This window comes from Lactuca serriola, chromosome 6 (genome assembly GCF_051521515.1).
Source record: "Lactuca serriola cultivar US96UC23 chromosome 6, Lser_US96UC23_V15, whole genome shotgun sequence".
Classification (NCBI taxonomy): domain Eukaryota; kingdom Viridiplantae; phylum Streptophyta; class Magnoliopsida; order Asterales; family Asteraceae; genus Lactuca; species Lactuca serriola.
In genome coordinates, this window is record NC_136413.1 from 28,434,580 (window position 1) to 28,505,990 (window position 71,411).

At 33.8% G+C, this 71,411-nt stretch overlaps 7 protein-coding genes across 9 annotated transcripts; 4 read left to right on the plus strand and 3 right to left on the minus strand.

Moving 5' to 3' along the window:
- The first annotated feature begins 20,789 nt into the window (after positions 1 to 20,789).
- LOC145058150 (uncharacterized) lies at positions 20,790 to 22,673 on the plus strand. 2 transcript variants are annotated; one of them, XR_013686239.1, is made up of 3 exons: positions 20,790 to 21,637; positions 22,060 to 22,195; positions 22,297 to 22,673. XR_013686239.1 is itself a non-coding variant. In XM_079006061.1 (2 exons), the coding sequence occupies exon 1, from the start codon at positions 20,949 to 20,951 to the stop codon at positions 21,600 to 21,602; it is 654 nt and encodes a 217-aa protein (XP_078862187.1). In that variant the 5' UTR covers positions 20,790 to 20,948; the 3' UTR covers positions 21,603 to 21,637; positions 22,060 to 22,273. The 2 variants fall into 2 exon arrangements, 1 of the variants encoding a protein (XP_078862187.1); XM_079006061.1 differs by lacking the exon at positions 22,297 to 22,673 and having other exon boundaries at positions 22,060 to 22,273.
- A 3,986-nt stretch (positions 22,674 to 26,659) lies between these two features.
- Positions 26,660 to 32,677, minus strand: LOC145059604 (uncharacterized). Its single transcript, XM_079007429.1, has 3 exons — positions 32,443 to 32,677; positions 32,062 to 32,282; positions 26,660 to 27,331 (listed from the first exon to the last, which is right to left on the minus strand). Exons 1-3 carry the CDS (start codon positions 32,675 to 32,677, stop codon positions 26,660 to 26,662), a joined length of 1,128 nt encoding a protein of 375 aa, XP_078863555.1.
- Positions 32,678 to 33,752: 1,075 nt separating this feature from the next.
- On the plus strand, positions 33,753 to 36,138 carry LOC145057869 (protein PHOX1-like). The gene is made up of 2 exons (XM_079005781.1): positions 33,753 to 35,671; positions 35,744 to 36,138. Exons 1-2 carry the CDS (start codon positions 34,198 to 34,200, stop codon positions 35,890 to 35,892), a joined length of 1,623 nt encoding a protein of 540 aa, XP_078861907.1. The 5' UTR covers positions 33,753 to 34,197; the 3' UTR covers positions 35,893 to 36,138.
- Positions 36,139 to 43,374: 7,236 nt separating this feature from the next.
- LOC145057139 (heparanase-like protein 3) lies at positions 43,375 to 48,467 on the plus strand. 2 transcript variants are annotated; one of them, XM_079004917.1, is made up of 7 exons: positions 43,375 to 43,825; positions 45,321 to 45,357; positions 45,931 to 46,114; positions 46,231 to 46,373; positions 46,568 to 46,801; positions 46,888 to 47,303; positions 47,970 to 48,467. In XM_079004917.1, exons 1-7 carry the CDS (start codon positions 43,538 to 43,540, stop codon positions 48,336 to 48,338), a joined length of 1,671 nt encoding a protein of 556 aa, XP_078861043.1. In that variant the 5' UTR covers positions 43,375 to 43,537; the 3' UTR covers positions 48,339 to 48,467. The 2 variants fall into 2 exon arrangements, with proteins under 2 accessions (XP_078861043.1, XP_078861042.1); XM_079004916.1 differs by having other exon boundaries at positions 43,376 to 43,825; positions 47,967 to 48,467.
- Positions 48,468 to 48,708: 241 nt separating this feature from the next.
- On the minus strand, positions 48,709 to 51,903 carry LOC145057141 (hydroxyproline O-galactosyltransferase HPGT3-like). Its single transcript, XM_079004918.1, has 12 exons — positions 51,487 to 51,903; positions 50,793 to 50,856; positions 50,628 to 50,677; positions 50,345 to 50,526; positions 50,150 to 50,210; positions 49,964 to 50,036; positions 49,767 to 49,890; positions 49,600 to 49,687; positions 49,461 to 49,511; positions 49,265 to 49,336; positions 49,044 to 49,156; positions 48,709 to 48,956 (listed from the first exon to the last, which is right to left on the minus strand). Exons 1-12 carry the CDS (start codon positions 51,648 to 51,650, stop codon positions 48,934 to 48,936), a joined length of 1,065 nt encoding a protein of 354 aa, XP_078861044.1. The 5' UTR covers positions 51,651 to 51,903; the 3' UTR covers positions 48,709 to 48,933.
- Positions 51,904 to 53,183: 1,280 nt separating this feature from the next.
- On the minus strand, positions 53,184 to 55,272 carry LOC145059001 (ER membrane protein complex subunit 7 homolog). Its single transcript, XM_079006870.1, has 7 exons — positions 55,115 to 55,272; positions 54,282 to 54,325; positions 54,093 to 54,201; positions 53,912 to 53,975; positions 53,716 to 53,832; positions 53,540 to 53,648; positions 53,184 to 53,452 (listed from the first exon to the last, which is right to left on the minus strand). The coding sequence occupies exons 1-7, from the start codon at positions 55,222 to 55,224 to the stop codon at positions 53,358 to 53,360; spliced, it is 648 nt and encodes a 215-aa protein (XP_078862996.1). The 5' UTR covers positions 55,225 to 55,272; the 3' UTR covers positions 53,184 to 53,357.
- A 7,730-nt stretch (positions 55,273 to 63,002) lies between these two features.
- Positions 63,003 to 68,154, plus strand: LOC145057563 (putative sucrose-phosphate synthase 1). The gene is made up of 11 exons (XM_079005429.1): positions 63,003 to 63,424; positions 64,187 to 64,276; positions 64,429 to 64,670; positions 64,755 to 64,818; positions 64,929 to 65,621; positions 65,721 to 65,807; positions 65,903 to 66,034; positions 66,114 to 66,290; positions 66,370 to 67,440; positions 67,533 to 67,660; positions 67,741 to 68,154. Exons 1-11 carry the CDS (start codon positions 63,242 to 63,244, stop codon positions 68,012 to 68,014), a joined length of 3,141 nt encoding a protein of 1,046 aa, XP_078861555.1. The 5' UTR covers positions 63,003 to 63,241; the 3' UTR covers positions 68,015 to 68,154.
- Positions 68,155 to 71,411: the final 3,257 nt, after the last annotated feature.

The following is a 71,411-nucleotide window of genomic DNA, read 5'->3' on the forward strand; positions in this document are numbered from 1 at the left end:
CATCCAGATGTTGAGGCGTTATGCAAACAGACTTTAACAATGAAGATTGGCGATGTGAATGAAGATGAAAGTGATGTACCAAGTGCTCCTAGTATTCAAACTCAACAATCCGGTTTAGGTTAAAGATTTGAAGTTGAATTCTCGTATTACTTGTATTTTTTATTTTAATGTTGTGGATGTTTGATGTTTTGGAAACTTGTTATTATTTTGGATTGTAAACTTCGCTTAATACTTTGAATGTTTAATGCTTTAACTTGTGAACTAAAAGTTTTGATCTACTGATTTGGTTGTTTACTTTCCTGATGTAAAATTTAGAAAATTTTATTCTTTAAACGGGTTAAACAGGTTAAACGGGTAAAACGGGTTAAACGGGTTACATGGGTTAAACAGGTTTCGCGGGTTAAACAGGTCGTGTCGGGTTAGAGGGTTTTATACGTGTCGAGTTCAGGTCAACAATTTTTGACCCGTTTAATAAACAGGTCGTGTCCGTGTCACATATTTCCAACCTGTTTAAGTTTCGACACGACACGAACCCGACACGACACGACCCGTTTGCCACCTCTACTCGCCCCCTTCACTCTCAGAGCATCTTTACCAAGCCCTAACCCTCCCCTTTGTGATTTGAGTGTTTGTGTGCTTTTCCTTGAAGTTTGAAGAAGAAAGGAAGGAAGGATCAAGGAGAAGGAGAAGAGCAAGGATCTAGAACTCAATCCAGAAGTTCATTGAGGTATATTTTGGATCTTTTCTGTTGCCATGATGATTTTCTATTAGAAACCCCATTTAAGCCATCTTTATCCACTTCCTGGCTTCATTGTAATATAGAGATCATATTGAGTGGATTGGCCTTTAAATCTAGCTAGGTTTGAGCTTCAAGACCTCAGATCTACTGCCTTTATGGAGCCATATTGCATGAAAACCCTAGATCTACTCTTTTAGTGTATTTTGAGCCTTAAAACCTCCAATGGTGTTTATTTACACGTAAAGTTGGAAACTTTACGTGTTAATCGATCCCTGAGAACCCAGATCTATGGATGGAATGCACTGGATTCAAGCAGAATCGAGTATTTAGTGATTGCATGCATGCGACTCGGCGAGTCGTTCTTCAGACCCGGCGAGTCGAGTCGCGAGTCCCCGATTTTCCCCTTTTAGGTTATGCCGAGTGGGATCAGTGAGCTATAGATGGACTCAGTGAGGCGGAAGCCATACTCAGTAATGGAGGGACTCGGCGAGTCCAAGGAAATCTTCTTGCCTCAAGAACAGACTCGACGAGTTGTTCATACAACTCGGCGAGTCACAGACCAGGGTGTTCATCGGATGAAGATGAACTCGACGAGTTGTTCATACAACTCGGCGAGTCGGATGAAGGACCATTGGATATTTGTATAGAAGGAGAACTCGTCGAGTCAATGCCTAACTCGACGAGTAGGGATGTGAGTGAGGACAATCGACTGGATAGGGACTCGACGAGTTGGCGAGCCAACTCGGCGAGTCGGGTCAACTGGAAGTTTGACTTTGACTTTGACTTTGACTTGTTCAGGGGTAAAATGGTCATTTTACCCTAAGATTAGTTAGCAGTGTTTGATTGAGTGTTTCGTGGGAATTACAGTTGGAGGATTTCCGGAGCAACAGCAGCAGACAGACAGTTCTCGCGCAGATCAACAGCTACTACAAGGTGAGTTACCTTCCAGTAGCGGTGGGTCTACGACCACAATACCGGCCCACCAGTAGGAGTCGTACGATTAGATGATTGTCTTTGTGATATCATCTAGGTTTGCTACTACCTGATATGTTATGTGCTAGCATGATATGTTATATGTGTGATGGTAGTAGATTTCGGTTGTTAGGACCGAAGGGTAGGTCAGACACCCCAGATATGTCTGATAATATGTGCTGATATGTTTATATGCTGGCATGATATGTTATATGAGATAGCGGTAGTAGGAGGGGATTAGTACCCAAGTTCGGTTGCTAGGACCGACGGGTAGGTCAACACCCCAGAATGGCTTGACATGGGTAGGACGGTACTGCAGAATGGCCGCATGGGTAGGACGACACCCCAGAATGGCCGCATGGGTTAGGTCGGCACCCCAGAATGGTCGTATCGGGTAGGTCGGGCACCCGAGAACTGCCCAGCAGTATGTATGCTATGTGATTGCGTGTTATGTGGTACGATAGGGGAACTCACTAAGCTTCGTGCTTACAGTTTACAGTTTTGGTTTCAGGTACCTCTTCAGCGAAGGGGAAGGAGCTGGCGCGGTAGCATCACATCATACACACACTCTTGTTTTCTACATCATGAGTTATTCTGGGATTTGTACTCTGACATTATTATGATTTTATGTTTTGGGTTTGCAGACACGAAATATGTTTAAGAAATGATATGATCGAATGTCATTTGTTTACAAATGTTTTACAAAGTGTTTAATTAAAAATGAAATTTTTGGACTCGAAAATTGGGTCGTTACAGCTGACTCACCGGGACTCCCAACTATCACATGATAATCACCAAGTTAGAGTCCAATCATGACTTTCTAGACCAAGGGCCCACAACACTCATCAAGTCCATCATCCTCTTATTGGGCCAAGACCCAAAACCAAATCCTCATGAAAAACCCATTATTGGCCCAATTTAGTAAATTGGGCCCACCTTTCCAAACGGGCCTAGATCCAAGGTCCATAATAATTATTGGGTCTAAATTACTCCATCCATAATGTTCAGTCACGACCTAAGCCCTACTAGCCCATAAACAGCCCAATCACTTAAGGCCCAAAATCAAAAACCCAACAGAGGGAGTACGCTGGGCGTACCCCTCTTGGTACGTTGGGCGTACACTGATGCTCGCGGACTGGAAACGGGACACAGACCCACTACGCTGGGCGTACATAAGCTTACGCGGGGCGTAATCTTGCTGAACTAAAATCCTTCATAAGTTCTTAATAGCTTAAGCTCTTAAGCCCAAACTTTAGATCCATCGACCAAAAATGCCTAGGATTCATAAAGTCTCAAACTTTATTACTTGGGATGTCCATAAATCTCTTAACTTAAGGTCTTAATCCATTAAGACCTACCTATCTCACACATGGGACAACCAAAGCCATTGGGACCTCATTTTTCTCACTCATGACCTCTCCAAAGGTCTGAAAGGACAGCTAATCTCAACCAACTCGCATCATGCATCACTTTGGGGTTTTTGGGACAAGAATGATGTCAAAACTTCATAACACTCAGATCTACACAATATGATTGCCAAGCAAGAGACTTTATACCTCAAAAGGGCTCCAGAAAATGATGTTATTCCAGATCTATAAGCTCCAACTTCCCAAGTCCTTTTTTGGCAATTTCCTCTTTTCCTCTTCCAAGCTTAAACCACCAAAATGAGCTTCCCAAGGTCAAGATCTCACAAAATGGAAGGATGAGGCGTTCTAGGGTTTCTCTGAGGTTGGGGAGGCTGATGATGAGGCTAGGGTCTGAGCCATTATGTTCTTTATATAGTGGCTCACCCTAAAATTAGGGTTTAAGGACTCTGAGCGTACGCTGGGCGTACGCGTCCTTGCACCCGCGACCAATTGCTCTACAACACTGGGCGTAACCCAGCCTATGTTGGGCGTATCCATGCGTGTCCCAATTACATGCATGGCCTACTTCGACAACTTTTTCCATTAAGGGCCATAAATGTTCCTTTCTTTAAAATGTCATTACTTCTTCATCTTAAGTCCGTTTCCGACGAACTTTATATCCACGAAAAGGTGGCGAGAAGCCTATGCTCTTAACGAAACACCCTGGTCGGAAACCTTCTCGAATGAAACTCATTGCCTACAAAAGACCGAAACGCCCTTACTCTTGATCTCGGAAATTCATAAATAAGTACTTTTAGAACGGGGCGTTACATAATAAGTCACACTAACAACAACTTGATACAATTGACTATTTATTAGAAATTTATTTTAATAAACATTTAATAAAGTCTTATAATTAATTGGAAATTATATATTTCAATGAAATATTAATTTTCATTAGCAAGTAACATAATATATATCGTATGGTATGATTTATTAAGTCATATACAACATTTTCGACTATAAAGACTCCTTTGTCTTTTACCAAAAAGTTAATGTTTATATTTTATAAAAGAGTTTTTAAAATTCATAAACTTTCTATTTCTTTTATTAGTTAAACCCATGACTTCCTATATGCTAGACAAGTTATGGGCTTTTCATTAAACAAATGGAAAGTAAGACATGTCTAAAAGCATGGAGGAACACTTAGGTGTTGTTTGTTTTTTAGAAAAACATCTTCAGACCTCTTATGTTTGCACGACGCAGCACACACACAACATTTTTCATCTCCCAACTGTTTGTTTTTAAGAAGTCTTCGAATTAAAAAAACCTGTGTGCATGTTCTTCTTGGCACAACACTTGTTTTGCCTCTTCCTACCTCTTCCAACCTCTTATTCTTCTTTTTTTTATTGCTAAAATATTGATTATATATTGCTGAAATCTTATTTCATTTTTTTTTTCATTTTTTTTTTGTTTATTCTTGTTGATTTTTTTCTTTTTTTTATATTGAATAATAATAATTTGTTGATGAAATATCATTATTTTTTGTTAAAATATCATTATTTTTTGCTGAAATATCATAATTTTTTGCTGAAATGTTATACATTATTAAATTTTCAGTATTAAAAAACTATTGTTGGATTATAAAATCAGTTTATTTTAATTTTTAAATATATGCAGCAACATGCAGATGCTAAAAAAACAAACACGTTTCTTATTACATCTTCAGTCGTTTGGTCCACCTCTTCTACTCCGGAGGGTTGCAGAGGTGGTCCGCAGACTTTATGGATTTTTGCTTCAAAAAAACAAACAATACTTTAGACGTTAGGGGACATGACATGATCAGGCCCGACCCAATACATGGGCGAGTTGGGCTAGGGCCCAGGGCATCAGAGAAAGAGGGGCATAAATCTGGTCCTTTAAGTAATAATATATATACTGACTTTGGGCCAAAGTTTAGTCCAATACGTGGTTTGATACCAACTTCTGCATGCATTTGGGACGCAATATATCACAGCTAAGAGCGTGGGCGTCAAATAATCCAAGAATCCTGAGAATAGCAATCGCCAAACCAATTAATGGTCTAGAAAAACACAATCTGTAGAGATCGACTAGCCTTGATCGACTGAATACGTTTTCAAAATTTTATTCTGATGGATGTCTATTTCATTCTCATTCTAGTTTCTCTACTTGCCTCTTAAACATACTACACATATTTTCTACATCCAACAATCCAAGTTCTGAGTAGTATTAATTAAGTGTTTGTGCCTTTGTGTTGGTTAACCTAAACTTGATTGTTGATAACCTTCTTGAATTCTTGTATTCTAAGTTCGATTTTTTTATGAAGCAAACACCAAAAATCCTAAGACATATGAGGTTTTCGATTTTTGTATTGGTTGAGATTAATTATGGGCTCTTATTTCTCTTTGATTCCCTTTTCTCATTCAAACTTCTAATTAGCGTTAATTGTATTTTGATTTCGATTTCTTTTCCTGAAGCAAACACCGAAATCCTAAAGATTTGTGAGGTTTTGGATTTGTGGATTGGGTGAGTTCTATTTATAAGTTCTTTTTTCTCTTATTCTGATTCCTTTTTCTCATATTCCAAGTTCCGATTTTTTTTCACTATATCCTGAGTTCTATATTTTTTTCTAAAGAAAACATCGAAAACTATTTTTGAGGTATTCGATTTCTGGATTGGGTTAGTTCGATTACTAAATTCTTTTTTCTCGTGTTCTGATTCCCTTTTTTCATTCCAATTTCTGATTATGTTCACTGTATTCTAAGTTCCATTTTCTTTTATGAAAGAAACACCAAAAGTGTGAAGATTTTTGAGGTTTTCGATTTCTGGATTGAGTGAGTTTGATTTTTGGATCCTTACTTTTTGTATTTCTAATATCATTTTTCTCATTCCAATTGTTGATTTATGTTCATTTTTTTGTTGTTTGTTTCAGGAGGCATACCATATAATTTGGGCGACTTTGATTTCTCTAGAACATAAAAAGGTATATAATTACTTCATTGTTGCTATTAGATAGTAGTTTTTAGAAATGAATTTCTTATTTCAGATTCTAGGATTGATTTATGATATAATTTTACATATTGAAAGAGAAAACATAAACATAGACTTTGGTTGGGTTGTATATTTTTTTTGCTTAGCTTTAATATCTATATTTCTTGAATATTAAATATGTTTCCCAGATCAGGTGCTCAAAATACAAAACAGAAAAAAGACAACAAGAATAGGCTAATCATTTATAAGGGTCTTGGAAGCTATAAAAGTTTTATCTTATAAGTATCATGACATAAAGAAACATTGAATGAATTAGTAATTTTAAGTATCAAAAGTGGTTTTTTTAATATAAAATATTGATGACTTTAAAATAAAAGATGTTTTATATCAACAACAAAAAAATACAAAGACAACGTTTTAGGTGAATTTTGTATGTTTTTATTTGTATTATTTGTTTGATATTTTTATAATTTTTTTTATATATATATATAAGGGCATAAAATTATTATCTCGCACCAGGTATCAAAAACCAATGGACCGACTCTGGACTTGCTTAAAGTGCTAAAGACCTAAGGATAAAGAATTAGATTTATGAAGTGAGAAAATTTTCATTTTGACAAAATAATTTCAAAATCCTCTTTGTCTCTCTCATTCTCTCTTGCTTTTGAAGATCAAGAGTTCAAGTTACTTGCATTTTTACTCTCTTGAAGTTCATACTTTGTTTATGAACTTCAAACTTAGGAGTTAAGAGTTTTAGACTAGCATCTACACCAAGTTGAGCCATTGTTGGTCTCTCTAAAGTCTATCATTCTTCGTCAACTTGTAAGCCTCCTAATAGGATCCAAAAAACTACAAAGGTTGTTATTTCTTCATATTATTCTTTGGTTGTGTTTGTTTTCTTTCCAAAATTTGCAAGAAGATCTTTGGTTGGTTATAAACTTGTTTTATGTTATTCAAATCATCAAGTCTTCCGTTGCTAAATATTATGTTTTTAAACTAGTTTTTAAATAAAAACCCAACAATTGGTATCAAGAGCCACCTTGCAAGTTTGGTTAGATTTTTTGATTTTTGGAAATCTTAGTTTTTGGAGAATATGGATAACTTGGTTTTGTATAAAAACAAGTTCATACATATTTTCTATGGCAACTTTATAATTGTTATTTTATGTGACAAGTAAATATCAATATTTTATAAATAACAAGTTCTATATGAAGAATACTTTTGACTTAAACTTGTTTTAAATCAAACTTATCTTTGACGTTGTTATCTTTATTATATAAATGACATTCACATATTCCAACTTCAAGAAAGTGATCCTTGAAGGAAAATAATGTAGTTTATTTGACATATATAAATCTTATTTATATATAAAACATTTCTAATGATATTTTCACAAGTAGCTATGATTAGATCAACAAGGATATTGTTTACTACAAATTCATATTCTCAATATGAGATATAACAAATATATATCAAGAAAGACCGATTTTCTTAATAAACATCTACTATAAGATATATATATATATATATATATATATATATATATATATATATATATCTTTATTACATATTATGCAAATTTGGTCAAAGGCTGAAAATTAAGAGGTACAAACCATTAGTGCATCATGTACAATGACTTTATGCATTAAAAGAATACTGAATCTTATCGGTCAACATTTATGAAAAAGTCAAATAAGATGATGATAAGATTTTGAATGGGTCAAAGTTTGACCAAGTGTTCCTCATATCCAATCGAATCGCTAAATATTGAATCTGTCAATATTAATGAAAAAGTCAAATAAGATGATGATAAGATTTTGAATGGGTCAAAGTTTGACCAAGTGTTCTTCATACCCATTTGAATCGGTCTAATAAGATGTACACGTTATAAAGCATTTCATATAAACTGGAAGAGGCCCATTGATCTAGCATTCTTCTATCATGAATGCCTTGTCATTGACTGCAAAACTGTGGTTCTCTCTCATGCTCGCTACCTCCTCCTTTGGTTTTTCTTGCTATTAAAATCGAATAAGCCAAAAATGTCTTACGTTTAATCCTAGCCCAGGTATAAGAAATCTTTATCTGTTCGTCATTTTGTTTAACAAATTTTTTATGTCATTTTGTTGATCCGCACACGTCGCTTTGTGCGGGTAAACGGCTAGTGTGTGTGTATATATATATATATATATAGAGAGAGAGAGAGAGAGAGAGAGATTAGTCTGGAGGTTTTCTTAATCCATGTTATCTTAACAAAATATGTAGAGCTTGAGATCCACTTGTGGATATAAAGCAAACATCTCAATATTGCAATCATCATTTTAATGTAAAACCATAAGGTATGCTTTTATATAAAAATGAATATAACATATGTGTTACTAAGAACTAGTGGGATCATAGTGACATTCCTAATCTTGTATGAATGAGACATACTGAATCATGAGAAATTACATTCTGACCATGCCAGACCTTTTCACCTTGACTCGAAATCTATTTCTAAAATGAAAGACTTAGGAAGGAAAATATACATTCTTGGAATGTAAAATCTATAAAGATAGATAAAGTAAATGTTAAAAGTTTTATCTCTTTATGCATATATTGACAATATATTGAAAGAGATCAAGATGGAAGATTCCTTTGGAGGAACCTTAACATTGTCACATGGTACTGAATTTGAGCCATCCTCAAAAGTAACTTAGCTCAAGGTTTGGACTAGCTGGAAATGATTTATATTCGAGTGAAACATCCCCAAATTCACGGTCATTTTAAAATTTTTATTTATGCTTATTTGAAAATCATATTATTCATTTTAAAGAATAATATTGTGGAATTTGTTACCAGAAAACATGATAAATATATTATCAAAGCATTTCCGAAGAAATGTATTTTGTTTATATTAAAATTTTGGGATGTCATTGTCAATACAAAAACATAAGCATAAACAAACCTTACATTCATTTACACTAGTGCTTTACATCTCCTTTAATCTCTCAGTGTAATGCAGCTTCGTATCGATACCTGTGATACAAGTAAACTGAGTGGGTCTAGTTAGAAAACCTTGTGAGTACATAAGGTTTTCAACCCACAATAATACAATAATTATGTTTAATCATCAAACAATCAATCTAATTACCCATCCCCATTATCTTATTTAGTCTTAAGGTTCTACCCTAAGAATCATCTAGACTTCATTCATTCATTCATAAGGATCTTCCTAAGGAATAGGCACAAAATTCATCGATGTCAGGGTTTATCTTATAGGCACTAAGTCCATAGCTAGCGATGTTATCTGTTAGTCATAATTGCTGGAACTATCTGTTAGGTACTAAGTCCATAGCTATCAGTGTCCATTCATACGACACTAAGTCCATAATTGTTAGAGTTTTTAAATTACAACTGGTGAACACATAGTTCAAAGGTTAGACACAACTCCCAATATTATCCTTTAGGCGCAGCTGCCAGGATATTTAGAGTATATCTGGTGAACACGTAGTTCAAAAACACCTACAGCTTGCAAGTCTGCTAGAGTTCCATTGGACTGTCTAGAATAGTACGTGATTGTCATCTATACTCTGCTAGATGATTGGGTCATCGCTTAGGTCATCGTTTGGGTCATCACTTGGGTCATCACTTCTCATCATCTTTCACCTCTCATCATCTATATAATCTTTTATCTCTCATCATTCATCTCATCTTTCAACTCTCATCTCATCTCATCTCTAATCTACCCATCTTTACCCATCATAATTATAGGTATAAAATACGTATACAATTTAAATCGAATAAAACATGTATAATTTGTTCATCCAACATAGATATCAAGAACATAGATAATATGCACATATAACACATAATTTATATTAAATAATTCATATCTATGTGTAAGATGAAAGTAACTATGCATTCACCTGTTAAAGTGATGATTCCAAACTCGGGCAGCGCTTCGCTTCTAACAATTCTATTTTCCTTCGACGAATCCTAGTATCATTACCGCTAGATTTTAGTCTAATATTTATAGCTACTATTTATGAGTGATATTGTTTTATAAGTGTTACACAATACTTTTCAACCACTATATACAGACAGGGGCCAGACATGAAACACCGGAGGGCAGAACCACTTTGTCATTATAGCACTTCTAAAATCCAACAACCCTATGCGACCCTTCAAACCAGATTCTCCGTACCGCGAGTAGTTAAAAGATATTATAATAACACTTTTTATATTATATTTTATAATATATTTATTGTTTATAAGTTCATAATAACGATATTGAACATAAACATAAGTTATACTTGAAGTACGATAAACATAACTCACTTACCGGGAGGTTTGGCTAGGAACCGGGCTCTGCGGGGCAGAACTTCCAAGCTAAAAGCTCTTCTTTTCAGAGCTTTCTGGCGCTCCAGAGCTTTCCTCTAGCAATTAGGAGTTACTAGGGCTTTGGGAGAGGTTTACAGAGAAGTTAGAGAGAGAGATGGGGGTTATGGTGTGAGAAAAAATGGTGACCTTCGCGTGGTATTTATAGGTTGAAAAATGGCCCAACTCGACTAGTTTGAACCTCCAAATCGTTGAGTTGAGTGTCATGTGTCACCATCTGGTGGCAAGGCGTGGGGAGGAAGTAATGGTCCAGATTAAGCCACGTCACCCCTTTTGCAACAGCACCCTTCCGACTTCTAAATTCCGTAACTTTCGCATACGAGTTCAATTTTCAACGTTCTTTATATCCACGTGTATCTATTGACAAGATCTATAACTCTCCTTTTGACTCCATCGGCTAATTCTTGACTGATTTTAAATTTAAAAGTATGAGAAAATTACATTGTTTAATAACCGTGTAAAATTCATAACTTCTACACACAGACCCCGTTCTCGACTGTCTTTTTATTTTTGAACTCCTATTAATGATATCTTCAATTATCATTTAGTTTGTGACGGCTAAAAATCGATCGATCTAAAATTCGAATTTCGGGTTGTGCATTGTTATGCTAAATTTAGAAAAATCACAACTTCTTCATACGAAGTCAGATTTGGACATTCTTTCTATGTACGTTATCAGTTTAAAATATACTACAACTTTCGTTTAGATTACTAAGGCTAAAAATTAATTTATAAAAAAAATCACGTTTTACGTTACGCGGTGTCGTGCCACTTTAGGCGTAAAACTTCGACGAGTCATAACTTATTCGTTATAACTCGGATTTCGGCGTTCTTTATATGTACAGAACCCTTGTGACATATACTGTAACTTAGTTAAAATTATTTATTTTAAACTGTAACGTCCGTGTTTCTGGGCTAAGCATTAAAGATGATTTAAAAGTCTAGGTCAACTTTTGTAACATGTTTTGAAGTAATAAGAATGAATTATGTGAATATTATGTGTTTTATACTTAATTATGACGATATAATAAACTAAGGATAAAAATAAGCGTCAAAAATAAAATATTAGATAAACCCGATTCTATGAAGAAAATTGTAGTGGCCGTAACAAGGATTCCAGAAATATAAAGAACGCCGAAATCCGAGTTATAACGAAGAAGTTATGGCCTGTCAAAGTTTCGCGACAGAACTGACACGACGCTGTGTGACATAAAAGTGAGTTTATGATAAAGTGCTTTTTAGCCATAGCGATCTAAATGAAAGTCGTAGTATACGTTAAACCAAGAGCGTGCATAAAAAGAATGTCCAAGACTGACTTCGTATGAGGAAGTTATGAATTTTCTAAGATTTAACATAGCAATGTACAGCCTGGAATTCGAATTATAGATCGAACGATTTTATGTCGATACAACCTAAACGAGAATCGAAGATCTCGTCGATAGTAGTTCAACAGTAAAAAGACAGACAAAACACAGACGTCGGATGAAGAAGTAATGATTTTTTAACGGACTTTTCTGTCCCAATCTGTTAAAAATATAACTTTAAAAATAAAGTTAAAATTAGCCGACAGAGTCTAAGCGAAAGTTGTAGATCATGGTCTTACCTACACATGAATATAAAGAACGTCGAAAACGAAGCTCGTATGCGAAAGTTATGAATTTTTGAAGTTCGATGCATACACTTCAAAGCTTATCCGAAGGAACGCCCAGCGTACGAAGGGGTACGCTAAGCGTACCGAGGTACGCCCAACGTATGAGGTTCGTACGTCCATCGGTCTCATATTTTGCTCGGTCTAGAAGTGGCCACGATATACCCTTCGCATGCTTGTCATGTCAATGACATGTCCGAAGTACCTCCACACAACATACAAAAGTACGCTCAGCGTACAGCAGTACGCCCCGCGTACCAAAGTTACACCCAACGTAACGAGAGGCTTCGGCCACCTATAAAAGGGGTGTGAGGCTGCCCCGAATTATTTTACAAAGTTTTCATTCCTTTCACCCTATACTTTCTCTTAAGCTACACTAAACCCCCTGAAACCTAGGGTACCTTCCTAGCATTAGAAGAAAGTCCCGGAGAGCCCGAAGTCTCCGAGAAAAAAAAGTTTTTCGAGTCGAAACTCTGCCCGTGCAAAGCTCGGTTTTTGACCAAACCTCTCGGTTTCATCGAAAAAAATTCCCCACGATGATCATTCATCTTAAAAATTGATCTCGGTTTTTGAATAAAAGCCCAACAGAAGCACCCATCATGAGAATTTCCCACAATGATCATTCATCTTAAAAATTGATCTCACCCAAACGTGTTTAACCACAAAGTTACACTAGATATGCAGTTTTGGAGCACCCGATATGAGAACTTCCCAAGAAGTCATTCATCTTGAAAATTGATCTCACCCGAACACGCTTAACCGTAACATGCTTAACTGCAAATTTCTCATTGGATATGCGACCCTCTTATATGTTATCGTGTTGGGTGCTCCAAAAAAAACAATATCTTGGTAAGTGTGGACAAAAAAGGTTTATAAATAGTAATGTACTTGATTCACCAAAATACACAACAATATCTTAATTCAATTAAAAGGACAAAAACGATGCAATTCTTCATGGACGTATCGAGAAGAGAAAAGTGATGGTATATGTCAAAAAGATAAAGAACAATATTTTATTATGGACTACACGTAAAGAAAAGTGACAACACTTTCCTATGATCGTTATTCGTTCATAAACATGGCCAAGTAAAGTTGAAGCAGGCAACAAAAGTTATATAATGTTTATTTATTTATTCTTATAAATATAACGGTGGTATTTTTTTTTTATAATATAATGGTGATATTAAAAAATAAATTACATATTTTAAGTAACATTTAGAGAAAATAAGATTAATATAAGTGACAAAAACTATATTTAGTTTCTACTCACGATTGGATGACTTTAAGTTGTCACTGAAATAAACATTTTAAATTATTATACTTTTATTACAAGAACAAACTCAACCGATATACAAAAGTTTTAAAGTAATATATGTTTAATTGTTATTATATAATTACATGGTTAATTACTTAATTTTATAAAAGACTCGTATTGTTGTTGGCTAATAAGTACCATATTGTTGTTGCTGCTGCATATGGTGTTTTTGATAGAAGAAGATGGAGGTTTAATTGTCTTTGTGCTTCTTACTTTAACACAGATAATAGATCGATTTGTATCATTAATAGTTGTTTTATTTAAAAAAAAAATACATAAAATGAAACTATTATGACTTGCGATAAAGAGCCACCGGGAAGGGGCACATGTTTTACATGTAGAAGACCTGGTTGTTCATGTTTTAGAGATCCAAATCTCATGGAGTGGACAACAAGACTTTAAGCATAACTATATCTAGTGGATTTGCAGCATTACGTTTATGATAAAGGGAAACAAATGTAAGACGGTTGTTTGAGATGATAACATGAAACATGTCCACCTAAAGTATATTATACTATTTTAGTATTGTTATTCAATTGTTTCTAGTTATGATCCAAAGAGTGAAAAGTTGATTATATCAAATTTTTATATAGAATTAGGGTAAATGTACATGCCAAGCAGTTCTAGGTATAAAAGATAGAGTATTGCAGATAGAAGTGGCAAAAATTGACACGACACGAAACCCGACACGAACCCGACACGAAATAAATGGGTTTGGGTAAGATATTTCAACCCGTTTAAATAAATAGGTTGACACGACACGACACGAAAATTAAATGGGTAAGGTTAGGGTTGAGAATTTCAACTCGAATATGACTCGAAACTGACCCGTTTATTTATATGCAAGTTTTTTGAATTATTTAAATAAACTAGAAAAGATACAAACCAAAAGCATAAGTAAAAGAAAACCTTTGTATTGGATTGTTTTGTAATGCTGAAATGACTTAGCCGTCTAGATCAAGATTTCATTTCAGTTTTTTCATTCTCTCCCAAACTACCCAGTCTCTTTCACCACTCTCACATCCTCATGACCTTGTCATCCGCCTCCCCAACTCCCACTTTTTTAATTTTGTCGTCTAAACTTGTTATGGATTCATCTATTCTGCCTCAAAACAATTAGTTTTTCATTTCCGCCTACCAAACTCCTACTCTTTCAAGATGCTCAATCTTTTAACCTCACATGACACGACATATTTCAAGATATAACCCTAACCCGAAACCCGACACGAACTCGACACGAAAATAAACGGGTTGACACGACACGACACGTTAATTAAATGGGTCGGGTTAGGGTCAAACACTTTCAACCCATTTAGTGTTTCGACACGACAGGAACCCGGCACGACACGACACGATTGCCACCTCTAATTGCAGAGCAAGGTTACAGAGAAAGGTTGTATGGGTTCTGTATTCAAAAAAGGGACGCATTAAAGAGCTAGTATAGACAAACTATATGTACATATTTTACAGCAGGAAATCAGGGAGTCAAATCCCATGATTTTAGGTGATGAATCGTCTAAGATATAGGTTGCTTATAACTCCATAAATCAAGGTGTAGATTGATAATTTCCATATCAGATAGATATGGGTTTAATACGCCCCCGCAAGATGGTAGAACCATCGGTGACGCCAATCTTGGGACGTGTTGCCAAAAATGGTTGTCGAGCGAGCGCTTTGGTAAGTGTATCCGCGAGTTGATCACGACTACTAACATGATGTACTTTCAGACAACCACTCTCAATCTTTTCACGGACAAAATGATAGTCTAAAGCTATATGTTTCATGCGACTGTGGAATATGGGATTTGCACACAAGTATGTGGCGCCAATGTTGTCACAGTATAATACAGGGGTTTGAGCCAATGTTACACCAAGTTCTGAGAGGAGATGGGTGATCCAGGTGACTTCTGATGATGCATTTGCTATAGCCTTGTATTCAGCCTCTGTGGAAGAACGGGATACCGATTTTTGACGCATTGATTTCCAAGAGATGATGTTCGGCCCAAGGTAGATGGCATATCCTGTTGTTGACCTTACATTTTCTGATGCTCCTCCCCAATCAGAGTCACTAAAGGCAGTAACTCTCAATGGTTGTCCACGCTTCAAGAATAGGCCATGGTGAATTGTGCCCTTTAGATAACGTAGGAGTCTTTTCAAAGCTTGCATTTGAGTGTCATTTGGGGCATGCATGGACTGAGAGAGGCGATTTGTGACAAAAGCTATATTTGGTCGGGTTATCGCAAGATATTGTAATGCATCGATGATCTGGCGATACTTTGTTGGATCTGATGGGGCTGAGTTTTCGACTAGAGAAGTGGCACTCTGCATGGGTGTTATGACTGGTTTTGCATCAGCCATCTTGTGATTAGTTAGGATATCACGAATGTGTTTGCTCTGAGAGAGAAATAACCCATCACTGGTGGAGATAACATCCACTCCAAGAAAGTGATGAAGTTCACCAAGGTCTTTGAGTGCAAATCTGCGATTTAGCTGCAACACAAAGTCATCAATAGCACTATTATTGTTCCCGGTCAGAATGATATCGTTAACATAGACAACAAAGTACATCACTATTCCGCCAGACTCAAATATGAAAAGGGAGGCATCAGATACAGATTTGCGAAAGCCATAGTTGATTAAGAATGCCTTAAGCTCAAGATACCAAGCTCGTGGTGCTTGTTTGAGCCCGTAGAGAGCTTTGCACAACTTACATACATGATTTGGGAATTGTGGGTTGACAAAGCCTGGAGGTTGGACCATATAGACTTCTTCTTGAAGAGTGCCATTTAAGAAGGCATTATTGATGTCTAGTTGGCGTAAGGACCACTTTCGTGATAGAGCAATGCATAATAGGATGCGTATTGTGACCGGTTTTGTAACAGAGATGAAAGTATCAGTGTAGTCAATGCCATGCCGTTGGTGAAATCCTTTAGCTACTAGACGTGCCTTGTATTTTTGAATAGATCCGTCAAAGGATCGCTTAATACGAAAGACTCACTTGCAACCGAGAGTGTTTTGGGAAGTTAGAGGTACTAAATCCCAGGTTTGGTTTTGGATGAGTGCATTAAACTCTGTAGACATAGCATCACGCCATTGAGGTATTTTAAGGGCTTGGGTGACACATGATGGTTCAAGAGTCTCTGGTAGGGGGTGAGTTGATGTTGTGTTGAGATAAATATCACTGAAGTACTTAGGATTGGGTTTTCTTTGACGAGGTTGAGGCGGGGAAGAAACCGGTGGGGATGGTGATAGAGCTTGCGGGGATGGTGGAGGAGGAGTATATGTGGATTGAGGAGTGCAGGATAAATTTTCGATAGAGTGGGTGGTAGAGGTGGGGATTGGTGATAGAGGTGGTAGAGGATGGTTGGAGTTATGAGGAAGAGTGGTTTCTGGTGAGAGGGTCTGCATAGGAGACAGAGACGGAGTAGGTGTACTTGGTGACACACTAGTGGTCGAGTTGTGAGAGTCTTCCATATGGGCATAAACATCCTGAGGGGTTAGAGATTGATCAGTACTAGCATGCCTCCATGGAAATGTGTCCTTAAGAAATCTAACATGTCGGGAGATATACAATTTACATGTGATAGGATCATAACATTTATAAGCGGACTGAGAAGTGGAGTACCCTAGGAAGATACAAGCTGTAGATTTAGGTTGGAGTTTAGAAGATGTATATGGTTTAAGCCATGGGTAACATAAACAACCAAAGATTTTGAGGCGTGTATAGTTTGGTTTTTGTTTGAACAGGAGTTCTAGAGGAGTTTTATGATTTAAAATGGGTGTTGGAAGTCGATTTATAAGATATGTGGCTGTTTGAACTGCATAAGACCAGAAAGTGGTTGGCAAATTTGCATGATGAAGGAGTGTAAGTGTTGTTTCCATGAGATGGCGGTGTCGTCGTTTTGAGATACCATTGTGTTTTGGAGTGTGAGGAGGTGTAGTAAGGTGTGAGATTCCGTGTGATGTGACAGTATTTTTTAGGAATGCATATTCCCCTCCATTATCTGAGTAAACAGTTAATAAGGGAAGTTGAAAACGGTGTTCAACTAACTTTTTAAATTGTGGAAAAATGATGGCAACATCAGATTTCTTTCTCAATGGGTAAATCCATGTATGTCGGGAGAAATGATCGACAAAGATTACGTAATAACGATATTTGTCAATAGAGATGTCGGTGGGTCCCCAAACATCAGTATAGACAAGCTCTAAAGGTTTAGTGCTTGTTAGAGAGCTATTTGAAAATGGTAGTTTATGACTTTTATGACAATGAAAAGAATGATAGATTAACGAAGAACATGAAATTTTATTATGACTAAAGTGAGAGGAGTTTAAAACAGATTGTAATATGCGAGGAGCAGGATGTCCTAGGCGTGAATGCCACTTATTTGCTAGATCTGTGGCGATAACATTGATTTGAGGTTTTCTTGAAGGCATGAAGCAGTAAAGATCATTCTTGTTTTCCCCTCGAAGTAGTTGCGCCCCCGTGCGAAGATCCTTCACCAAAAAATGCCACGGAAAAAATTCCATGGAAACATTGTTAGTCTTACAAAATTTTGCAACAGAAATTAAGTTCTTGTTTAAAGAAGGAACACATAGGATATAATTCACATGAAAAAGACGAGATGGTGAGTTTAAGGTTGTGTGACCAGTATGTGTTATTTTGAGACCTGAACCATCGCCCGGAATTATTTCTTCAGGACCACCATAATCAGAGGAGTGTAGGTGATCTTTTTGCCCAGTGACATGGTGAGAGGCTCCTGTATCGAAAATCCATGGATTGGATTTGTTTGAGTTCATTGTAGTGAAGTGTGCCTGAGGAGAAATGTTATTGTCTTTTAGAAATCGAGACAAACGTCGACATTCTTTAGTAAAATGTCCAGCACGGTCACAAAAATTGCAAAAGGCTTGAGGATTGTAAGAGGTTCTGGGGTTGGAAGGTTGAGAATTTGGTCTTCCTTGATGCTGATTCCCTCGTCTGCTGTCTTGATAGGAGTTTTGAGAGTACCTACCAGATGTCTTTCCGCCTTTATGGGTGAAATTGATGTTGGGAATGATAACAGACTCATCTTTCGTTCCTTTTGTCATGTGAATCTCGAAGTCAGTGAGTTTATTTTGAAGCTCCGAGAAAGAAATCGAGGAGTCACGAGCTTGGATGGCAGCCCCCATCTCCTTGAATTCATCTCCAATGTTGTGAAGGACATGAACAACAAGATCTTCATCATCAATAGGGTTCCCGGCTAGTGCAAGATTGTCAGCTATTTGCTTCATATCTTGAAGGTATGCTTGGATTGTTTTGTTTCCATGAGGGTTGTCAATTAGCTTCTTTTTTAGAGAGATGACATGAGATCTGGAGGGGTTGGCATACAAGGTTGTGAGTCGTTGCCATGCTTCAAGGGCAGTTTCGGCAGAGGAGATATTAGGTTGGATAGAATCGGAGCAGCTTCCTAACATGGCACTAATGATGATTTGATCTTGACGATACCAAAGCATGTGATCTGGGTTTGGTTTCTTTTTTTCAGGGTCCAAATTTTTTTCTGGAACAGCTACAGTACCATCGATGTACCCTAGGAGATCAAGACCTATAAGGGTTGAGGAGACTTGTCGACACCAAACAGAGTAATTTGTTTGGTTAAGCTTAATGGGAAAGTGTGTGGGTGCTGTGAGTTGAATGATGGTTTTTGTAGACATTGGATCGCTTGAGCTTGTTAAAGCAAGTAAGCTCTGATACCATATAAAAGATAGAGTATTGCAGAGCAATGTTACAGAGAAAGGTTGTATGGGTTCTGTATTCAAAAAAGGGACGCATTACAGAGCTAGTATAGACAACTATATGTACATATTTTACAGCATGAAATCAGGGAGTCAAATCCCATGATTTTAGGTGATGAATCGTCTAAGATATAGGTTGCTTATAACTCCATAAATCAAGGTGTAGATTGATAATTTCCATATCAGATAGATATGGGTTTAATACTAGGAACCATTTACCTATAAAAACCATGGTTCTAAAAAGCGCGCCTCAAGTCGTGCCATTGCGCGAGATGTGGTGTAGCCGTTACGAAAACGTCCAATGCGAGTTTGTTAAATGTGACGTCCAATAACGTGTCATGGCGTATCTTATCGCGTTATGGCGCAAGTTTTTTTCAATGCGCGGTTTTTTTTTTGTTTTTTGTTTTTTTTTTTGGTTTTTTAATCGGGCCTAAAATAATTATGTTTTTGTTAACTTTTATATATTAAATACTAATATAACATTTCTAAAAACTTGATATACTTGATAAAATTCAATGATTATATGATTTATCTCTTTTAACGTATATAAAATAGTCACGCCTTGAAAAACGTCATGACTCACCAAGGCTTGTCAAGACTTAACTTTGGTGTTGCTGCCAAGTCACGCATCACGTTATTTAGAACATTGATAAAAACCTTAAACCCAAAAGAGAGCATAAGCGAACTAAAATGCAAAACGATGACCCATGAAACTATACCTACAATTTTAAACCGAAAAGCTATAACTAGAAGTTGAAAGTTTTATAAAAAAAAACCTATTTAATTTGGAAGTTTGATGAGTGAATGACGAAAAAATATACCACTTATTTATGCAATGAAGCTATGTTTATTTACCAAATCAAACGTAAATTAGGTTACCTAACCATCAATTTTCTCACAATTTGATGTTTAATGTTATATAGTAAAAAAAATAATAATTGAAACTTCAATGTTGTATTGGAAAGAAAAAAACTGAAACTTCGTAATGGAAAGAAAAAACCGAAAGTAAATTGCTATTCTTTATGTTTAGAAAACAAAGTTGAAAATTTAATGATTGTAATAGATTTTTAGTTATATCTATCTAATAAATTTTCTGCTATACCCAATAATAAAACAGATTGGTATATTTCTTGTCATACAAAGTACTTAATCGGTTATCTTTTTCTCCATTTTTATTATTCACTTCAATTTCATTTTTCTATACTAAATACATCCTTAAAAACAATATAAAAAATATAAATACATAATTTATTTGGAGAATCCAAATATTCATTTAAAAAAAAAAAAGAAGCAAAACCCAAAATTTCACATGAAAATTTAAATCCGGGTCCCAAATTCAAATATTTTGAACCATTCCAGAGGAATTCAATTCCAAATTAATTTGAAAATGGTTACCGATCCAACATTGCGGTGTTGTGCCGCCCGCTATTTTAGAACCGTTCGATCATTTTCCAAGCGAAAAGATAGAAAACCCTAACCCAACCATGGTTAATCATGAAGGTTAACTTAACCAACCAAAACCAATACATTCTTCGCAAACTAACCTCTAAAGTTCCATTTAATTACAACTTATGCCACGGATAACCTATTCCTATATATTCAGCCTCGAACCAGAGCTAGGTTTGCCCAACTGAAGAGCCAAGGGCCCTTCAGTAAAACTACCCTCCCCTCTCTCCTCCCTCTTTCTATTCCTCCCAAACCTTTTCTCTTTTCTCATACACAAACACCAAGAAATCGTACTTCCCTTGAAGCTTTCCTCAAAGGGAAAAGAATGGCGACATCTTCTAGAAAATCAAATGCACCGGTTTTGCCGTTGACATCGAAGTTCCACCGTTCAGGTTCTCCGTCCGGAAGATTCGGAAGTCGCTCATCGGCGTTTGCAGCTGAGGTCTCATCGCCCTTTGCGTCATCAACGAGTTCCAGCTTCTATTCGTCTCCGTCTTCGAGTCATGTTTACAGTCGACCGACTTCGCCGACGCGCGTGAACCTCCACGGATTCGCTCCGGTGACTTCGTCGGCGGTGAGATTTTCGTTGGCAAGCAGATCCGGATCTCCCAACAGGTCGATGGCGATGAGTTCTCGAGATCAGGTTGTTCGAAAACAGAACGCTGGAAATCCACTGAAGAATTTACCGAAGAAGACGTGTATGTGTTCGCCTACGACGCATCCAGGATCGTTTCGGTGTAGTCTCCACAAAAATTATAATAGCACACAAGCGATGACGTACTCTCCAAATCGGTTGAATGCTCGTAGATCTGCGATGACGAATTCATTAGTGCGAATCGCTACAGTCGAAGGTGGAGATCTGGTGAAGAGAGCTTTAGCTGCCTTGATCCGACCGTCGTCGCACCAACAGCGGCGGAGATCGGCGTTTGAGCCTCGACCAAGCCGTCTCTCCATCATGTCCAAGGCCGACGACTTATGATTTTCCACAAAAATCCTCTGGTTGTACGGTTACAGGTTTGATGATTTTACCTCTTACCTTTTCCATTACAGATCTCTCCCGCGATGATGCTTGGATTCTGATGAAGATTGCTGTTTTTGTAATTCGCCGACATGAAAATCATTCCTTACATTTTGACACAAGGATGAAGCTTTATCCATTTATGGAATCTAAACGAAAAGAAACCGATCCTCCTTTGTACATAGATGATAGTATATGCTTGCAGCCATTGTGATTGCAAAATTGAAGGACATTTTGAATTGAACTTTCCACTTCCATTCAACAAATCAAAAACACTTCTAAACAACTTCAAATCTAAATTAATTCAGTATTAACCTAACACAAGAACATCAGATCATAATTTCGTTATGCTTTTCGTGTGTTCTGTTGATTTGTGTTGAATCATCTGATTGATTGATTGATCCATTCGTTTTCGCAGCATCAGATTCCGTGTTACGTCCTGTGCCGTGTTATGTTCCGTTACGTGCCGTGCCGTTCCGTCATCGATCACCGTTTGCCGTCTTGTTCGCCGTTATTTCTGAGGTGCATTTGGGGGTATATGCGTTTCGTGTAAGGTAATATGTGTACTTTTTCTTTTTTATTTATTCATTTATTTAATTTAAATTTTTTTATAAAAGGATTTTTTTTAATGATCGATTAATGAGTCACGCAACAGGAATGATCGTATAAATTGGGTTTAGAAGTTTTTGACCTTGACGCTGGAAATGTGGAAAAATTGAAAATTGAAGAAGTGGCTTCCTAATTTCCCATATCTTTTTGGAGAAGTTAAAACAGTTGGGACTTTGAATTATTCCACACGCTAAAGACACCGAATACCTAACTGGAAAGATGTCTATGGGTTGGGTAGATAGACAAATAATGGACCTTCATAAATAAAGAGGATTATGTCGACTAAATTTTAAAACATAAAATATTACGAAGACATATAATAATAGTATAAAACACAAATGATTTTCATTGGAATTATATGAAAAAATGTTGGTTTTAATAAATCTATGTTTTACAAAGAAATGGCTTGCCCACTTTTTTAATCTACTACTAGTTGTGAAATCCGTATATTATACGGGTTGATTAAAACAAAATGTTAAATAGAAATAATTAAATGAAAAGTTTATTTGAATTCGAAATTTGAAATAAATAAAAATTATGAGAAAAAAAACATGTAAAAAATAAATAAATTAAAATTATTGTTTAGTTATCAGATCCATATATTAAACAGATTTATTATAATAAAATATTAAACACAAAGGTTTAAACTGTAAATTTATTTGAAATTCAAATTCAAATTTAAAATTTAAAATTTGAAATTAATATCATTATGGTAGGTTTAATTTATGAAAACTAATTAATAATATATTAGAAATGAAAAATGATATAAATGACAAGTGGAAAATAAATATATCTCTAAATTATAACAAAATGATATGTGGCAAATTGAATGAAAAAAGGACATGTGGCAAAATCATTCTTATTTATTAGGGTAGATTGTTTATATTTTTAAAAAGATGTAGTAGTTAAAGATTTCTCAATTCTTGATTACATAAGAAAAATAAAACATGAATGCAAAGATCATGAAAACATAAAATATTTCATTCAAGTCAAATTGGTTAGATTTTGGTTAATATCTTTATTGAAAATGCCTTGTTCATGTAAAACCATAGTGGTGATGGACAGTGTTGTGGCGGGTTAAAAATTATTTGGACTAAAATTGTAATTAACGTATAAAAACTATAGGGACTAAAAATATAATTGCAATCATTTTTGGGGGGGCGAAACTTTAATTAATTCAAGTTAAACACTATAAGGACCAAAATTATAATTAATTTATAGGTATTAAAAAATACAATTTAATCATTTTCTCAATTAAAATCATGAAAGAAAATTATAATTAATGCAAATTAAAAGCTATATGGACTGAAATTGTAAATAATGCATAAAGACTACAAGTACCAAATGTATACTATAGTCGTTTCTTAAATTTTAAACTATAATGATTAAATATGTAAATTCAAACAAATTAAAAAGTATAAGGACCAAAATTGTAATTGTTGTATTTGCTAGAGGGGTATATAATATATATACGGGGATCTAAGAATTTTTGTTAGAAGAGTTTATCATTTAGTAAATTGATGATTGATGAGTCATGTCAACCAAAGTGCTTCTAGTCTAGCGGTATAGCGGTATCTGGTGTTGTCTTCTCTCGTTGATGGTTCAAGTGCCGTCGTGAACATAAGTGGATTTAAGATGTAGTTTATGAGTACATTAAGTTTGCCATTTCAAAAAAAAGATGAGTCATGTCAAAACGATTTAAAACTGGATTGACTTAGATCAAAATGATCTAAACCCACATGATAATAATTCTTTTAAACAGTTGACAAATAACAATGAAGACATATACTAGACTAATTGAACAAGTAGTTAGTTCAAATAACACTTAAACTAGCTAGACTAATCCAACAATAAGTAATTAAGAGAAACAACTTACCAAAACCAAAATATTTAGGTCAATTTAAGAGACGGAGTGGTAGAGAGGTAAGTGTAGATTCGCAAAGAGATCAACATATAAAGAAGCATTGGCAATTAAGACAGAGAAGCAAAAGGTGACAATAAGACATCTTAGTATCCTAGTTATGTATTTGTCAATGATGAGTTTGTATTGGTGCATATGAGAGAAGCAAATGCGGACAAGATGCAAGTGTTTTTATATATATTTCTTTTCGCCATCAACATGCTTAATGGTGATCATCTGGTATGAAACACTAAAATTGAGTTGACTTAGGTTTAAGTCTTAACATGTTTCAACTTTGAGGTGAATTGTCGGTTAAAAAAATAATGATCTCTCTCCGACTCTACACTTACCTCTATGTAATTGTGTCTCCTAACTTGGCTTATATTTTGTATGAAGTGAGTCGCTTGACCTAATTGCTTATTTTTGGATTAGTGAAGCAAGTTTAAGTGCTACTTGACGCAACTACAAGTTTGACTAGTGTAGTATATGTATGTATATGTTAGTTACTTGTTGGATTGTCAAATATTTCATTTATTGTTGAAATGATGGGTTTGTAATCTATTGAGGGTCTTTATACAATCTAGTCTAAAACCTTAATGGAAAAATGGGTTCTTCAAAACACATAAGGGTCTTCCACAATCCCTAACGTGTTGAGACTTTTGCTGTCTCTTGAATTTCATTTAGTATTTTTATATCTAATTTAGAGCAATATACATATATCAATAAGGTTGTTATAACCAAGGGAATGATTAGATGTCGACACTTTCAATTGAATGACTAAAACCCTTATGGTATGTGTTCAATGTTAGAGTAGTGGACAAAACAAAGATAAAAAGAAGTAAACTTCAGACCACCTGAAATTATATAAAACACATGCAAATCATAAGGTTCCACGAAATTACATAAGTCTTAAAATATGCAAAATGAATAATATTTATTACCTAAGGTTGTGTTTGGTGCGCCACAACTAGTTGATAAACTAGCTTATTTTTCAAGTTTTTTTATGTTGTCGTGTTTGGCAAGCTAAAAAGTAGCTTATAAGCTAGTTTTTTAAAAACTACTTAGACAAGTTTTTTTTTAAATATTTTCAAATATACCCTTTGATTAATTATAAAAACACATACTCTAAAATGTCTTTTATGTAATTTTATATATTTCAATTAACTTTTTAGTTAATTTTACCAAACGTCATATTTTATCAGCAAACTTTCAGTTATCGGCTAGGTTTTTATTTAATAGCTAATTTTTTAATTAATAAATAGCTTTTCAACTAGTACACCAAACATAACCTAAATATGATCTAAATCTATTGAATAAATTTCCTAGAAGATGCATTAAAATGCATCTAACGATACAATAAAATGATTACTCTGAGTTCATCAACCAACCTTTTATATTCACTCGTTAATTAGTCAAATAACTGATGAATGACACACACATGTCAAAGATATACGCATCAAATAAAAAATGGACACAAGTTCTACATGTTCATAATAATAAGTCATTATCAACGAATGAATCGTAAGTATAAAGCATGTGCACGCAAATAAAATTATCAAGCCATGTTTAAAATTGTTTTATCTTTCAAGATTGTCTTAGTAGTTTCTTCTTCGAATCATGAAAGTGTTATACATGTCATGAATACAAAAGAAGTTTTAACAATTTAAATCCTACCCAATCATAAAACATAAAAATGAATACCTTGCATTCAAGATTGTCTTGGTAGTTCTTTTCTGTGTTTTTTGTGCTGTGATACCTTCTTATTTGAGAAAGTGATTAAAAATCATAACATACTTAATGCTTTCTAATATGAATATTTACACTGAACGTTTCAAAAATTGATCCGGAAATGTATAAGCATTGTTTTTTTAATTTGTTTGTTTGTTTGTTGCAGAAGATTGATATGACTTTTTCATCATAGATTCATCATCCTTTTATGGTTTTGGCCCAACATCACTTATTAGAATATGCAACCATACATGCTTTAGGGTTAAACACTATTAGAGGTAACTTATAAGGAGCGGCGGACGCAATAATTCATGTTGTAGTTGCACCATTGTAGAAAAAAAAATCACGCTATGACGGAAAATTGAGTGGTGGCCCGGGACTCCCGGGAGACACCTAAATCTTACAGTGCTTACAAGAACAAATACATCTTATTCATTGGGGATAATAATTACTAGCATGGGGTATTTAATTTTCCTAGAAAACTAATAAATATGGGGCAATTGATAATTTAAATATTTGACTTAAATAGTCTACATTTCGTTAGACTGATAGGTATCATACAACACTTACCACACTTTTACAATGCCACATTATTTTTTGACTCATCCCACAAAATTGTGGTTGTCATACCACACCTTATCACATTTTTTTCTTTTTTATTTAGATGACTAATATGTAATTAAATAAAAATAATAAAAGGAAAATACTTCATTAATTAAACAAAATGCATGCTAAATTTTTAAAAAAGCATAATTGAAAAATAGTTGAATAATATGTGATTCTAATCATCATCGCTCAACACGTCATCAAAATCCTCGTTGGAATCTCCTTCAAACAATTCTGATTCGGTGTCTGTATCGTCAAACAAGTCGTCTTCAAAAAAATTGTCGAGAACATGATTCGTTCTAGCATTAAAGATGTGTTCTACCAAATCAACACGAAGGTTTTGGTGCCCAAGCCGGTCGTATACTTCCGCTTTGTTCGTCGTGTATGTCTCCGAACCAATACCAACTCTTTCGACATTTGGTAAATTCTTATTCTCATTGTAGCGGGAAATCGCCCTCCCCTCATCTTCTAAAATCATATTCTGCAATATCATACATGCATACATCTGACTACTTATTCGTCTACGCTCCATAGATCGTGTCGGTACTGTGGGTATCTGCCAACGTCTCTTTAGGGCACCAAATGTATGCTCGATATCTTTCCTAGCAGATTCTTGTGTTGACTTATACTTTAATTGCTTGTTATCGTTTGGAAATGTGAATGATTTCATAAATACTACAAACTCAGGATATATACCATCAGTAAGGTAATACCCATTCTTGTATGACGTCCCATTTGCTACAAACGTCACATCATACGGTTTCCCAATGTAGATATCATTGAATATCGACGATTTGTCTAAAACATTGATGTGGTTGTTAGCACCCGATAGACCAAATGTAACATCCTCAAAAATACGACCCAAATTTTTTTGTTTTAATAATAATAAAAATCATATACTGATCGTCATATCATAAAACCATACGTCAAATATCTCAACTCATACTAAAACGTCATGAAACAATTGTGTCAAAACAAACTATGAATCAAAACAAACTCCCAGGATAAAGACTGAAGCTGTGGTGTGTGCGATGCCATCATCCCGAGCTCTTCCCTTTATTTGCGGAAGAACCTGAAACCAAAACTGGAACCGTAAGCACGAAGCTTAGTGAGCTCCCCCAAACTACCACATACCATACAATAACATATAAGAAACTACTGGGTCTTGCCCACTGCATCGGACCGAAGCCCGGAAACTGCATCGGACAGAGGTCTGGAAACTGCATCGGACCGAAGACCGGAAACTGCATCGGACCGAAATCCAGAATTAACCAGGGCCTTGCCCTCTGCATCGGACCGAAGTCCGGAAATTGCATCGGACCAGAGTCCGGAACTAACCAGGGCCTTGCCCTCTGCATCTGACCGAAGTCCGGAACTGACTGAACATAATATAACATAATCACAACTACTGGCATAAACACATATACTGCATACTGCTTCAGACCGAGGTCCGGAACACATAATCACAAATCCGTGCTTGAATCACAAAGACATCAAGCACACCGAACTACTACATCAGACCGAAGTCTGGAACTACTGCTAACTAAACGGGTCGGCGTTGTAGCCGTAGACTCGTTCCTACTGGAAGGAAACTCACCTTGTAGCCTAGCTGCTGAAAGAACTGCTCCGGAATCTGTCTGTTGGGGCTCCGGTTTCACCCCGGCTACAATTTCCATAAGTACCCTCAATCAAATACTGATAAATATACTGAGGGTAAAATGACTATTTTACCCCAGGTCAAAGTCAACCTATTGGTCAAAGTCAACATTCAGTTGACCTGACTCGTCGAGTTGGGTCACCAACTCGTCGAGTTAGGTCACCAACTCGTCGAGTCCTTACTATCACTTTCTTGCTTTTGCTCGCTACCACTCGTCGAGTTTGGCATAGACTCGACGAGTTCCTCTTCGATACTAACACTCAGTCAATCTGCATCCGTCTCGCCGAGTTGTATGAACAACTCGTCGAGTCCTCCTTCAACACATGAATACTCTGACTGTGACTCGCCGAGTTGTGTGAACAACTCGTCGAGTCTGTTCTTGAGGCATGAAGATTGCCTTAGACTCGCTGAGTTAGGGTATTGACTCGCCGAGTCCTTCCATGAATGAGTCAAACCTCCAGCTCATTGAGTCCATCTCTCACTCACTGGTTCCACTCGGCATAACTCGAAAAGGGGAAAACAGGGGAATCGCGACTCGACTTGCCGAGTCGTATACATGCAATCACTATATACTCGATTCTGCTTGAAACCAGTTTATTCCATTCATAGATATGGGTTCTTAGGGCTTGTTTAACACGTAAAGTTTCCAACTTTACGTGTAAATAAACACCAAATGAAGGTTTTAAGGCTCAAAGCACACTATAAGAGTAGATCTAGGGTTTTCATGCAATATGGCTCCATAAAGGTATTAGATCTAGGCTTCTGGAACTCGAACATAACTAGATCCGAAGGCTATTCATCTCAATGTGTCCTCTATGCTACTACCAAGCCAAAAAATGGTTCAAGAATAGCTTTAATGGTGTTCCAATGGGGATTTAAGCATAGAAACAGAAAATGGGTCGAGTTATACCTTACTATACTCCGAAATGCCACAAAGATCTTGGATCTCCTTCTTCTCCTCTTGATCTACCTTCCTTCTTCTCTCAAGATCTTCAAAGAATCACACCAAAACACACAAAATGCTAAGAGAGTGCTAGGGTTTCGAGAAGGATGCTCTGGGGGTGATGGGGGCTGACTTGAGGTCCCAAAAAGTTGATTAAATAGGGTGCAAACCCTTGAAATTAGGGTTTCATCCAGACTGGCGGACTCGCCGAGTCCAGAATATGGACTAGTCGAGTCGCCAACTTAAATGTGCTCAATATCCCGACTCTACTCGACGAGTCTGGCTACTGACTCGTCGAGTTCCTCTTGAAAACTTGAAAAATAATTATTTAAATAACATACCAGAATTTGGGGTGTTACACCAAAAAATGCATGCAAAATCCAAAGGTCATACGACACCACCGCTTCTAAAATTAGTCTGTCGTTTTTGATCACCTTGCATAAACTGACCGCGCCACGCATTTGGGCACATTGCCCACCCTAATGCATATAATCAATACTACTAAGCATTTCAGGTAACTCATGCTTGTTTTCATGTGTTGTGTATAGTTGATGAATGTCGCTAATTGTAGGCTTGCATAAAATAGCGACTGTGATATAAGATAATCACAACTTTAGCAAACTTGTATAGACAATCCCGCGTCTTGCGCTATGACATCCTCAAATACTCATCCCATGAGTCCGGTCCCATGCCAAATGCTAGTTGATGAATTGTCGTTGTACATTTTTGAATTGTGGAGAAACATTTTTACCTTTTCCATTACCCGCTGCCGAAAATATGGAAAACGATTTTGAATATCATCAACAATGTGTAAAAATAACGCCTTACGCATCCGGAACTGGCGTCTGGATTTTTCTGTGAACACTGCATCATCAGAAATGTGGCCGTTCACCAGTTGGTTGTGCCAAATTCACGATCTCTCCGTAGAGGAGGATTTCTTGTTTTTCGGACGAGAACTTTCGCCTTTGTTTTCTTGCAAATAAGCAAAGTGTTGTGCACATGACGTCCCCGATATACCTCGCTTCCCGCAACTCCAATGTATCGGACGGAGTCGACGAAGAAGAAGACAATTTGAAATAATTTTTTTTTTTGAAAAATCTATAGAAAGTTTTGTGTTTTTTGGTGATTTTAAAATGAGAAGTAAAGTTTAATTTATAGAGAAAAAAAGCCAACAACTAGTTTTCAAACGGGCAAAAGAAAAGCATGCGGCACAACCAAAACTCACTTACCTTATACAACACTTTTTTTTTTGGTTCGGTGCGGTGTTTACCGCATAGCACATCTTACAGAGGTATGCGGTGAGATGCAAACCGTATGGTCTTACGAATGAATATATCTAGATATACTTAAAATATATTATACGAATCGGTTTTAGATATCTCATCAACTCATTGGAAATGACATATGCAGTTGAAAAAATTTAAAATGTATTATAAGAATCAGTTTAGAGATCTCATCTACTCTTGAAAATGACAAATACAATTAGGAGATAAAGTGTGTTATATGTACCAATTTTAGATTTATAACTAACTCTCGTTGTGTTGATTATAAGTACTGAACAATCCATATAATACAATGCAATTAAAGTGTCTACAAAACGTACTTGAATATTTTTTCAAGATCTTAATAACTAAATCAATGGTTATTTAATCTGGACGGAAAATCCCATATTCAAAGTGACACCACAGCCTACGAAACAGAACGAACTTGATCATTCAGAAGATCTTAGTGTGTTTTATGCAGAAGGTTGTAATTAGTTAACTTGTGTAAAAAGAACATAATTTTGTACATATCTTTTTTCATTGTACATACCGGCACAAGTTAATATGTACCATGTCTTTCAACACGTTATGTGCCCCAATCTTTATGTTTTCCCTATAAATAGAGGCATAGTGATATGGTGTACAAGTGTCCAAGTTGTATCTTTTCAGAAGTTATCTCAATACAAAATCTTTCTTTGTTTCTTTGATTGTGTTACACATATTTCTTGATTATTGTTTCTTTACATAATGTCTTTTAGTTCAACACTTGACATGTTTATTATTTGATCTAAGAGGATCCACAATTCAAAAATTAGTATTGTGAACTACTCGTTTAGACTGAGAGGATGTGCTAAAGTATAGTTTTTATTTATTTATTTTATTTATAAATATATATAATTTAGGTTTCCTTACGTAATATGTTGTATTAATTGTATTATAAGATATGCAATACAAACCATAGATAAATTTTCATATATCACAATTACATCTCAAAATTTAAGGATGTTACGACAAAATTCCTTAGAAGCGTGACACATTAGTGAGATTAGTTAGACCATCTGTTATACCCACCATATACCACATATGTGGTGGATGCCACATCAGTACCACATTCAACTACCACTAATATGGGATACCTACCACTAACACACCACTCCACATCATTATTTTTAATTTTTTTAATTCAAAAATACAATAAAATTACTTTTTTTTTAATTCAAAAATTACAATAAAATTACATTTTTTATAATTAAAAAACATTCATTTTTTTTAAAACTATTTTTTCATTAATTATAAAAATAAAATAACAACTTTAAACCACATTACTTAGTTAATCTAGAAAAAAAAACATTACATTAATAAGAAAACGAACAAACATACATATAAAAATCCTAATCGTCGTTCATGCTATGTTGGTACAAATGTTCCGCAACATCTTCTCGAAGATTGAAACACGTTTCACTGTTGTGAATTTCAACAACTCGCTCTAAAAAAGCATTCGTTCCGGGTACGAACTCCTCAATTGGAACGACAACGTCGTTCGGATCATACGTGCAAATCGCTCGACCTTCATCTTCAATAATCATATTATGCATTATAATACATGCTAGGGCCATTCGTTTAATTCTTTCTTTATCCCAGAGTCGTGTAGCATATTTCAGTACATGTTATGTTTGCTTAAGGACTCCAAATGCCCTTTCGATATCCTTTCTTGCCGATTCCTGTTTTCTTGTAAAAAGTTTTGCTTTTTCACTTCGAGGAACCGAATATGCCTTCATCAATGTAGAATAATCCAGGTATATCCCATCACCAAGGTAGTAACCGTATTTGTACGCGTGCCCGTTTACCGTGAACGTTATATCAGGTGCTTTGCCGATCCAAATATTGTTGAAAAGTGGAGACTGGCCAAGAACATTAAGGTCGTTGTTAGACCCCGCTACTCCAAAAAAAGACATGCCATATCCACAAATTTTGAGATGCAACAGCTTCTAGGATGATAGTTGGTTCACCTATATCTCCTCGAGTGAACTGACCACGCCATGTAGTTGGACATTTTTCCCAAGCCACATGCGTACAATCTAGACTGCCAAGCATACCAGGAAATCCATGCCTCTCTTCATGAGCCGAATATAATCTCTCAATATCACGTTGAGTAGGTTTACGCAAATATTCTTCGTGAAAAACCTCATAAACACATGCAGAAAACCAATCTACACATTCAACTGCGGTCCTCTCGGATACTTTCAAGTATTCGTCAGATGCATCAAATGTTATACCGTATCCCAAATACCTAAGAGCAGTCGCACATTTTTGTATACTACCAAAACCCATTCTTCCTCTAGCGTCGGGTTTTTGTTTGAAAAAATCATAACGAGATTCTAAAGCATTACTAATACATAAAAATATAGCCTTATTCAGACGGAAACGACGTTCGAACGAGTTGTCATTATAAAGACAATTATCGACAAAGTAATCACGTACCAATAAGTCGTGTGCGGCTTGGCGATCACGATTGACGACCGCCCTTGTACACGCTGCATTCGAACTTTCTTCGGCGTGAACGTGTTGCACAACATTGAAGAATGTCTCGACGAATTCTACGTCGTCATCCGAGTCAAATTTTTTTAAAAATTCCATATGTATTGTGGGATCCATGTGTATGTGTTTTGTGGTTTTAGAGAATAGAATGGGGTGTAAATTTTGGTATAATAGAAGTTTTATTTATAATTAGTAAATTGAGTTTGAAAAAAAAAAAGAAACGATCAAAATAGCCGTTCAACGGCCAAAAAATCAAACACCCAATCAACTTTTTCGTTTGAATCCGTCGCCGGGAACACGAAGAAGCACGACCACGCCCGACCACGGAATGTCGGGATAGTGTGCACAATCCATGTTCGTTGCCACATAGACCACGATTGCCTTCGTGGTATGTATACCACAAGGCCTTAGGGCATCAATTTTTTTCCAAAAAGATTTCCTATTTTTGTAGAACAACAAGTTAATATACTCAGAATATATGTTTGAGAGTAAACTCATTAACTCCTACCAAAACTAATAAACTTTAAGTGTTTAATTCTTGATACAATCTAAACACAAACATTTTCTAATATATCACTTTACATAAAAGAACTAATAACTTTAAGTCATTTAAGTCTTTAATTGTTGCACACTTTTACTTAAAAATTGACACTAAACATTTAAATAGACAAAAGATAAATGATTTTTCTATTTACTTAAAACAACAAATACAATCATTAAATAAATAAAAGTTAAAGTAATTAGTTGATAATATATTTTGAGCATAATATCTCTATTTTTTATTTTAAAAACTCGTTCAAAATTGAGTTTATGAAATGCAAAATTGTATATGTTTTAGGATCGGTCGGTAAGAGTGGGGTCCTTCAGGCGCGCATTGTCGTTTCCATCAAGCATCGCATCTTTGCCAGTTTCCTCCATTGATTAATCACATAATCATTTCTTTATGCCAAAAATTCCCCTGTTTCTTCGTCTCCTCAATCCAAAACATTCTTCCAAAAACCCGCCTCTTTAAAATCGATTCGGGTTTCAGATGTATAAGGATTGAGAGGGAAACACATTCGTGTAGATTTATTTCCCCCCGTTTTTCTTCTTCTTCTTCGTCTTCATCCTGTATTTTTTTTTCCTTATTATTATCGGTGTTTTCTGAATTTTATGCTCGAAAGGCTTTGCATCGAGTTGATTAATAGTTCAATTGTACGTGTGTGAGGCAGGGTTGTTGCAATTATCAAGCTTAGGGTTTCGGTGTTTTGCGGTGGAACGAGGGAATTCAGATTTTGGGGTTTCGACTTTCGAGCTAATTATTTGGAGTAGAAATGGGGAAACCTTCCGGTAAGAAGAAGTTACAGGCTGCGGCTGAAAAAGTAACGAAACAGAAGAAAGCATCAGGATCTGATCGAACTCCGACACAAAATAATGATGCCAATGGTTTTGAGAATAAGAAGGTTGAAGAAGTCAACAGGGGGAAAAACATGGAGAAACCTAAGGACAACAAGGTAAACCGAGGTAAAAAGAAGAGAATCGATAAGAAGGTGGCGATGGAGGATGATAAGAAGATCGTTAAAGAAGAAAAAGTGATGAAGAAGGCAGTGAAACTGGTGTTTGGAGATGATATAAGGTGGGCACAGCTACCTGTTGATTGTAGCATTGGATTCGTGAGGCAGATAATTCGCGACAGATTTCCTTCCTTACATGGTGTTCTTATCAAGTACAAAGATCGAGAAGGAGATCTAATCACCATTATAACAACACCTGAGCTGAGATCTGCAGAAACTTCAAGTGATCCTCAAGGTACTTTCAAACTCTACCTAGTAGAAGTTACTCCAGATAAAGAACCAACATACGAGCTCTTCCAAAACGAACAACTCCCCATTGTTTCTGAGGGAAAATCAGAAGAAGGAATCACGAATTCCAAAGAGGAATGGATTGTCCAGTTCTCAAGACTCTTCAAGAGCCATGTGGGATTCGACACAGATCCATATTTAGATCTTCATGAACTCGGAATGGAGATTTACTCAGAAGCAATGGAAGATACAATCACAACAGAAAGCTCCCAGAACCTTTTCGACATAGCTGGATCAAAATTCCAAGAAATGTCCGCTTTAGCTTTGTTCAACCTAGGCAACGTCCACATGAACAAAGCAAGAAAATCGATTGTCATTACAGAAGACGATAACACAACCAAAGAATCAATATCAAAACAAGTCCAAATCGGATTCGAATTCTCCCAAAAAGAATACGAAAAAGCAGGGGAAAGATACGAACAGTCAACACAAGTCAAACCTGACTTCTACGAAGGACACCTGGCACTCGGACAACAACAATTCGAAGAAGCAAAGCTCTCATGGTGTTACGCACTCGGATCCAAAACCGATTCACTAAACTCAACATCTTCTTCAAGAATCCTGGAGCTATACAACAAAGCTGAAGAAAACATGGAAAGGGGAATGCAGATGTGGGAAGAATCGGAAGAAAGGAGGCTGAATGGATTGAGTCTATGCGAAGAACATAAGACCGAATTAGAGAAATTAGGTCTGGAAGGGATTGTCGATGTTAAAGATGGATCAAACGATGAAGATTTGGAACAAGCTGTGAATATAAGATCTCAGATCTATATCTTATGGGGGACGTTGCTTTATGAGAGATCTGTTGTTGAATGGAAGATGTGTTTGGGATCATGGGAGGAATGTTTGGAGGTTTCGATCGAGAAATTTGAACTTGCTGGTGCTTCTCCTACTGATATTACTGTCATTATAAAGAATCACTGCTCAAATGGAACAGCTTTGCAAGGTAAATAAATTGTTTTTTTAAATAAAAATTGTAAATGTTTTTTTGATTGGATTTGTAATTTGAAATTTGTAGGATTGAGTTTCAAGATTGATGAAATAGTTCAAGCATGGAATGAGATGTTTGATACGAAAAGATGGCAGACTGGAATTCCTTCGTTTCGGTTGGAGCCTTTGTTTAGGAGGCGGGTCCCCAAACTACATTCGCTTCTTGAGAATTTTTAATTCTAAATTTAAAAGAAAGGTAATATAATATTTTATATTATTATTATTATTATTATTTTTTTTTTTCGTTTTTGTATAAACGTTCATTGTAATAGTTTGTCTTGCTCATGGTGAGAAAATGAGGTTGAAAAAGTTGTTATGTTGTTTTTTATATTTCCGTGTGTTTAATCTTTGTAAAGCTAAACTAGAAAGTTAGACTTGCCAATTGATAATTGATATATCATGAAGCATCATGTTTTGGGTTTAGATATATTTAATCAAATTGCATCTTAAAAAGTCACTTGTATTCACCAGAACTAAAGCATGATTTATGTTGTTCGTTTTAGCTTATTTGTATAACAAATAAAATATATGTAACGCAAGAGAGATGCGACATTCCATGATATACAACTACATACACCAACCAATTAAATAAAGCCTTGAGAGAGAAACAAACATTATTATTTATGTAGTAGAACCATAACCTTTCACTAATACTAGTATAATATAATACTAAACACAAGTGATCTTAAAAAATAATCAAATAAAAATCAAATAACACAAAAGATAATAATAAATATATTAAATCCCCCAATCAAGCAACGCATTACACTCTAAGCTTCGGATTTTTTTTTTTTCTCATCTAGTTCATAGACCTCATCCTAGTCGACAATTAATTTATCTTCAATATTCGCAGTTGCTTATTTATCTTAATTTGAACTTCCTCCTCCTCCTCATGTGTTATTTTAAAATTTAGTTGAATGACATTCATGCCACTAGGATACAATATCCTTTTCTTTTGAATCCACCAAATTTCCTTTTCGTTTATTTAAGAGCCTCACAATAAGGAATTCCGTTCACTAAATTTTCTGTAACAAATGAAAAAGCTCACTTCTTTTCACAACAGGGAAGCTCTTTTTATAAAATTTATTTATGAGTCTCGTTGTTGTTGTTATTATTATTATTATTATTATTATTATTATAATTAAATTGAGTTTAATATTAGTTGAACAGGGAGAGAAAAACACGGCGGAGTTATGGGGTGGAACAGGGAGGAGGCGGAGACAGAGGTTTTTGTGCAAAATGTTGATAGGGTGGTGGAAGATGAGTTTTCGAAAGTGTTTATGTATCAAAGGTATTTGAGCGAGGAAGAAGGGAGGTTGATGCGTTTCTTAATACTGAATCACAGGACTCCGTCTGGTTGACGGTTTTGCCCTCTTTAGATCTCTTAGTTATCTTATAAAAAATCAACCCTAACTGAAATGAGTCAAATTGATTTTAACCCTAAGTAAACAACGAGATCGAGGGTAGGAGTAGAGCTGACAATGAGTCGACCTGGGTTGAGTTCGGGTTCAACCCATTTATTAATTGGGTTGAAATCTGATTTCAATTCAAGCCAACATTTTTATTTAAATGGGTAGATATTTCCAACACAACCAAACTTTTTAGATAAATAGGTTGTCATCGAGTTGATTTGTTTATGTAATTCTCAACCCAACCTATTAAATAAATGAGTTAAACATAGGTTAACCCATTTAAAATAAAAAAATAAATAAATTAACTAAATATTACACCATTTAAATTAGTTTAAAACTTAAATAAACTTTCAAAGTACAATAAAAACACAATCCTAATTCATAAATATAAAAAAGATTATTCAAATAATATTAAAAATATGTAATTGTGAAATGATTTTGAAGAATGACTAGTGTTGTTGGCACAAAGAAAAAAAGATAACAATTAGGATTGCATTTTTTAAAATATAAATAATAATACGACATTGTAACTTATAAATTAATACTTAGATTAATAAATGGTAATATTTAAATAATTATTAATTCAATATATATTAAAGTTAAATGAGTTGATGAGTTGAAAACGGGTTGATAACATTTACGCAACCCATCCTATTTAATTAAATGGGTTGAAAAGCTCAACCCAACCTACTAATTTTGGGTCGGGTTCTGGTTGGGTTGATTTTTGCCAACTCTAGGTAGGAGGAGATTGAGATTCATGTCGATTTTGTATGGAGAGAGAGAGAGAGAGAGAGAGAGAGAGAGAGAGAGAGAGAGAGAGAGAGAGAGAGAGAGAGAGAGAGTATGTGGGCCCTATTTTTATATTTATCAATAATAACTTTAAAAAATGAAAAATAAATATATGAAACCGATATTAGTCTTTTCAGTTTTTCAAGGGACCAAATACTAAATAAAATATAGTCAAAATAGTATTTATCCTATTTTTTCAAGGTTAGAAATGTATTTTCTAAAACAATACAAATCGTATGGATCATTTTTATAATTTTATTTGAAATATATGTAACACAAGAGAGAGGACACATTCCATGATATCCAACTATACCAACCAATAAATTAAGCCTTGAGAAACAGTCATTATATGTCTTAGAACCGTAACCATTGACTAATACTATATAACAAAACACAAGTGATCTTAAAAAATAATAATAACAAAAAAAAAACTAATAATAAATCCCCAATCAAGCGACGCATTAGAGACTAAGCTTTGGATGAATTCCACTTCTCATCTAGTTCATACTTCATAGACCTCATTCAAGTCAACGAATAATTTATATTCAATATACTCGGTTGCTTACTTATCTTAATGATTATTTTCCTATTGAACCTCTTCATGTGTTAAATTAAAATTTAGTTAAGTAAATTGTATAAAAAGATAATACCACTCTTTTCTTTCCAATACAATGAATCCAAGGTTTTAAATAGAATATTTAGTATTGTGATTTTGTTTTCAATCATATATGAAACACAAATGATGTGAGATACCATCATGCATTGTAATGTGCTACACAAAGCTCGAGATTCATCCAAAGACCTTAACCAAGTGCTACATGCAATTTTTTTCACCACCAAGTTAATCAACCTAATATGTTATACACTTAGACTTGAAATGAAAACTTAAAGCTCGATTATTTTGAGCATACGAATGCGGAAAATGCTCCCACCCACCGGTAACAGTATCTCACCCCCATTTTCAAGACAAAACAAAACATGTAGGTGTTGGACATCATGAGAAATTTGCAAGACAAAATTACACAGTGGCAAACGCAAAAATACATAATTATGTGTTACCGAGGTTGAAGGTATTGCCGGTGCAGGAAAAATAGATAAAAAGAAAAAAGAAATCGGAAAATTTTCTAATACCTACAGGAAAAGTAGGTATTGTTGGTGTCATACCGGAACACCAAACAAAACCGCCCTTGAAATTACATTAAAATTATAAATCACAATTTAATACTCCATCCGTGTCAAATTTATTATCCAAAGACAAAAAACACACAGATTAAGAAAACATTAATTACTACTAACTTTATTAAATAAAAAAACAATTGAAAGCTTTTGTTGTATTTAATTTCATGGTAGTTGCATTTAATTTAATGATAGTTTAACTAATAAAGAAGGGTATATTGGTAAAAATGATATTTATTTTTAGAAGTAAACTATAATTTTAGGACAAAAAAAATATATGAACATTTAATCTGGGATGGAGGGAGTCTGTCATGTCGTCTAATAGAGCTGCATAACTGACTCTAATAATAGTGTCAAACATGTTGCTAGGCAACTAGTATAGATGATCGGACACTTTATGGTAAACCATGCACACAAATAATTTTCAGATAAATAAAGTCATGTGAGATCCATATACATATAATAATATCCATTTTTCAACACCTAATTAAACACATTGCCATAGTCCTCTCGTGATCACGGTGGACTTATATAGGGGTAATAAACATATACATGTCTGGTTAATGATTCATCATTGGAATCACTGGGTTATTGGTTGGAATTATTCGATTCCACTGAAACAGTGGAACCTCCAAATGGTCTTATTAACTACACATCACTTTATAATATCTTAGACTGATGGGAGTGGACGCGGTATAGACCACACCTCTAGTGCCACCTAGGCCGAAACACCCCCCCCCCCCCTCCACCCCACCGCAGTTTGGAAAAGAAAAGGATACTTATAGCATTAGTCAAAACAGAAAAAGAAAAAACATGACTATAATGAAAGGGGTATTTTTTGCCATTTGACTAAAAGTAAAAGGACAAATAGTGGTGAATAAACAAAAAAAAATTATAAATGAAATTCCAAAGTCTATACACGTGGACATTTATAGAGAATCTGTGATAAAGTTTTATTTGCTAACCTCATTGAAAATAGTTAAACCTAGAGTGGATAGTGGTATGTGAGATAAAAATAGAATGGTGAGTAAAAAAAATCTATCTTTAAAAGAGGGAATAGGTATAGGAAAGTAAAACATTTACTGATACGTTCGTTAGTAGATTTCTTAATTGTTTGAAATGTATGCATCATTTAATAAACCGTAAACATATAGATCGACATGAATCATACATACTTATAAAATTAGATTTTTCTTGAATCTCATGCATTTGAAACCCCTATAAAAATTTGTCAACACCTCATGCATTTGAAACCCCCACACCCTTTCACCTTCAAAATAATTAATCACATAATCTCATTCCAAGAAAATCACACACTCTATAAGTTCAACACATCATCATATCATATCTTCATATCATCATATCATATCATATCATAATCATAATCATAATCATATCGTAATCATATCATATCATATCATAATATATTATAAATGAAACATTTTTCCTTTCACCACATTCATTTGAAACTCCCATGCATTTTTTCTTTCACCACATTCATTTTAAACTCCCATGATTTTTCAATTTCTTTCTAATAATAATTATAAGTTGGTTAATAAGGTTACATAAATATCAAACCTAAAGTGTAATTATATATAAACCAAATTTCAATATTAAAATAATATCTTTACTTCTACTTATAAAGTTATGTTTTTTTAACTAACATATTATACTTAATATATTAGTTTTCATATAGTATTGGATATAAACCATTATCATTTTAAAGATACAATTTTGGAACAATTTGTATAAAATACATAAATTATTAATTTAAATATAACATTACATGGTCAAATTAACTATAAATTTTAGTTTAACTTAAACAACCCAAAAAATATTTTGTAAATAGTTAAAAGTGATAAATTATAATGTCTTTCTAATAATGATTATAAGCTTGTTAATAAATATCAAACCTAATGTGTAATCATAAATAAACTAAATTTCAATTTTAAAATAATATCTTTACTTCTACTTATAAAGTTATGTCTTTAACTTTTAATATATTATACATAATTTATTAGATTTAAAATATTGTTGTATGTAAACCATTATCAGTTTAAAGCTACAGCTTTTGAACAGTTTGGACAAAATACTTAAATTGTTAATTTAAATATAACATTACAATATCAATTTAAATATAAATTTCAGTTCCACTTAAAAAACCAAAGAATATTTTGTAAATAGCTAAAAGTGATTAATTATAGTGATAAATGCAAAAATTAAATTGAAATCTCAATTTAACTAAAATATTTCCTAAAGATATTTTTATAATTGTTAAAAATTTTCAAATAAGTAGCTTAAAATAACTTACAATAACAACAGTTAAAAATAACTCTATATAAATGATTATATTTTTACCTTTAAAATAAAAAAACAATGTTTGATTTTTAAAAAATTATAATGATAGAAATAAAAACATTAAGCAAATAAATTTTAAGAAATTAATTAACAATAACAACAACTATAAATAACATTAAACCATATATTATATTTAATTATATTCATGTGTAACTCTCGGGTAGAGGTCATTCAAACGATTGACTAAACTACAATATTAAAATTTCATATTATATTTCTATTTATAAAATTATGACTTTAAATTTTTAACATATTGTACTTAACTTATTAGTTTAAATATGATGTCGTATGTGAGCAATTATCATTTTAAAGTCAAAACATTTGTATAATTTATGAGTTGATGCAAAATAGTTAAATTATTAATTTCAATATAATATTAAACAATTAACTTAAATCAAAATTTCAGTTAAACTTGAAAAAAAATCGAGAGACTATTTTATAAATAGTTAAAGATTATAAATTATAGTGTCAAACCAAAATTGTAATCCTAAATTAACAAAATAAATAAATAATAAAAAACATTAAATTGTTTTTATAGTCATTAGCAATTTTCAAATAAATAGCTTAAAAATAACTTACAATAAGAATAGTTAAAAGTAATATTATATAAAAAAACTATAATATTTTCTTTAAAAATAAAAACAATGTTTTTTGTTTTAAATAACTATAATCATAGAAACTAATAATATTCACCAAATAAATTTTAAAAACATTTAATTTCTAAAACCAAATTAAAATAATTAAGAGTTTCGAAATACGTTATTTTAAATAACTTACAACAACAATAGTTAAAAGTAAAATTATATACAAAAATTATATTGTTGTCTTTAAAAGCTAAAACAATGTTTGATGTTTTAAATAATTACAATGATAAAAATTAAAATCTTAAGCAAATAAACTTTTTAAAATTAATTAATCATAACAACTATAAATATCATTAAATCATATATTATATTTAATTTTATTCATAAGTAAACTGCAGTTAGATGTCATTAAGACACTTAGGATTATACAATTTTAAAATATATCTACATTATCATATAATTCAAAACAAACAATGTTTATACCAATTTATTATAAGGCTTATTATATAAAAGCTAATAACAATGTCATTGATATATTTAAAAAACATACATTTGCAAAAATTTCAAATATATTGTTGTATTCTGCGCAACGCGCGGGTATTCGCCTAATATTATTATAAGTAGTGTGGTCCATATGGTAGAAATCCAACACCTTAATTAAGTATATAAATATACATTGCCATACATGTAATTTATTTAGAGCATTGACAATAAAAAGTCAAAAAAAAAAATTGAAAAGGCTATCGGAGAAGCTTTTTCAAACTAGAGGTTTTTAAGAAGCTTGCTAATTAGCAAGCTCTTCTTTTGATTTTTTTCAATGACGTCGTGAGACTTATATATTTTCTAATAAATAATAATTATACAACTTTACAAGATAAAACATAGATAATCAAATTAAACACCTTTCATAAGATCACAAAGAACTTTTTCATTTAAGTTTTTTTCATTAAAAAGTTTTTTTTATTATGGATGCTCTTAGTATTGTATGCTAAACCGGTTACATGTGGATGACCAATGATTCAATATGTAGTCCTAAGCAAATATTTGCATGTGAGTTCATTTTATGTAAGAAAAAAAATTAACTCGCGAATGCACCGATTCAACCTCGCATGTACTTTCAAAAAAAGTTAACTAGGACGTATGGTTCACGATTTTAATTTAATGGTCATTTGTTATATGCCAAATAAATGTCACACTCTTACCATTTATGATCATTTTAGACTTTAGATTTTAGTGAATAGCTCTATCTAAAATCTTGGATAATCTATTCGATTCATTCAAAGCTATATGATTTTCTATATAAACCTTGTATACAATATGACGAGTGGCCCAAGAAACAATAGCTTTACAAAGTCTCTTGTCCTCTCTCTCTCTCTCTCTCTCTCTCTCTCTCTCTCTCTCTCTCTCTCTCTCTCTCCATTACCCTCTCTTCTGTCTCTCTCTCATTCTCTCTCTCTCTCTCTCTCTCTCCCTCTGCCAACTTTTAGAGCATTAGATATTTAGATGATCATCAAGTTGCGAAACGATGAGCTCAAACCAAAGTGGTTTGCAACTGAGATGGGTCTACTTATCGGCATATTTGGGTTGTGTGTGGTGATGATGATATTAATGATCAAAACGAGTTTATTCTCAGAAAAGATAGGAGTCGCTGTGGGGAACGTGTATGTAAATGGAACAACATCCGTTGCTTACATCGATGAAGACTTCGTCTGTGCAACTTTGGATTGGTGGCCACCTCAAAAATGCGATTATGGAACTTGTAGTTGGGGAGACTCTTCTCTTCTCAATTTGGTTAGTAATTTTTTTGTTTCCTTTTTCACTTTTCATTGCTCTTTAGTTTATGGGTATTGTTTTATACTATTATATTATCAAATAAAATACTTTCATCATTGATTTTTTAAACATGTAATCCCTTTACAGTTTACATGATGAAAGAAGATTATATATATGACGTAAATTATTTGTCATCTTTCGTTAACTATTCATTGGATAGTACCAAGTGGGGAGATATATTGAGATATTCCATTGAGTATTTATTGGGCAGTAATAAACAAAAAATTCGATCTCAGAATTTAAATAACATTTTGACTATGTTCTTACCAATTAAATAACTATATATAGCAAGTAGTAACAAGTTAATTGTGAGAATTATACCTTTTTTATTATTAAGTACAAATTTAGGAATGATTTTTTTCCATCTTTTTCTTTTCTAGAAAAGTATCTATTGGAGTTATCATGGACTATATTAACTAATAGACCAATTATCCACAATTCTATGTCTGCCACCAATAGAAAAAACTCAATGTAACCTTTTGTTTGACATTAGAGTTGACTTAGAAAATTCAAGTCGTTGTTTCTTTGATTTTTTCCTAGACACAGACACACAGTAACCTTCAAAAACAAAAATCCAACATCCTAATTAATATCACATAGTGAGGGTAAATAATATTTTTTTTATAATCATTATATTATATTAAAAATATTAATATTTATTTGATACTGAGTCTAGTCAATTGAACCTTAACTCGATTAAATCTGACTTAATCAGTAACTATCAAATAATTTTTATTTATCTATATGATCTTCTAATTTGAACATTCATATTGTTTGCTTAAATATGAACGAAAACAAATAACTTATACTAATATTAAATATAAATAATAAATATGTGATTGATGAATTAATTGTTTTCTTTTAGATATGTAAGAAGATGTTAAAAATATGATAATATTTTGGTTGCCATTAAAATGGCAGTATCTAACAGTCAAGGATGACAAATACCAAAAATCTAAAGGTGTTAACTAGTGGCGCACTTACATGGTCCACTCATTCCTAAAGGTGTCGACTGTTATTTAAGTATTTAAGTATTCCTTTTATTAAATAAAAAAAAAAAAAGAAAGAAAGAAAACAGAATTTAAATTCAGAAACATGAACATTGACTTTAACTTCTATTCTATTTTAATTACCCAAATGTCATTTAATTATTATTTGTTACAAATAAATTATTATACTAATCTAAGGTTACAATCCTTTAATTTAATAGAGGAATAAAATCTAAAGTAAGAAAATATTTATTTTAGCATATCACTTATAAACTTTTGTTAGGATAGTAATTTAAAATCTCGCATCCACCAATGGTTCAACAACATGAGAACATAATCATCTATTTTTTTTTATTCGTGTTATTTGCAAAGGACTTTAATATTTCGTTCATAATAATACAATCTTTAGATACAGTTTTTGTATATTGATTACAATCTTATTTGGTTTTTAAACTTCTTGGCAGGATCTTAACAACAAAATCCTGCTTAATGCAATCAAAGGTGAGTACAAGAAAATGAACAGATTGAATCTATTTATAATGCAAAATACATGTCCATGTACGTGAAATGCTTTTTAAAGGTTAACGAAAAGGCCAAAGTTAACTAACGCTTTAATTAAATTTTATGGATTTGTTTGTACATAAACTAACTTAAATTTTGAGCTTATTGCAATAAAGTTCTTTATTTGCTTTAATTTATAAGATAGTTTTTTTTAATAAACTATTTGAAATATCTTATTGATACAATAACATATCTCAAATCGGTTTTTTAGAAAACTACTCAATAAAATATTTCAAATCGTTTTTTAAAAAGTTGTTTGAGATATCTTATAGATAAACTCATAAAGTTTTTTTTTTCCACAAATTTTTTCAAATATATCATTCCATAAGTTTTCCAAACATATTATTTTATGTCAGTATATTTCTTATCTAGTTTATCAGCTAGTTTTTACTAAACACTATTAATTTAATATTAGCTTATCAACTACTAATTAACTTTTCAGATGGTCCGTCGAACACAATCTATATCAGATAAATAACTTTATCTGACACAGGATAATTTGGTCTTTTGTAGCATTTTCTCCTTTGAAACTTCGATTGGGAGGCACTCTTCAAAACAAGGTTATGTATCAAACTCAAGGCGACCAAAAACCATGTTCCCAATTCACCATAAACACTAGTGAATTTCTTGGCTACACCCAAGGTTGCTTACCCATGTCAAGATGGGATGAACTCAACCATTTCTTTCAAAAATCAGGGTAACAACATTTTTTTTAATTAAACCATCGTAACTTCATATTTCTGTATTTTCCATTACCATATTGACATTTTTTGTAACAGGGTTTTGATTTTTTGTTTCTCTTAATTTTCAAAGAGCGAAGGTTATATTCGGGCTGAATGCATTAAGTCATAGAAATACAAACATGGATGTCATAGGACCATGGAACTCGACAAATGCAGAAGCCCTCATGAAATACACCATCGATAAAGGTTTCACCATTCATGGTTGGGAACTTGGTAAGAACAATCATATAGATAAAAGTTGTATCATTTATATATATTTCTTTTGTCCTCTAATGGAAACCTAGTGATTGAGATGTTGTAAAATATATGAATCTTTAGGGTTCAAAACCTGACATATCCAAAAAGTCATCGTGGACTATCCAAAGTGTATAATTTACTCTTACTTTTTAATAATTATGTACGAATAGGAAATGAATTAAGCGGGTTTAATGCAATTGGAGCAAGTATCAAAGCGGATCAATACGCATCGGATACGATATCTCTCCAAAATTTAGTGCAAAAAATGTACAAGAATCTTGCAGTTAAACCGATAGTTCTTGGACCAGGAGGATTCTTTGATGAAAATTGGTTCACCGAATATGTAGCGAAATCAAACAATTCACTTCAAGTTCTCACCCAACACATCTATAATCTTGGACCAGGTATTATTATACATGATCATAAATTACAATCTATATACTTTAAGTTATATATTGATGAATATAATTAATACAATTATGTCTATCAGGAGTTGATACTCACTTGATTAAGAAAATACTAAACCCGTGGTATCTGGATGGAGGATCACAATCATTTAAAGATGTTCAAAATATTTTGAAGGAATCGGGAAGTGAAACGGTTGCTTGGGTAGGTGAGGCAGGAGGTGCTTATAATAGTGGTCGTAATCGAGTGTCGAATGCTTTCGTGTTTAGCTTTTGGTATTTGGATCAAATGGGAATGGCATCTTTATATGATACAAAAACTTATTGTAGACAGACATTAATAGGAGGAAATTATGGACTTCTTAATACTGCGACATTTGTGCCAAATCCTGATTACTATAGTGCACTGCTTTGGCATCGACTTATGGGGAGACGTGTTCTTTCGGCAAGTTTTAATGGCATAAAGAAGATACGCTCTTATGCTCATTGCGCTAAACATTCGGTAAGCATGTACTTCCTTTTCGGATAAATCCATAAAAAATAAAGCTAAAACGTCTCTTTTGTAGTTTACCCTAAATTATATTGATATTTAAAGTTGGTCAAATTCTATAAAAACTACAATAGTTTGATTATTCTTTTTATTTAACCATCGAACTTTTTTATAGTTTAACAATTGAAAGTTTGTTTGTTTGTTGTTTCTTTTTTCAAAAAAAACAATCCACATTTTTTTTTTCCTTTAGCGAGTTGCAAACAACAAACAGGAAATTATTTTGTTTGGTTAATGATGCTTTTGTTAAAAAAGTTCAAACTATCAAATGGTTAAGTTGAAAATAAAAATTTCTTGAAGCGGTTAAGTCAAACTATATTCAAACTCTCATGGTTTTTATAGAATTCAAAGTTTTAAGAAGTGTTTTTTATTTCTTTTGAAAATAAAAGAAATTTTTTAATGGTTAAAATAGAAAAAATCGTTTCGGTGATTAAACCGAAAAAAACCAAACTAATGTGGTTTTTATGAAAATTTCCCTTTAAAGTAAATCAAAGCAACATGGTAATTAAGAGTAGTCTTTAAGTGGATTCTTCTTTTTCACTTTATTATATTGTTACCTTTTTACTTTCACATTGTATTACTAGTATTTGATTATTTATGTATCCATATAATATTTAGCAGGATGGGTTGACTTTGTTATTGATCAATCTTGACGGATCTATAAAAGCTAAAGTTGGCGTTTCAATTGAAAACGTGACAATTATAATGGCGTCAACACCAGATTTAAAACCAACACAAGAGACAAAATCCTCACGGAATCCCAAAGGAGAGTTGTTTAGAAGAGAGGAGTATCATCTAACAGCAAAAAATGGGAAATTAAACAGTAACACAATACTTCTAAATGGAAAAGAATTATCTGTAAATTCAACAACGGGGATTATTCCATCTCTAGATCCGATACAAGTAAAGCTTGTAAGTCCGATCATGGTTGCTCCTTTCTCCATTGTATTTGTACATATACCTAACATACACGTTCCAGCTTGCAGATAAGTTGGAACGTGTATGATTAATTATATATTCATCTAATCTAGTTTCATACATGTGTATTTATATGCGCATCAAAGCAAAGCTTTGTGGCTATTTCTTTTTTATTCAATGATCCTAATCAGTTATATATTATATATGATTGTTTCTTTTTTACTTAATCCGAATAGAATTACTTAATAGATTAAGCCAAAAAAAAAAACTAAATTAATGTATTAAGACACTAACTGTTTACGTATTTGTCCTTGCTTTTTCCTCCCAACTCCTCTCATATCAGGCGTTTATTCGGTTTAGAAAAGATACAGACTTTATGTATAACTTTATCCAAAGAGACATCATAATAAGAAAGTGAATGAATTTTTAGAGAGATGATGAATATTGAATAAGCTCATGAATCATGATTTCAATGCACTAAAACCATCAAGTTATAAAAAGTTTTACCATATTAAAAAAGGAACAACTTTTTTTCTAAAAATATGTAGTCAAAACCTACATCCAAAAATGATTTGCTAAACCTTTTCTCTACACCTAACTATATGACAAAAATCCTAAAAAGACATACCGATTTAAGCAATATTCTTCATAACCCTCCCTCCTTTTATCAAGCCAAAGAGCATACTTTATCTGGTTAAAAAACGAACCACCAAAATACTTTACTATAATACTATGCAAAAAAATTATAAAAAAAATAAAAATTAAACATGAGTTTACCTTGTCGAGAAGTGCCACAACACACACGGGTGTCATCTATGTATGTTGCTTGTATACCCATCATCCATGAACCAACTGATGTATCTTCATGAGCATATGTCTTCAAAGATACACTAAAAGAATTTTAAAAAATATAAATATATATATTATTCTTTTTATGAGTCGAATTAAAACATAAATGTAACTTTTTTAATCATACTAATAAGTTAGTAATAACTAACCTGTTAATGTTAATATACTGAGCAAAATTTCTTGATAGAATATAAAGTGAGCCACCTGCATGCCTAAAGTACCTGCCCAATAAACATTTTTATAAAAATATTATGTATGTATGCATACATGTATGTATGTATGTATGTATGTTGTTGATCTATTATTTTACATGATTTAAAAAAAAAAAAAGAGGAAATTACTTACGATTTTGCATCACCAAACTTCCACCAATCAGGTTCATACCATTGCTTTCCTCTGAATTGAGAAAAAAGAAAAAGATTTTATTTTTTATTTTTTAAAATTGAAGTTAATTATATTAAAGTAAACAATAAAGGGTACTTACTCTTCAGAAACTACTTCACCGGATTTCATGCATCCAATGTAAAGACTATCTTGCCCCTGACGACTTTCTAGAAGCTCAATTAAACCCTCTGAAAACCAAAAAAAAATGATTATATAAAATGTACATTTTGGAATGAAAATATTAAATATATATTGTATTTTTGTTACCAAGATCAAGGTTAATATTGTTATCAACTTTTACATAAAACTCAGCATCCCAATTTTGGACAGCTGTACTGAAGAAAAACTTTGCTTTTTTAGGTGATTCTTCCTCAGCCTCCTCATGAGCATCCTGAAAATTATGTAATTAAATATTTTTCATGAAATACTTAATTATGATTAAAATAAAATTTTTATAAACTAACAAGAATCAAGAAATCTTTTGTTGTGCGATTTTCTTCATCAATGTTGCGATCCAAGCTATCACCACGATTAGGACTGAAATTTTAAAAAGTTCATTGTTAAGATATTAATTTTAATAATAAATATTAAGTTTAACATTGTTAAAAAGTGTAAAATCAGAATATAAAAACATGAGTGAATTGGAAAACCTTCTGCCAATGATAAAACGTATGACTATTCCTCTTTCTTCAAGCTTCTTTAAAGAATCACCTGTTAAATTCAAGTGGCTTTGTAAGTTAATTTTTCATTATTATAGTATAAAGATTGTATTTTTAGTATATATAAGTTAAACATAGAGTAACATTAGAAAAGAAATTTAGAATATTATTTTGTTATGAACTGACCTTCAGGCATCCATGATCCTCTGAAAGAATTTCTTCTTAATTTGTTACCAAATCCAGTATAAATGCCAATCACAGCAAGAAACTTTTTGTTAGAAGATGACTTCAATTGGTTACTAAGAAAACCTTGACTTTTTGCTAGTGTTATTTCCATCTCAGTTTCCACAATTCTTCTCTCTAAATCCCTGAAAAAGACGATTGTACCCATAAGATAGTTTAACTTTAACTCATCAAATTAATTCTAGAGCATAATGCAAAAAAAGAAATAGGAAGACCAAAAATTTACTTGCATCCTAGGACCATTAGCTTGTCTTCAACAGTAAGAACCTTTGGTCTCTGCCATTTTTGAAAAAACACACAAACATAGTAAAAGAAGGATAGAGGGTATTTTGTTAATAATTTTTGTGAGTTAATGATGAATTATCAAGAGTCATAAGTTATAAAAACAAACCTGGGAAGAATTCTTAATGAGCAGATTAGCCAATAATGTTCTGTTCTCAGCATCTTGCCACAACCTGGTAAGATCAAGAATGAACATTTCTCATATCCATTGTCAATTACTAATTATTATGTAATTAGTAATCTTTGATTTAAGAGATGGAAAATGAAAACACATCTACAACAACTATCCTGAAGTAATTTATATAAGTTCATACCAGTCATCAAAGCACTAAATTATGATTTCAGCTGACAAAAGCAAAATTACATACACATAGGCAGAAAATAAGATGATCAGAGAAACTATCAGAAGGAACTTGTCTACAAATCATTAAATTATGTAGTTTCAGTTCATCTCAATCATCAAATCACAGATAGCATAAAAGTCCGTTTACGAAAGTAGAATCCAATCAGCAAGCCCTAAATTCAAATTTCAGTGAACAAAGGTAAGATTGCACTCACAGTTATAGCACACCTTCAGGAAAGAATACGATCATCTAAAAATTCAGAACCAAACAAACGGAACATGTCAGCAAATCCTAGGATTCTGTAGTTACAGTGTTCATCGCAATCATCAAATCGCAGAAAACATGGAAGTCCAGTCATAAAGTAGACATACAGATACACTTGCACAAAAATCGTACTGATTTATAAAACCACAAAACGTAAATTGATCAATCACATACAATACTAAGCAGAGCGGATACCTTCCGGCGATGTAAAGCCAAGCGAGACAAGAGAAGAAAGCCAATAGAATTGAAGGTCTAGAAGAACTTTTTGATGATGACGATGATGATCTCCAACGTTGCTTTTCTGCTTTAGATATCGTCGTTGGCAAGCCCTCCCTGTGGAACGGAGGGCCGCTATCCATAATTTCCTCCCAAATCCTTGGTTTATACGAACGAATTCAAAATTTTCAATTGAATTACGAAAGAACAATGAGAAAACTGGTGGTATCGATGATTAATTACGAATTCGCTTGTTTAATCGATCGAACTCGTGAAAGAAAACACACACACACAAACACAATCAAGTCTCTGTAGAGAGAATCTAAAGCTTGCTTCTAAGGGAAGAGACTGCTTAACAACCTGATGGTGAACAACAATGGAGATCTGTTTTGGGCTGAATTTGAAATTGCCCTTTTATATTTTCTTTTCGCTTACTTGTTATAAAAACGAAACTATTATTTAATTATTATAACTTCAAAATCGTAAAGCAAATCTAAAAATTAAATTAAATTCTATATTAACATTTTCTGAACATTATGAAAAGAATGTCCTCATCCCCTATTTTAATAATTTTTTAATATAAACCCAACAATTCTTTTAAATGATTTAAAACTTTGGTACAACAACAATAACTAAACCATTTATTTTTTATGATAAAATAAGGATTTTATTGAATTTATTCTATCCATAAAGTGTCTTTTTCAAGGATAAGAGGAAAATACGTATGAAAAATAAACATATCAATTAGTAGGTATGAAAATATTGTTGTGGGGTGCAATTTGGGAGATACTATTTAATTTGTTTATGGATCATGTTAATTTTTTTAAGAAAATGCTTATTATGGAACTTGTAACGGAAATAAAATGGAACTACCATATTAAATGCTTGGCATTTTATTATTAAGTCATTCTTTAATTACTGTATTTTATATTTTAAAGTATGTGTAACATATTTTTCAATTAGCTTAAGATTAAATGGAATACTTGTTTTTTCTTAACAAGCATTTAATTCAAATTTATTGATTATCTATGACTATTATTAATCCTTACAAGTAACAACTTCCAAACTCTCCTCTATAATATTTGGTTAAGTGTCATTTGAACATCTCAATGAAACAAAGCAATAGTTTTTTTTTTCATATTTTACATAGTTACATTTTATATATTTGAAGAATCAATTTTTTAATCTAAAATTCTGATCTTTTGATTATGTAAAAACACAAATAGATGTTTACGTATTATAAATATTAAACCCAAAATACAAATATGACCATAATCAAAGACAAAATATCAATACTTTTGCATTGTTCATTCTTCAAAATTGAAATTAGTTGTGAAACACAGATTTTTTAACAAAGAAAAATCAAGAATTACGACAAATTCTATACTTTTACTTAATAACATTTCAATTTTTAGACAGTTGCAAAATCAAAATTAAAAAAAAAAAAAAAAACATCTCATTATACATGTTGCTAAAAGTTGTGTCCTAGATTACAAAACACGATACTATAGCTTTCAACATGTAAGATGCATGTTGACATGATATCTATATGGAATCAAGAAAACAAACACAACACGTAAATAACATGTTACATGTATCCTAACCAAACACTTTCTTTCTTTGGTAGATAACAATTTATAAAATCTTTTTTTTTTTTTTTTAAAAAAAAAAAAACATGAAAATGACATATAGTTCTTAAGATTAAACATATAAACAATCATCCAAAATTTATGATTAAACATACAAAAACCACCTTATCCCTAATAAAACAATCCTACATAAACGATAACAGTGTACTTCCGTATTGTTTTGTGGGTCCCACAAATAAAATATCTATTTGAATAAATGATCTAATTGCTCCTTCCACTTCCAGGCATCAAATTCGCAATAGAAGGAACTCCTTGGTTTCTCATCTCTTCTTGAGCTTTTCTAATTTCTTCCGGATCTACCCCCAATTAAATTAAAATATCAATATTAAATATAATATTCCAAAATAAGTAAAATGACAAAATTAGACATGGAATACACTTACCCATGTTCTCAACTAGTTTAGGCATCAAGAACACCACCACAACCATAAACCCAATCATCAAACCCATTGGACTTTTCACAATAGACATTACATTAAAAGGCTCCCTTACCTACCATTTAAAAATAAATAAATAAATAAAGTTGGTTGATATTTTTTTAGCAATTTACGAAACTGACCTCATAATAATGTTCCTCTCTCAGTGGCTCAAAAACCAGCTCATTCAGACCTCTTCTGGTCTCTGTGAGCGCTGCTTGAACCTTCCCAGGGTTTCTAGCACTCACATCTACACGCACCTGAATTCAAATCAGTAAAAAACATTAAGCCACAAGGGTAAAATGGTAATTTTCAAAAGGGAAAAGAGAGAAGACTAACCGGTGAAAATAGATAACCGATGGCATCAACTTCAATGAGGTGGGTTCCAGCTGGCACGTTATGGCTTTTGAGTGTATGATTAAGGAATTTCAGTAGTGATAAATAAAATTATAAAAGATAAATTTTATTATAAATTTATAATTATAATAATTTTGTGAAATTAAATATTTTTAAAGGATACAATGAGAAGTAACCATCGGGCTTTAGAAAGGTAACATGTTGACCACCATTCAATATGACTTTGGCATTGTTAGCCTTTACTGGTAGACCAAAGCCTTTTGCCATGAGACCTGTGGAATTAAATTTTACTAAAATTTATAAATAAAAGTTTCTTTAATTGGAAACTGTATTTTATGAGGAATTTACATACCAGGGATTTTCACTCTGCCATTAATGGTATAACCACCTCCATTCCTGTAAATCAAGATAAGCAAACATTAATAAAGTTATATTTTAGAGCAGGTATTATTTAAAAGGGTTGTAATGTTTATGGGTTTTTCTGAAAAGCAAATTACAAGTTTGTTACATGAATCAACAGTATATGTTCTTCTACACACACATACACAGAGTATTAATGTGTAATTTCTACAATCATGGTGTAGATTTTTGAACAAGAAGGAAGATAATGTTGGAGTACCAAACCTTGAAGAACATGCAACTTTGGTTTAAAAGTATTAAGGGAGATAAATGCAAGAAAAAGCAACAGGAAGATGACTGTGTGACTGGAACTTTACCAATAAAATTGACTGAGATTGGGAATTGAATTACATAGAATTTTAATTACAATAATTGGAAATTGACATTGTAAAATATATTAACGCTCTATATTAAACAGATCGTTAAGCATATCAGAAGGATATGAGAATGCAATCAGTTTCCCATTCAGATTAGCTATCGAATAACTTTCTCCCGATTCAAGAGGATACAATATATGGAAATTATACACAACCAGATCTTTAAATCAGATGAACATCAACAACATTAACAATATAATAATGGAACTGTCATCTAATCCGACGACCTAATTAGAGATGTATCGACACAGATGAAGAAATTCCATGATTTAATTGTTGCATAGAGAGTAACGATTAAAGCACTAGAGGTTATAGAGTGTCCTTAGATCATGTATATAACAACAAAAATAGTAATTTGAAGATTAGGGCTCGTACAGAAAAAGGTGTAAGAAAAGAAAAATCAACGTACCCAGTTGCGATTGCAAGTGAAGAAGAACAGGAGAGAGATAGAAAGCAGACTTGTGCGAGAAGTAATAGCAGTGAGAATGAATTCAGTTCGGATCTCCGTTGAACAGCCATGACGAAGAGAGAGCGGAGATTCCACGGTTTAGAAAGTGGAGTTTGGCTTTAGGCCTGTATTTGTACTTTGTAGTTTAAACTGGAGCTACCCAGTTGAAAAAAAAAATTTAATATGTTAATTATTTGGGATATTGTAGAGAAAAACATGTAACTTTTTATCAGTTTATTTTCATTTTTTTTCAAGTTTATTCCATAATTTTTATTTAATATTGTTGCCCTAGAAATAAACAGATGACCTAAAGCCACAATAAAATTTTCATAAATTATTTTATACAAAAATATTTACCTTATGTTTGACTGAGAGAAGGAAGTTTTGTTTTAGAGAAAAAGAAAACTTAGTGATCTTAATGGGCCACATTTGGTTCAGTCCATGCCAAAAAACAGCTTCATTTCGATAGCCTGGTTTTAACTGGAACAAGACTTTTTAAATCCACACCAAGCTCCACAAAATCAAAATTGATGTTGGTGATAGTCTTCCATATGGACCCGAGATTCCAAGTTTAAGTGGAATGAATTTGTGATTTCGGTTCGAAAGATGAAAGGATTTCACGAGTTGGCCCAATGATTGTAGGAAACTTTTTTTTTTGTACCTCCACGGTCACTTTGCAACTGTAGAGCTACACAAAAGATCAGTTTCGAAACAGGAAAAAGAAAAGATCGAGAATGAAATGGTTTAAAATAAGACTGGACCGAAAAAAAGATTGGCCCGAGACAGGTTTGAAAAAAACAAGCCCATTCTCAGACCAGTCTCGAAAAAGACAGAATTACTTCGAAACCGACACAAGACCGGTCTAAAAAAAACCGCTAGCCAAAGTTTACAAATATACCATTTTTGTGTTAATTACATAACTTTTAATCACAAATTATCTAACTTTTTTTTTTCTTTTATTAAACTTAAGTGTATCAATTTTTATAAATCTTAATTTATTATTTGATGTTAATCACATATTTGTTAATGTAAAACTCCAAATTGAAACCAAAAAACAAAAAAAATGTTGAAATTGAATCGAAACGATGCACAAAACGACCACGAAATCGGACCAAAAAAGATCGGAACCGGTCCCAAAAAAAAATATTGGACCGAACGGTTCCGAGACCAGCCCCAAAAAGACCAGACCATTTCGAGACCGACCTGAGACTACTCTGAGATTGCCAACGTGCGACTCTATTTGCAAATAATGTTAGGTTTGAAGCTCGTAGGCTATAGACTCCAAGACCTCCATACTCTTTTAGTGAAATAATTTTGCTCCATGCAATCCAATTTATTTTTGTATGCTTTTCATTCACATCCCATAAAAAGCTCATTCTTATTCCTTCTAGTTTGTCGGGCTAATGTCATGAAAACCCTTAAGTTTTCAGGGTTTTGTTGATTTTGCCCAAAGTTGAATTTTATGTTCGTTTTTACCCTAACATTTTCCAAAAAATGTTCAGTTTTACCCTTTTACCGGTGATAACAGGTTATCATTATATTAACTTCGCAAAAAAACTCTAAAGTTTACAGTTTTTTTTTACATTTTTACCCTTAAGTTTATAATTTTTTTTACACTTTTACCCTATGTATCTTTTTTTTTCATATTATACGTATTCAAGCAGAAAAATCATATTTATATACGAAAAAATTTTAATTAAATATTATATTTATATTTTTTAATGTTATTTCTTTATATATATATATATATATATATATATATATATATATATATATATGTGTGTGTGTGTGTGTGTGTGTGTGTGTGAGTATGTGTGTGTGTGTGTGGGGGGGGGGGATGTTTCTTGGATAAACCATTTAAGATGTAAAAAAACAAATTAATATGTTTTTAGAACTACAAATATGTATTTTTATGTATTTAAAAATATACATATCAATAAAAAAAACTTGTTCATTCATAAACATGTTTATATATATATATATATATATATATATATATATATATATATATACATATATTTTTAGAAGTGTAAATATGTATTTTGATATATGTTTTTTAGAAGTATAGATACATATTAATATATAAAAATGTAAAAATATGTATTTATACTTCTAAAAACTATATCTATAAAACACATATTCATAATTCTAAAAATATTATTTATCTTTTTAAATGGTATAACCATGCAAAAACACACACACACACACACAAACAAACAAACAAACAAATATATATATATATATATATATATATATATATATATATATATATATATATATATATATATATATTACATTAAAAAAATATAAATACAATATTTCATTAAATATTTTTTCGTATATAAATACGATTTTTCTGCATTAATATGTATATTATGAAAAAAATATACATAGGGTAAAAGTGTAAAAAAAAATTATAAACTTAAGGGTAAAAATGCAAAAAAATTATAAACTTAAGGGTTTTTTGCGAATTTAATATAATGGTAACCTAGAAAACCTGTTATCACCAGTAAAAGGGTAAAACTGAACATTTTTTCGAAAATGTTTGGGTAAAAACGGACATAAATTTCAACTTTAGGCAAAACAGACAAAACCCTGAAAACTTGATGGTTTTTATGACATTAACCCTAGTTTGTCTATGACTTTCAACGATGCTTTGAATAAAGAGAAATGATACAAAGGGAGACTCCCAAGGAAAGATTTTATGAAACCGAGTCTCCCTCCAAATGATAATATCTTGAATTTCCAATCACAAAGTTTAAATTTAACTTTTTCTACAATCGACATCATTGTTCTTAGAAAAAAAAAACATGTTGGCACCCATGGGAAGACCTATGTAGATAAATGGGAAGGATGCTACTTGTCAATTGAGGATTTAAGTTGTGGATTCGATTAGGGCAATTTCAACACCAATTCCATTTACCTTTGTTTTTTGTAAAATTCATTTTTAAGGCGGAGGATAATTGACGACAACATAAGATCCTATCAAGATTATGAAATTTTGAAAAGCACCAATCACCCGGTAAATATAACATCATTGACATAGAAAATGTATGAAATTATGCAACCTTGGTTAGGCGTTGTTAAGCAATGAAAAATACTAAGAAATCCTGTTTTTACTATCATCAGATGAAGTGCCTTCATTGCGATTATGAACAAGAAATATGATAGTAGATCACCTTGTCTAACTCTTGTTTGTATGTTAAATTCCTTAGTTGATGTACCATTTACAAGAATTGAGGTTATTTATGATGCAAGACATTAGGTAATCCACTTCCTCCAAGTGAAAGATTCTAATGCTTTCTTAAAGTCTACATTGATGGAAATAGCTTCACCTTTTTCCTTTTTCTTCTCAAGAAATAATTTACTCATTACTTGAGGTGCTAAGTTCTTGAAAGGCCAAAACTACAAGCTACAATAAAGAGGTATTATTCTAACTAGTTTTATGATTTATGTACCAAAGTTGTATGCTAGTTGTAGGCTTCATGCTTTGGAAATTTTATTGCATGTATAACTAGAGAAAACTTAGATCTAAAGTTATCAGGGTTGTATGTGCACCATATGAGTGTTATAGTACACAAAACCCAACAAATATCATTCGAGCTAAACAAGTAAACATACTAGGAAGCCATGGAAACCCTCCAAGGACTTCTTCTAAATGCCATAGGAACCTCCTCATGGTCTTAATATACTGCCACGGGAACCCCCCAGGGACTTCCATACAAATGTCCTAACGACATATCACATAACCAACTATCAATCCATATAATATTAAATTGGCCGGCCTCGGTGCCTTAGACCCATTGGTATGGTGAGAAGACTCACCTCGAATGCAGAAGCTTCCCGAATGAAATCCTTAGCTGCTGTCTTGTCCACTTCCCGAGCTGTCAATACCAATCAATATACGCAATTAGAAATTGGGTTCCATGTTATAACCCTCAATCCATACAAGGGGTAAAAAGACCTTCTACCCCTGACCCAGTATGATCCAAACTGAGGCCCAAGTCCAAAACAAAAGCCCAACACTATGATGTCCATAAATCCATCAATGCCCCAATTTTTTAAATTGGGCCCCAACTCCTCACCGCATTACTCTAATTCCATAATCTCCTTCATTATAATTTGGTTTACTCCGAGCAACCCTTGGAACTAATTTTCCCAAAGTCAAGGTCAAAGTCAACGTCAACGATCAAGGTCAATAGTCTATCTGGATTACAACTCAATAAGGGCATATACAATTTCAATGGCTATTTGGATTATTTTTAACTTTTTTTTGTTATTTTTGACAAATGATTAAAAGATTACACTAAATTTGTTTTTTTATTCTAAGTTTTTATTTGGGAAAAGAGGCAAAACCTCCAGTAAATGCATTAAGGAAAAACTTATACAGTACAAGATACAAAGGGAACCACCCTAACAGAAAGACAGGCCATTAGCTGGTCCCCGAACTATAACATAAGTAAGAAAATTACATAGAAAAATACTAATACTCATAAATCCCACAAGCCAAAAGACCAGAAAGTCGCATATGTACCCCTTCCCATAAGCATTATTAAGCAACATGATCACTATCATTGATTGGAGGCCAGTTGTTAGGCCTTGGGATTTTCCAATTTTAATACACTTCTTCCACCGGTATAGACCATTTGAGGGCAACTCCACATAATCGAGATTTCAAGTTGTTGAAAACTTCAATAGCAAGTTTAGCGTGGGGAATGCTATTGCCATTATGATGGCGTGAGTTCCTCTTTTTCCATATAAAGTATATCGTGGCAGCCAGAGTAAGTCTCTCAATGTCTATTTGGATGTGATTTCTTTGAAGGCGTGGAATTTGATACTCGATTATTTGTTTCAACCTGAAATCCGGGATTTGGATGTTACACATATTACACGCTTTACTCCAAACCTCTCGTGAATACTGACACTCAAAGAATAAATGGGACGTTAAGTCAGGCACTATCTTGCAAAACAGACACTGCATGTTTGCCGAATTTTTCCATATATTCATTCGTTCCTGAGTCATCAATTTGTCATGTATGGCTAGCCAGAAAATAAAAGCATGGCTTGGAATGTTGAGCTTAAACCAAACCACCTTATACCAAGGAACAATCGGGCTAGCTATTCTAATATCCTGCAAACTTGAGTAGGAGAGAACTTAACATTCCTTCCTTCTAGGTACCGCCAATAAACCCCATCATCTTTTTTGTTTTGAAGATTAGGGACACCCTGAAGTTGGAGATTAGGAAACCGCAAGTCCCATCCCCAAGACCACCACGAACTATGATTACTGCAAAACTGGTGCAAAGTGAGGTCACTTGAGAGCCCATGTAAGTTCCTCTCATCTGTCGGGATAATGTTAATCATAGGTCCACTTGCATGCCAATTGTTATACCATAGGTTGATGCTAGTTCCATCCTCGAGTATTCTCAATATGCGTTTCCAAATCTTATCACACAAAGAAAGCATGTTAGACCACGAGAAGCCTTCTAGATCCTTGCTTTTGACCTCCCAGAACGTTTGATTTCTGGAATGGTGGATTTTTACTCAATCAACTCAAAGAGAGTTTTTTTTTTTTTTTTTTTTTTTTTTTTTTTTTTTTTTTTTGCAGTAAATAGTCTCCAAATTTGATGAGATAAAAGAGATTCATTCCAAGTCTGCAAATTGTGAATTCCTAATCCTCCTTCATCTTTAGGTTTACACACCATTTTCCAAGCAATCGTAGCACTTCCTTTCTTCAAGTCACCACCATTCCATAAGAAACCCTTAAAGACTTTTTCGATATCTTTAATGATTGTTTTAGGAAGGAGTAGGGCCGAACACCAATAAACTTGGAAGGATTGGAGCACCGAGTTAATGAGTTGTAATCTTCCCGAAAATGACAAAGCTTTATGTTGCAGCATGGTACTCTTTCGACCACTATGTTAATGTTAATATAGAGATGGTTTCAAAATAAAGATTTTATCAATATAGAACACTCATATCGATAAAATGATTTGAACTACTTAATTGGGGATTTTATCCCCTTTTTTAGCCAATGCTGAATCGATGACCTAGGTATTGTGTATAAAGTAAGAAAAACTTCTTGGATTAAAAAAAAAAAGTAAACAACTTTGCTGACAATTACATATTTTTTGTTTGGTCAGAAGAGTCCTCCGAATATTTTGGTCTTGGTCTGAACTTGCGCTTTCACCCGCTCCACTAGTTTTTTACAGTCCTTGCTAAACATTCTAGTACCAATCAAAGGAATACCGAGATATCGAACAAGGATCTTTTCTTCCTCAAAACCCATAATATTCGAAATTTGGGTTTTTAAAGCATCATTGATATTGCCATAAAAAAAATCGAACTTTTTTGAGGATTAGGAATTAAACCCGACACTGCTTGGAACTCCTATAAAGCGTCTTTGATCACCTGGATAACTTGAATACTCACATGACTGAAAATTAACATATCATCTGCAAAACAAAGATGAGTTAGTTTTTGTTTCCCGCACCTCCAATGATATTTGTGTTTTGGATTCTGTTGTATGCGCCTTTTGATCATAAGGTTAAAAACCTCCATGATTAAAGTGAAGAGATAAGGCGACAATGGATCACCCTGTCCGAGCCCCCTTTACCCCATGAAATACCCTTTATTTTCTCCATTAATGCTAATGGAGAAAGATGTGGTCGAAACACACTTCATTATCCATTGGATCATTCTATTGTGGAAGCCGAAACCCCATAGAATTTGTTCCAAAAAACTCCAGTTCACAGTATCATACGCTTTTTGGATGTCGACTTTAAGAGCACATCTGGGGCTGCTATGTTTACGAGTGTAACCTCGCATCAATTCCTGTGAAAGAAGGATATTATCAGTGATAGCTCTACCCGTAATGAAGGCTAATTGGTTCACATCAACCAAATTGTGAATAGAAGGGGTAATTCTGGTCACGATGATCTTTGTGATGCATTTTTATATGACATTGCAACAAGATATAGGGCGAAAGTCCTTCATGGTATTGGGGACTTCCACCTTTGGGAGGAGGGCTAAGATCGTATGATTAACAGCTTGTAAAAGCTGACCATTGAGAAATAATTCTTTGAATGCTTTGCATACTTCTTTCCCCTACTATATGCCATGCCTTTTTAAAAAAAGTAGAAGTGTACCCATCAGGTCCCGGAGCTTTATCATTCCCAATGTCAAACATGGCTTGTTTGATTTCCTCATCTTCAATTAGTCTAACCATCTAGTTAGCATCCTCATTCGTTAAGGTATTGTTGAAAAGGTCGTTGGGGGAGATTATAGGATCAACATCTATAGCTTTCCCAAGGAAATAAGAGAAATTAGCAATAGCAATATTTGCGACCATATCAGCCCCATGCATCACACCATCACCATGAGTAATGGAATTGATTTTATTTCGGCTTTGTCTCTCTTTAATGACTTTATGGTAATATTTAGTATTCCTGTCTCCTTCTTTAAGCCAATTAAGTTTCGCTTTTTGTCTTAGAAGGCATTCTTCTTCACATAAGGCTTTGATGAATTCTTCCAGTTACTTTGCATGCTTAACACTAACCTCTTCATTCTTCTTCACTAAGTTTTTTAATGCACAATATATTTGTAAGTTTTTATTTGTTATACATATTTAAATTATTATTTAATTCTGATGTTGACTTATTACAAATATTGATAAGATTGTCTCAACAATAGTTATTTATTGCTAATAATATTTAATATTTTCCACAAAAAAACGGTATAAGATATGAAATCGAGCCGACCCGACCCACCCGGTACCGACCCATTTAGAAAAGTTCTGGTAAACCAGATATGTTATCATGCACTAGCAACTCCCATGGCGAGTTCTCCGTACACCTGCGAAACTTTCTCCCATTACTCATGATTCCTCCCAATTCTTCGCTAAACGTTAGTCATTCATCTACAAACAGACACAACGAAATCTGAATATTGTCTCGGTTCACACATTTTCATAACGAATTCTCCTCATCAAACCTCAAACGAATAAGAAATTTACGAAAAACCTAACGCATCGAATTCATATACATCAATCGATGTGTAATTGAGGATTCAGGTGATTGAAATTTAAAAATGGCGGGAAACGATTGGATCAATAGTTACCTGGAAGCGATCCTGGATGTAGGTCCAGGGCTTGAAGACAAGAATTCGTCGTTGATGTTGAGGGAAAGAGGGAAATTCAGCCCCACTCGGTACTTTGTGGAAGAGGTTATCACGAAATTTGATGAGACCGATCTTCGTCGTTCTTGGGCCGTGGTAATGTAACCTAATTTTTTTTTCCTTCCATCGTTTAATTCCGCATGATAGGAATTCAAGTTTGCGTAATGATCAATCTTCTCAATTTGATCCAATTTTGCATATAATCTCTGGTTTCACACAAACTCGATACAGTATTAATCAAGGGTAGATATATTTAAGATTAATCGAGATATTTCTATTTAAACATTTGAACATCTAACTTGGAAGAATTTATCATTATCCAAATTTTAATACAAAGAAAAAAAAAAGGTGATTTCTTGGCTGACGATGTTTGTTTTAAAGCGATTATGTAATGCTCCATTCAATCAGTTTAATAATCAGCTTTAATAATATGTTGCTATGAATAGTGACACCTTCATCGTTTTGAAGTTTGAATAATCTATCTTCGATGATCTTATCTGTTTGATGAATTTTGATAATAAGAGTGCCTGATAACATTACTCGAATTTTGATATCATATGTAACTCAATAATTTTATCACTTTATGAATGGATAAAGTCATAAAATAAGTTATTTTTATATATTTCCAATAAATACCTTAATCATGTCTTTTGCTAAACAACAATTTGATAACCTTTAGTCATATCATCGATAATTTGGTTTAATACAATAATACTAGCTAAGCTCTTTGCAAAATATATTATTTAAAATCACAATTCACAAAGTTTATTTATTATGGAGATGATACTTGTATTTTGTTGATTTTAACCCGATATTATTTTGTCAAATATCATAACCCTATGTTCCAAATATTCATAGGCCTCGTCCATTCGGGATTCACAAGAACGAAACACAAGATTAGAGAATATGTCTTGGAGGATTTGGAACTTAGCACGTAGGAAGAAACAGGTTTTCTTTATCAATCATTATCTTTTATTTAGATCAATGTCTATCCGAGGAAAAATGTTCTCTTGCATATACAAATATGCAACACAACATTTCCTTGTAACTCCTAAAAACTATATTCTAAAAGAAGATTGTTTTATTTTCTTTATGTGTAGCTAGGTGAAGAATCTCAAAATAGAATGAAACAAGAAAAGGGACAAACAAATGTAATTCTCAAACCGTTGCTTGCTGATATTTCGAAAGAATTATCAGAAGGAGAGAAAGGAGATACAATAACCGAACTTTCACCAAAAGGCGTTAGCACGAAAGGTGGAATGAAAAGAATTAATTCAGTCGATGTGTTGAAAAACTTTGCTACTCAACAAAAGGAAAAGAAACTCTACATTGTATTAATAAGGCATGTATTTAATATATTCTTTTCTAAACTATAATTATAGTTTGTTTTATCTATTTTCTTAACTAAGAACCAAAATTTTTACAGTCTCCACGGTCTCATTCGTGGTGAAAACATGGAGCTCGGTCGTGACTCCGATACAGGTGGTCAGGTAAATTTTACCGAACACTTTTATACAAATAAATTTTTTAACAGTTAACAACTACTTTTACTTTTACTGATTGGTAATTTTATGTTGTAATAACAATTTTGATTTGTTAGGTTAAGTATGTAGTAGAATTAGCAAGGGCATTAGGTGCAATGCAAGGGATTTATCGAGTAGATTTGCTAACAAGACAAGTGTCAGCACCAGGCGTTGACTGGTCATACGGCGAACCAACAGAAATGCTAACTCCACTCAACGCCGACGACTATGAAACCGGCGAGAGCAGTGGGGCCTACATAATCCGAATACCCTTCGGTCCAAAAGACAAATACATCCCAAAAGAACACCTCTGGCCCCACATTCCCGAATTCGTCGATGGCGCTTTAGCCTACATCTTACAGATGTCAAAAGTTTTAGCTGACCAAATCGGCGACGGAAAACCAGTCTGGCCGGCGTCAATTCACGGTCATTATGCCGACGCCGGAAATGCTGCTGCTCTTTTATCAGGCACTTTGAATGTTCCGATGCTGTTTACTGGTCATTCACTTGGTCGCGATAAACTTGAACAGATTTTGAAACAAGGACGACAATCGAAGGATGATATCAATACGACTTATAGGATAATGAGACGGATTGAAGCGGAGGAGATAGCTGTTGATTCATCGGAAGTGATTATCACTAGCACTAGACAAGAGATTGACGAACAATGGGGTTTGTACGATGGGTTTGACCCTGTTTTGGAGAGAAAATTAAGAGCTAGGAACAGACGGAATGTGAGTTGTTTTGGTAGATTCATGCCTCGTCCAGTCGTAAGTTTCTTATTACTCGAAACGATTCTGATTAACTAGCTCGAATTTTGTTGATTAATTTTGCGTGATTAACTCGAATTTTGCTGATTAATGTCACAGGTAATACCTCCGGGAATGGAGTTCAAGCATATTGTTTCACACAAAGATGATCCAGTCGGAACTCCAGATCCACCTGTTTGGTCGGAGGTTTGTTAATGGCTAATAGTCGGAATCAATTTCTTATGCGACTGTGATTTGTGAAGAAGATGATGAAATATGAATGTCTGTTTTCAATTTGACAGATAACGAGGTTCTTTAGCAATCCACGCAAACCGATTATCCTCGCTCTAGCCCGACCCGACCCGAAAAAGAACTTGACCACTTTGGTGAAAGCTTTTGGGGAGAATCGATCATTGAGGGAGCTTGCAAATCTCGTATGTTTTCTCTGGTTTATCTCTTTGTTTATACGACGACGCTGGTTTCACTTTCATTTATTTTATGATTATTTTGCAGACATTGATAATGGGAAATCGTGATGGTATCGATGAAATGTCTCCCACAAATTCAGCGGTTTTACTTTCGATTTTGAAGTTGATTGACAAATACGATATGTATGGTCAAGTTTCATACCCAAAACACCATAAGCAATCCGAAGTTCCTGATATATATCGCCTAGCTGCAAGAACCAAGGTATTGTGTTTCTACTTTCTATGATTATGAAACTTATACTTGTATCTGACATTGTTAGCTTCTGTGAATTCGATTTTAGGGTGTGTTCATCAATCCAGCGTTCATTGAACCATTTGGTCTCACTCTGATAGAGGCAGCAGCGTATGGTTTACCAATGGTAGCGACTAAGAATGGAGGTCCTGTTGATATTCAAAAGGTTCTTGATAACGGATTGCTAATCGATCCACACAATCAGCAATCCATAGCAGACGCGCTTTTGAAGCTTGTAGCAGATAAACATCTATGGGCGAGATGCAAACACAACGGACTCAAAAACATTCATCTCTTCTCATGGCCGGAGCATTGCAAGAATTATCTAGCTCGCATCGCTTGTTGCAGACCAAGGCATCCGCAATGGGAAAGCTGCGCAGTAGGATACGAATACTCAGAATCACAATCACCTGAAGATTCACTACGAGATCTAAACGATTTGAAGATTTCATTAGATGGAGTGATAAACGATCAAGGAATTCTCGACATCTATCAGAAAGCCGACGTGAATTCCCCAACCTTCAAGCGAAAATTAAGCATCGGGAAAAAACTAGAAAGTTTGACCAAATTATCAGCCAAACTCGAGAAATCCGCTGCACATAAAGCCGAAACCCTAGCAAAAATCGCGTCTCAAGACAAACTCGAGTTTCCAGGAATAAGAAGGAAGAAATCTTTCATCGTTGTGGCTGTAGATTCCGGAATGACTAAAGAATTTCTGGAGCTTATAAAGATGATGATTGAGATTGCGAGAATGGAAAAGGGAGAATTCGTAGGGTTGATATTATCAACAGCTGCATCGATATCTGAAATACATTCGTTTCTGCAATCTGGTAAAATTGATCCATTGGAATTCGATGCTTTTATTTGCAACAGTGGTAGCGAGATCTACTATCCATTATCGTCATCGGGATTTGAAGGGAGTCCTAAGGAGCTTCCATTTGAGTTGGATTCTGAATACACTTCGCATATTGATTATCGTTGGGGAGGAGAACAGTTGATGAACACTTTACTTCACTGGGCTTCCGCCATTAGAGAACGGAAGAAAGATAAAGAACTGGTTGTCCCATGCGATTCAGGATCCATACATTGTTTTACATTCAGTATCAAAGATTCAGATCCAGTAAGTTATCATTTTTTTATTTTATTTTTTGTTTTACAAATATTTATATCTCATTATTTTATTTTATTTTTTGTTTTTTGGTTTTTTTACAGTTACCACCAATAAAAGACCTTCGTGAGTTTTTAAGAAAGCAAGTTCTTCGTTGCCAGGCTATTTATTGCCAAAATGGTACCAAATTGAACGTCATACCTTTAGTTGCTTCTCGAGCCCAAGCCCTAAGGTATATATTTGGTTTACAATTTAGTAAGTATAAACTTTGTTAATGTTATTATAAATTTATAATTGTCATTGTGTTTTCAGGTATTTGTACGTTAGATGGGGGGTAAATTTGTCAAACACTGTAGTTATTGTGGGAGAATATGGGGATACTGATTATGAATGTTTACGTGGTGGAATACATAAAACATTGGTACTAAAAGGAGTTTGCAATGAAGCCAAAAAGCTTCATAGCAATAGAAGCTATCCTCTTGAACATGTAATTACATGTGAAGGTCCTAATATCATTCATGTTGAGGAATGCAACAAGAATCAAGTAAATGAAGCAATTATGAAACTAGGAGTTTTGAAAGTGTAGTTTTTGACTCATGTTTCTAAAGGAAAATTGTTGCATAAAGGTTCTCATAGTTTAGTGCATATAAAATGAGGTTATTTGTTAACTGGATTTTTTTTGCTTGATTGATTATAAACGTATAATATAGGTTGTTAATTTTGTAACTATGTTCTTAGAAATGGATTTTTGTTTTTCTTTAATTCAAAGTACATTATATTTATGTGTAATCTTTGTTTTGTATTTGATAAAGTTAAATTAACAATGTATTATCGGGCTTAGCCCAGACAAGCCAAAACCATGTTTTTCATTAATGTAGGCGTTGTTTGTTTTTAAAGAGGTAAAACGTCTCTACTATGCTGATCACATCCACAAAATAAGAGTTGTATTAAACGTCTGCAACAGAAAGACAATTTGTCTTTTTAAGGTCAGCAAGCTGCTAAAATATATAAGTTTAAATAAATTGATTTTTTAAACTTAAAAGACTTTGTTTTGTCGGTTCTAGTTTAACAACATTGAAATTTAATCCATACATCCACTATACCAAATGTTTTTTAAAAGATTTATTTCATATTTTGCATTAAATGTTCAACAAATCATATCGTAAATAAACCATATTTTGCGTTAGTAAATGAAACCTTAAATTATGTAATAATATTAAATATATTAAACGCCACTTTAATAAAACCTGCAAATGTCTATGAGTTTTGGAAGAGCTAGTGTCGTTTTTTTGAAAGAAGTGGATGCACATACCTAATTTTTAGATCCACGATCTTGTAAAAACAAAAGGTTTGCATAGAAAAGATCTTGTCTGTCGACAAAAGAGAACAGGGAGAGCTTTTAGAAAAAAAAAACAAAACAAAACAAAAAGAACAACACCTTAGACATTGTACTTTAGTCCATTGGCTCCCAATCTTTCCTTAATTCTTCCAAATGGCTCTAACAGATGTGTAACATCTAAAAATATGGTTCCAAAAATTTTGTTTTAAAAATAGATAAGACAGAGTTTTCAATATCATTCATACATCGAAACAAAACCAATGTATCAAATGTTATAAAAATCAGAGTAAATGTCATATGCGGAATCTGAATGGTGTATGCGATGCAGTCAACCTGAGCTATTCCCATTGGAACCGGAAGTACTTGAAACATAAACTAAAAATCGTAAGCACAAAGCTTAGTGAGTTCCCTGAGATACCGGCTACCAAACATATCAAACAACAGGCCCCACCCAAAGAGATACGGGCCCCGTCCACACTCGCAATACGGGCCCAACCCAATGAGATACGGGCCCTGCCCATACTCACAATACGGGCCCCGCCCAATGAGCATACATATACTGATGAGTTTTGAGCATAACAACAATCCTATGGTGCACATGCAAACCCAAAAGCTTTAGATGTAGTTTTTCTAATTGTACATACAATAATCATCCAAAGCTTGTAAACCCTAATTTAGCATACATAAAATCGAAAATCATAACTAAAACAAAGTTAGGATGTTACCTTTCAATTGTAGCTTGATCTTTAACCTTTGAGAGCTTTAGTATCACAAGTGTAATACCTATCATCGATTACAAACACCAGGAAGCAAGTTAGAGAATATGAGAGAGAGGAGGCGGCTCAAAATCAGCTCTAAGATCCTTCTAGGGTTTCTGATAGCCGAAAATATGATGCTAAGGGGTCCCTTATATAGTTGAAGAATTAAGGTTTCAGTCAAAGACCTAATCTGGTTGCTTAGGCTTTAAGCAGCCCATAAGATGCTTCCAGAATCCTTATCATGGACGAAATCCTTATGAGCTATCAATAAGATTTCGTCCACCCCTATCCATAGGAATCTTCAGCCCATTTGCAAATCTCTAAATATTAATAAAACAAAACCTTAAATTCTTCATTGAAGAAACATCAACCCTTGATTGCATTTCCCTCCTTTAGTCTCCACCTTAGGATCATTTTGCTGACATCATCCTCACCCAGCATAATACACGCGCCTCCCGAATAAAACTTCCTTCTTACGATTCTTTCCTTCGTTCTTTTGTTTTCTCTCTAAACAATCAACACAATCAGCTCCCCTGAAACTCAATAGATATGAACCCTAACCCCTTCCTTCTCCTTCCTGCTGCCGATATGCATAACCCCATCGTTCCCGATTCCCCATCAACTCTCCGCGTCGACCATTTGTCGTTCATCACCAAAACAAAAGGCATTGGTTACACGACTTGTTAAAGAGGGAACCGGAAAGACGACATTAGCAATCGGCAATGGAGCTAACGATGTCGGAATGATTCAAGAAGCCGACATCGGAATCGGAATCAGTGGAGTTGAGGGAATGCAGGCGGTTATGTTGAGCGACATCTCAATTGCTCGATTCCGGTTTTTGGAACAATTGCTATTAGTCCATGGACATTGGTCTTACCGAAGAATTTCTTCAATGTTAAGTGATGGCGTGCCTAGGGCAGCACAACAAAGTTGCATCCAAGCCCTAGAACCGGGCACACCAGCCAGATCCAGCCCAGCAGGCTCAGCGCCCGCTGGCGCCCCTGGGAGCGGAACGCCCAGGCGAAAGGCTCGCGCCCGCCAAGTGACGCTCTTCGCTCCAAGACAAAAGTACGGCTAGGAGACAAACAGTGGGATCAGAGCATCACCGTCAAAGCCAATGAGGGCACTCTGATAGTGGAAGGCGCATGGCCCTCCAATCAGCTCCTCTGATCCTGTCTCCCCAAAAAAGCGATCCTATCTGGTACGGACCAGGCAGGGGCGCTAGGTATAAAAAGACGCATTCTCATACTAGCGAGGTAAGCTCCCCAACCGATCTAGAAGGAACAAACAAAAACCCTAAAGCCATCCTAACTTGACCGTCAGAGCGTTCTCCCGGGAACTCCTCCCGGGAAGCGGCTGACGGCCCTTGTTCTTTGTGATCTTGCAGATACACCCAGGCAACCAAGAAAGTCCCATCCCAGAGTCAGAAGCAAGGTCTCATCAAGGGCAAGGTTCCATCATTTGGCGTCATCCGTTTGTGAGACGAAGAACACAAACAAAAGCACGAAATCAAGCATCAATGACGTCCAACGGTAGCGAGGGACAACCAGTTAGTCCCATACGTCCCATGGCAACGTTGGACGAAACTGTTGGATTAGTGTCTAAGTCCATAACTATTTTGGTATGTACTTGACCTGATGGTGCATGGTCCTTTTGGGTTGCCTTCACCAAAGCAACTTGATTGGAGAAATAAATAGAGAGGGAGGTTATTATGATTTATTAATATGTTATAAGAATAATATATTAAAGGATAAATCATATTTGTTTAATTAATATTGGTCAATAATTAATTAAGAATTAATTTTGTGATCAAATGTAATTAATTAAACTAGAGGGGCTGAATTGTAATTATGTGATAGTTACAAAATAAGGTATGGATTATCTTA

What these genes read in the sequence shown, in the direction of transcription:
- LOC145057869 (XM_079005781.1), top strand. Translation starts at nt 34,198, where the DNA reads ATGGGGAAACCTTCCGGTAAGAAGAAGTTACAGGCTGCGGCTGAAAAA. An exon ending in AAATGGAACAGCTTTGCAAG is followed by an intron (nt 35,672 to 35,743) that starts GTAAATAAATTG and finishes TGAAATTTGTAG; the next exon opens with GATTGAGTTTCAAGATTGAT.
- LOC145057141 (XM_079004918.1), bottom strand. Translation starts at nt 51,650, where the DNA reads ATGGATAGCGGCCCTCCGTTCCACAGGGAGGGCTTGCCAACGACGATA. An exon ending in TGGCTTTACATCGCCGGAAG is followed by an intron (nt 50,857 to 51,486) that starts GTATCCGCTCTG and finishes TGATCTTACCAG; the next exon opens with GTTGTGGCAAGATGCTGAGA. An exon ending in TTGTGGCACTTCTCGACAAG is followed by an intron (nt 48,957 to 49,043) that starts GTAAACTCATGT and finishes TTTTTTAACCAG; the next exon opens with ATAAAGTATGCTCTTTGGCT.
- LOC145059604 (XM_079007429.1), bottom strand. Translation starts at nt 32,677, where the DNA reads ATGGGTTTTGGTAGTATACAAAAATGTGCGACTGCTCTTAGGTATTTG. An exon ending in AGAGAGGCATGGATTTCCTG is followed by an intron (nt 32,283 to 32,442) that starts GTATGCTTGGCA and finishes TTTTTGGAGTAG; the next exon opens with CGGGGTCTAACAACGACCTT. An exon ending in TTACAAGAAAACAGGAATCG is followed by an intron (nt 27,332 to 32,061) that starts GCAAGAAAGGAT and finishes CGTATTTTTGAG; the next exon opens with GATGTTACATTTGGTCTATC.
- LOC145059001 (XM_079006870.1), bottom strand. Translation starts at nt 55,224, where the DNA reads ATGGCTGTTCAACGGAGATCCGAACTGAATTCATTCTCACTGCTATTA. An exon ending in TCACTTGCAATCGCAACTGG is followed by an intron (nt 54,326 to 55,114) that starts GTACGTTGATTT and finishes CTTGATTTACAG; the next exon opens with GAATGGAGGTGGTTATACCA. An exon ending in TCGGTTATCTATTTTCACCG is followed by an intron (nt 53,833 to 53,911) that starts GTTAGTCTTCTC and finishes ATTTGAATTCAG; the next exon opens with GTGCGTGTAGATGTGAGTGC.
- LOC145057563 (XM_079005429.1), top strand. Translation starts at nt 63,242, where the DNA reads ATGGCGGGAAACGATTGGATCAATAGTTACCTGGAAGCGATCCTGGAT. An exon ending in TTCGTCGTTCTTGGGCCGTG is followed by an intron (nt 63,425 to 64,186) that starts GTAATGTAACCT and finishes AAATATTCATAG; the next exon opens with GCCTCGTCCATTCGGGATTC. An exon ending in TAGCACGTAGGAAGAAACAG is followed by an intron (nt 64,277 to 64,428) that starts GTTTTCTTTATC and finishes CTTTATGTGTAG; the next exon opens with CTAGGTGAAGAATCTCAAAA.
- LOC145058150 (XM_079006061.1), top strand. Translation starts at nt 20,949, where the DNA reads ATGGCGACATCTTCTAGAAAATCAAATGCACCGGTTTTGCCGTTGACA.
- LOC145057139 (XM_079004916.1), top strand. Translation starts at nt 43,538, where the DNA reads ATGATCATCAAGTTGCGAAACGATGAGCTCAAACCAAAGTGGTTTGCA. An exon ending in CCTGCTTAATGCAATCAAAG is followed by an intron (nt 45,358 to 45,930) that starts GTGAGTACAAGA and finishes GGTCTTTTGTAG; the next exon opens with CATTTTCTCCTTTGAAACTT. An exon ending in CATTTCTTTCAAAAATCAGG is followed by an intron (nt 46,115 to 46,230) that starts GTAACAACATTT and finishes TAATTTTCAAAG; the next exon opens with AGCGAAGGTTATATTCGGGC.